The sequence below is a fragment of the Manis pentadactyla genome, chromosome 5, assembly GCF_030020395.1.
Source record: "Manis pentadactyla isolate mManPen7 chromosome 5, mManPen7.hap1, whole genome shotgun sequence".
NCBI classification, from domain to species: Eukaryota; Metazoa; Chordata; class Mammalia; order Pholidota; family Manidae; genus Manis; species Manis pentadactyla.
Window position 1 is genome coordinate 99,627,109 of NC_080023.1, and position 72,089 is coordinate 99,699,197.

Genomic DNA, 72,089 nt, shown 5'->3' on the forward strand with positions numbered 1-72,089 from the left:
AGAATAAAGCAGGGGGGATCTCACTTCCCAACTTCAAGCCCTACTACAAAGCCCTGGTAATTAAAATAATTTGGTATTGGCACAACAGACCCATAGATAAATGGAATAGAATAGAGAGCCCAGTTATAAACCCAAGCATATATGGTCAATTAATATACCATAAAGGAACCATGGATATACAATGGGGAAATGACAGCTTCAACAGCTGGTGTTGGCAAAACTGGGCAGCTACATGTAAGAGAATGAAACTGGATTATTGTCTAACTGCATACACAAAAGTAAACTCAAAATGGATCAAAGACCTGAACGTAAGTCATGAAACCATAGACTCATAGAAGAAAACATAGGCAAAAATTTCTTGAATAGAAACATGAGCAACTTTTTCCTGAGCACCTCTCCTCGGGCAAGGGAAAGAAAGGCAAAAATGAACAAGTGAGACTATATCAAACTAAAAAGCTTTTTTACAGCAAAGGACACCATCAGCAGAACAAAAGGGCAATGTAGACTATGGGAGAATATATTCATAAAAGATATATCTGATAAGGGGTTAACACTGAAAGTATATAAAGAACTCACAGGCTTCTACACCCAAAAACAACTACCCAATTAAAACATGGGTAGAGGATCTGAACACCCACTTTTCCAAAAAAGAAATTCAGATGGCCAACAGGCACATGAAATGCTCCACTGTGCTACTCATCAGGGAAATGCATTTTAAAACCACAATGAGATATCACAATGAGATATCATACCAGTTAGGATGGCCAACATCCAAAAGGCAAACAGCAACAAATGCTGGTGAGGATGTGGAGAAAAAGGAACCCTCCTACACTGTGGTGGGATTGTAAATTAGTTCAACCATTGTGGAAAGCAATATGGAAGTTCCTCAATAAACTAAAAATAGAAAAATACCATTTGACCCCGGAATTCTACTCCTAGGAATATACCCAAAAGGAAACAAGATCCCTGATTCAAAAGGACATATGCACCCCTATGTTTATCACAGCACTATTTACAATAGCCAAGACATGGAAGCAACCTAAGTGTCCATCAGTAGATGAATGGATAAAGAAGATGTGGTACATACACACAATGGAATATTATTCAGCCATAAAGAGAAATAAATCCTAACATTTGCAACAACATGGATGGACCTAGAGGGTATTATGCTCAGTGAAATAAGCCAGGCAGAGAAAGACAAGTACCAAATGATTTCACTCATTTGTGGAGTATAACAACAAAGCAAAACTGAAGGAACAAAACAGTAGCAGACTCACAGACTTCAAGAAGAGACTAGCGTTTACCAAAGGGAAGAGGCTGGGAAGGGTGGGTGGGAAAGGAGGGAGAAGGGGATTAAGGGGCAGTATAATTAGCACTCACAATATAGGTAGGTCATGGGGGAGGCAGTATAGCACTGAGAAGACAACTAATGACTCTACAGTACCTTACTATGCTGATGGTCAGTGACTGCAATGGGGTCAGGGGAGTACTTGATAATATGGGGTCAATAGTGAAACCACAATGTGGCTGATGTGACAACTTCATAAGATTGTGTATCAATGATACCTTATTAAAAAAAAGAAATATAGTTGATATACAATATTATATTGGTTTTATATATAAAAATAGTGATTCAACAGTTAACTACATTATTAAATGCTCACACCCAACTAATCTATCTACTATCTGTCCACATAGAATGATGTTTTAGAATTCTTGACTATATTCTGTATTCTCTACTTTCATCTTCATGACTAAATTTTATTATGATTGGCATGTGTGCTTCTTTATCCCCTTCACCTATTTTACCTACATACCCCCCACCCCCAACCATGGTAACCACCAGTTCCTTCTCAGTGTCTTTATATACTTCTGTTTTGTTCATTTGTTTTATTTGTTTTTTGAGATTCCACATATAAGTGAAATCATATGGCACTTATCTTTTTCTGCCTGGCTTATTTCACTTAGCATTAATACACTCTAGGTACATTCATGTTGTTTCAAATGGCAAGATTTCTTTCTTTTTTATGGCTGAATAATATTCCATTGTGTATATGTACTACTTCTTCTTTATCCATTCATTTTTGATGGGCACTTGGGTTGTTTCCGTATCTTCATTATTGTAAATAATGCAGCAATAAACATAGGGGTGCATATATCCTTTTGAATCAGTGATTTTGTTTTCTTTGGTTATATACCCAGAAGTGGAATTCATGGGTCATATGGTATTTTTAGTTGTAGTTTTTTGAGGAACCTCCATACTGCTTTCCACAGCGGCACACCAATTTATATTCCCACCAACAGTGCATGAAGGTTCCATTTTCTCCACATCCTTGCCAACATTTGTTACTTCTTGTAAACAGGATGCATCTGTTGATTGTTGAAGGAATGTCTTATCTGCTTCTCCTATCAGTATAGAATTGATGATGGCTATGAATATATTACAAACTATTTGAATCAGATTATCCTCTCCTTCCTGAGCACAGTCAGCATTTTGAGTACTAGAATAATTTTAAACATTTTTTTCCAGTTAAAAACTAGTCAGTTTCTATGGATTTCATATTACTCCAATCAAACCATTGTTGATATCACAGTTTTGAAAACTTGCTGATATTTTAAAAACATTGTTTGAGGTTAAAACTTGTTTGGAAATTTTTATTTTAAAAAGCAATTATCCATTCTTACCATAAAATATTTCAAGTAGTCAGGATTTGGAAGACACATTTGAAATAAGAACTTGAAGAATTTTACATTTTGGAAGTTTTTAGTTACAGGTTTTCATCTTATTTATAGGTTTCATCTTATTTATTACAGTTTGTAGCTGCAGGTTTTCATCTTATTTATAGTATGAATTTGTAATATAATAATTGTGATAATTTGTCTTCATGTTTTTCAGGCACTGAAGACCATTGTTTCATTCTAAATAAATTATAATCTACTACTTTGAAGTGGCACTGCTGCTGTCCCTTCCAGAGCCCCCTTATTGGGGGAGTCATGCAAACTGACAGCACTCAGCTATCAAGCCACACATGGACTGTTGTTGGTCACTGAGTCTATTTTGTCAAGCATGCACCCCAAAGGCAGCCTGATTTTGGTGACTGGTCAATTCATGAGTATAAATCCTGGCCCCTTCCTCAAGTAGGGAAAACTCTAGCTATTCCAGATTCACAGCTCTCTCCTTGAGGTTGGTGAGGTTTTTGTTCACATTACAATGTAACCCAAATTCTCCCTTTGTTCAATCCAGTTTCTTCCTTTCCTAACAGTGTTATCACAGTAAACCTCCAGTACACTAAACTACATATCAGAGTCTACTTTCCAAGCAATCTAGTCTGAAACATTTACTTTATGGTGAAAAGAGATAATAACAAAGTTTAAATAGCAGTTAGTTAGAATGCAATGAAGTGCCCAATTCCAGACAACATAGTATAGGTAGGAAAATATTTACTCTCCCAGTAAAACATCACACATAACATATGAAACAATTGCCACTTGCCTTTAAGGGAACTTTAAGGGAATCTTCACTGTATCCACACTGAAAATGTTGCAGGGCTCCTGGGGAGAAAGCCCAAGATAGCTTTGCAGCCTTGCTCCCACTATGAATCACTCCCCAGGAGTTTCTCACATTCATGCTAGTCTATACAAAGTCTCTGGCCAGCCTTCAAAATAACCATTTGCTTCTACCTATTTATGGCTCCACGAATTCTGGTTCCAGGTAAACAGATCTCAGTTGCTATATATCTCTGCATATGCCCAGCTCCCCAGGTTTGGGAGTAAACTCAGTTCTCTGATGGATCTAACAAACGTTATTGATTTTTAGTTTTCTCAGCCTGTCTCTTTTTGTAAGGACAAGAGAGGTGACATCCAAGCTTTTTAAATGTTGGGACTTAAACATCAATCATCACCATAGCCTTTTTTAATATTATCATTCTCTATTGAGAAAAGTTTCAATTACTAATTATTTTCTTGTATTAGATAACTTTGGTATTCCTTACAGGAGAAAAGATGTTTCTAAAATTATTGCTTCTAAGTAAATTATAGTTTACCTATAAAAATTCAATATTTAAAGCTTCTGAGTGTCATATTTAACATTATCTTAATGGGTAAAGCCTGAATATTTTGTACAGTCTGTTGGGTTTAAAAAAAAGACTATGAGGAAAGATAATCCAGAAATGCTTTTTCCCTCTCTTTCTCTCCTCAGTTAATAAGGGTAAAAATGAGGAGACCATGCTGAGTAATTGCCATTAAATGTGTGTGTTACAGTCTGGTTGCTGATAGCATAAGACAGGAGTCAGTATTTATCGATCACATTCCAGTATTAGGTCACTCACTAGCTGTGTGACCTTGGACATGTTATTAAATTCGTTGTTCCTCAGGTTTTGGGGGATGATTATGATCGTATCTACATCACTGGGAGGACCGTCTGCTTACTCTTGTACCTCTGCATGATCCAGCTGACAGTTTTTCCTCTTTACCTCATCTATCATACCTACCAGATTCAACCTTCCACGTGAGCCACTTGCCCAGTTCAGTCAATATACTTACATATTTCATGGGACAAACCTGCTTTAACTGGGGATGGTTGAATTTAGCAATTTTAAATTATTTTCTGTAATTTTTAAGGACATGCTGTATTTGTCCAACTATATTACAGTTTGGTTAATTTAAAGCACATTCTTGAATTTACCAGAGTTAATTTGTTATAGTTGAGACACAGGCAGGCCTTAAATTCCAAGGGGTATCTGTCACGCAGAAAGTCAAAGTAACAGAACAATGCCTGTAGTCTCTGTGGAAGCTCACATTTTCAGTGGCTAATGGAACTTTGAGATGTAGACAAGAAATGCTGTATCTGGGCCTTCTCTATTGGGGCTATAATTTTTTTCTCTCATGTTTCTTTGGGATGGATTTTTTAAAATCTCCATTGCATTTAAAGTCCTGCATTTTTTATTCTTGTTAAAATCAGTCATTTTGCTTCTTGAGTCTAGACAGAACTCAAAATTTCTGAAGCATTTGTAAATATTTTCAGGATTATTTTATATTATCCTGCCAGGATAATAAGGGAAACTATAATGCAAAAGATAGCTATATAATTTGAAAATCCTGAATTCCAAAAATAAATATCAGTGTTTTCCTCCAAATCTGAATTTATTTTTGTCTAAAAAGTCAAAGCAATTACATTTTAAAGAAAGATATTTTTGTGGAATTTGAAATAAATAATTTTTGGTTCCACACTTATTTTTTAGTTATGTCTAAATTGGATATTTAATAGAAATTGAAAATACAAACCAACATCTGCTTATTTTGTAGGTGTTTTGGCTACTGATATACTTTGTATCCAGTAGGTATGAAAGTGAGTGGAGGTGAATATAAAGGCATATATTTTCTTTATTTTTAGGTTGTTACAAGACTGGTGAATTACCACCCGAGATCCTAGCAGAATACATTCATAACACTGGTGGACTGTAATCTCTCCTTGATTGATGAAGTTTGCCAACTTATATTTTAAAAGGTTAACTTTGCTGCAAGTTTGTATAAAAAAATAATGCAACATGATATGACATGAATAGATTAGCAAAAGGAGATAGTCTTGGCTGCTATATTTGTTATTCCTTTATATGATTATATCTTCAAATATATGAATATATTTATATGATTCTATCTTCTTTATATATATGTAAGCTTAGGTCCCTAAAATGCTTTAAATTTGGTGACAAAAGCTGGATTAAACTTTTTAACATAAAGGCTTTTAAGTAATAATTTTTATCATTCTCATGGCCATTCTCGAATTCTTAATAAAATAACCTTGAGGATGGGGAAACAAAAAAAAGATACAGATATAGAAAATGTATTTTTTAAAAAGGACTAATAATCAGTATATTGCTATATTCTTGGACTATTATTCCTTATGTGAGTGTAATGAAATTTTATTGACAAGCAAAATCCATGGCCCTCACATGTGATGCCATCAAAAGAGAGCAAGTAAGAGACTGATGGAAGGCTGGAGAACTTTTCATGTCTCATCCATTATATGTTCCAGTGTTTCTACTGTGAGACGATTTGAGATCTTTACCAAACTTCACTATCCAATCAGTATTGCTGAAGTCCTTGTTCTCACCTCTCTATTATTCTATTATTTCAATACCTGGAAGGAGTTTTCTCCTGTGAAATCTTTTGCCATAAATGGAACACTGAATGGATTTTTGACAAACATATGGATAGGATAATAGAAAGTAACATGGTAACTGAGCAGACTAGGGTTTACAGTTTTCCATTACTCCATTTATTCAGTAAACTGTAAAAAGACTTTGTAGAGCCAGGATATGATAACCCCTCAGCAGAAGCCCTGTATAAAAGAAAGAACTGGGGAGTTTTTAGGCTCTCTGTAGAGCAGAATTAACATTTGCAAAATGGTGATCCTGGTAAAAATGACGTTTCTCAGAACCAACTGTCAGACTCTATTCTAAGCACTTTCATATATTATCTCATTTAATCTCAAGAAAATAAGTCTGACTAATTTTCCACACAATTTTTAAGAAAGAAAATAGAATATATCAAAATATATTTGTTAAGGTATCATTGATATACAATCACATGCACAACATTGTGGTTAACACATTCCCCCTACTATCAAGTCCCCACCACATACCCCATTACAGTCACTGTCCATCAGCATAGCAAAATGCTATAGAGTCACTAGTTGTCTTCTCTGTGCTATACTGCCTTCCCCATGAACCCTCCCACATTATATGTGCTAATCATAAAACCCCTTAATTCCCTTATCCCTTCCCAGTCCCTTTCCTTTTGGTAACTGTTAGTCCATACTTGTGTTCTGTGAATCTACTGCTGTTTTGTTCCTCTACTTTTTGATTTGTTATACTCCATAGATGAGTGAAATCATTTGGTATTTGTCTTTCTCTGCCTGGCTTATTTCACTGAGCATAACACCCTCTAGGCCCATCCATGTTGTTGCAAATGGTAGGATTTATGTTCTTTTTATGGCTGAATAATATTCCATTGTATGTATGTACCACATCTTCTTTATCCATTCATCTAGTGATGTACCCTTAGGTTACTTCCATGTCTTGGCTATTGTACATAGTGCTGTAATTAAACATAGGGGTGCATATGTCTTTTTGAAACTGGGATCCTGCATTCTTAGAGTAAATTACTAGGAGTGGAATTCCTGGGTCAAATAGTATTTCTATTTTTAGTGTTTTGATGAACCTCCATACCACTTTCCACAATGGTTGAACTAATTTACATTGCCACCAGCAGTGTAGGATGGTTCCCCTTTCTCCGCATCCTTGCCAGCATTTGTTGTTGTTTGTCTTTTGGATGTTGACCATCCTAACTGGTGTGAGGTGATATCTCATTGTGGTTTTAATTTGCATTTCTCTGATGACTAGCAATGTGGAGCATCATTTCATGTGTCTGTTGGCCATCTGAATTTCTTCTTTGGAAAAGTGTTCATATCCTCTGAACATATTTTAATCAGGTTATTTGCTTTTTGGTTGTGGAGTTATGTGAGCTCTTAATATTTTGGATGTCAACCCCTTATTGAATATGTCATTTATGAATATATTCTTCCATACTATAGGGTGCCTTTTTGTTCTACTGATGGTGTCCTTTGCTGTACAAAAGCTTTATAGTTTGATATAGTTCCACTTGTTCATTTTTGCTTTTGTTTCCCTTGCCCAGGGAGATATGTTCATGAAAAAGTTGCTCATGCTTATTATATTCAAGAGAGTTTTGCCTATGTTTTCTTCTAAGAGTATTACAGTTTCATGACTTACATTCAGGTCTTTGATACATTTTGAGTTTACTTTTGTGTATGGAGTTAGACAATAATCCAGTTTCATTCTCTTACATGTAGCTGCCCAGTTTTGCCAACACCAGTTGTTGAAGAGGCCATCATTTCCCCCATTGTATATCCATGGCTCCTTTATGGTATATGAATTGACCATATATTCTTGGGTTAATATATGGTCTCTCCAGTCTGTTCCATTGGTCTATGGGTCTCTCCTTGTGCCACTACCAAATTGTCTTGATTACTGTGGCTGTGTAGTAGAGCTTGATGTCAGGGAGCACAATCCCCTCCCACTTTAGTCTTCCTTCTCAAGATTTCCTTGGCTATTCAGGGTCTTTTGTGGTTCCATATGAATTTTAGAACTATTTGTTCTAGTTCATTGAAGAATGCTCTCTGTATTTTCATAGAAATTGCACTGAATCTCGATATCATTTTAGGCAGGATGACCATTTTGAAAATATTAATTCTTCCTACCTAAGTGCATGGGATGAAATTCCACTTATTACTATTCTCTTTAATTTCACTCAAGAGTGTTTTGTAGTTTTCAGGGTATAGGTCTTTCACTTCCTTAGTTAGGTTTATTACTAGGTTTTTTTTTTTTTATGCAGTTGTAAATGGAACTGTTTTCCTGATTTCTCTTTTTTCTAGTTCATCATTAGTGCATAGGAATGCAACAAATTTCTGTGTATTCATTTTGTATCCTGCATCTTGCTGAATTCATATATTAGTTCTAGTAGATTTGGAGTGGATTGTTTAGAGTTTCTTACGTACAATGTCATATCATCTGCAAATAGGGACAGTTTAAATTCTTCCTTAAAAATCTGGATGCCTTTTATTTCTTTCTGTTGTCTGACTGCTGTGTCTAGGACTTCCAGTACTATGTTTAATTAAAGTGGGAAGAGTGGGCATCTCTGTCTTGTCCCAAATCTTAAAGGAAAAACTTTCAGCTTCTCATTGTTAAGTATGATGTTGGCTGTGGGTTTGTCACATATGGCCTTTATTATGTTGATTTACTTGCCCTCTATACCTATTTTGCTGATAGTTTTTATCATGAATGGGTGTTGGATTCTGTCAAGTGATTTTTTAGCATCTATGGAGATGATCATGTGATTTTTGTATTTTTTATTGATATAGTGTATGATGTTGATGGATTTTCAAATGTTGTACCATCCTTGCATCCCTGGGATGAACCCCACTTGATCATGATGGATGATCCTCTTGATGTATTTTTGAATTTGGCTTGCTAATATATTGTTGAGGATTTTTGTACCTATGTTGATCTGGGATATTGATCTGTAGCTTTTTGTGTGTGTGTGTGTGTGGTGTCTTTGCCTGGTTTTAGTATTGGAGTGATGCTGGCTTCATAGAATGAGTTTGGAAGTATTCCCTCCTCTTCTACTTTTTGGAAAACTTTAAGGAGAATGGGCTTATATCTTCTCTAAATGTCTGATAAAATTCAGTGGTGAAGCCACCTGGTCCTGGAGGTTTTGTTCTTGGACAGTTTTTTGATTACTGATTCAATTTCATTGCTGGTAATTTGTAAGTTCAGATTTTCTGTTTCTTCTTGGTCAGTCTTGGGAGGTTGTATTTTTCTAGTATTATATCCTCTTGTTGGACTGACCCCTTTATCATTATGAAATGTCCCACTTTGTCTCTTGTGACTTTCTTTGTTTTGAAGTCTATTTTGTCTGATACAAGTACTGCAACACCTACAGTTGTCCATTCTTCTAGGTTATCCAGTTTGTTAGCATATAATTTTTCATAATATTCCCTCTTAATTCTTTGTATTTCTGTGGTGTCCCTAGTGATTTTTCCTTTCTCATTTCTGATTCTGTTTATGTGTGTAGACTCTCTTTTTTTCTTGATAAGTCTGGCTAGGGGGTTATCTATTTTGTTTATTTTCTCAAAGAACCAGCTCTTGGTTTCATTAATTTTTTTCTATTGTTTTACTCTTCTCAATTTTATTTATTTGTTCTCTGATCTTTATTATTTCCCTCCTTCTACTAGGTTTGGGCCTCATTAGTTCTTCTTTGTCCAGTTTCAATAATTGTGAATTTAGACTATTCATTTGGGATTGTTCTTCTTAAATAGGCCTGGATTACTATATACTTTCCTCTTAGAACTCCCTTCACTGCCTACCACAGAAGTTTGGGCATTCTGCTGCTGTTTTCATTTGTCTCCATATATTTCTTGATGTCTGTTTTAATTTGGTAATTGATCCCTTGATTATTCAGGAGCATGTTGTTAAGCCTCCATGTATTTGTGCATCTTTTGTTTTCTTTGTACAATTTATTTTTAGTTTCATACCTTTGTGATCTGAGAAGTTGATTGGTACAATTTCAATGTTTTTGAATTCGCTGAGGCTCTTTTTGTGGCCTAGTATGTGGTGTATTCTGGAAAATGTTCCATGTGTACTTGAAAAGAATATGTTTCCTGTTGCTTTTAGGTAGAATGTTCTATATATGTCTATTAGGTCACAACTGTCGTGAATAATTCAGTTGGCTGTTCTATGTGTTGTTCATTGTCTCTGTGTCCTTACTTATTTTCTGTCTGGTTGATCTGTCCTTTGGAGTGAGTGGTGTGTTGAAGTCTCCTAGAATGAATGCATTGCCTTCTATTTCCTCCTTTAATTCTGTTAGTATTTGTTTCACATATGTCAGTGCTCCTGTGCTGGGAGCATAGATAGATATTTATAATGGTTATATCCTCTTGTTGGACTGACTCCTTTATCATTATGAAATGTCCTTCTTTGTCTCTTGTGATTTTCTTTGTTTTGAAGTCTATTTTGTCTGATACAAGTACTGCAACACCTGCTTTTTTCTTCCTATTGTTTGCATGAAATATCTTTTTCCATCCCTTCACTTTCAGTCTGTGTATGTCTTTGGGTTTGAAGTGAGTCTCTTGAGGCTGCATATAGATGGGTCTTTCTTTTTCATCCATTCTGTAACTCTGTCTTTTGATTGGTACATTCAGTCCATTTACATTTAAGGTGATAATCAATAGATATGTACTTATTGCCATTTTAGGTTTTGGATTCATGGTTACCAAAGGTTCAAGGGCAGCTTCTTTCCTATCTATCAGTCTACCTTAACTCACTTATTATGCTATAATAAACAGTCTGATGATCCTTTTTCTCTACCTTCTTTTTCTTCCTCCTCCATTCTTGATATGTTAGGTGTCATATTCTGTACTTTGTGTATCCCTTGACTGACTTTGTTGGTAGTTGATTTAACTTAGCATTTGGTTATTATTTAGTTGGTCTACTTCCTTTGCTGTGGTTTTATTTTCTCTAGTGACAGATATTTAGGCTAAGGCACACTTGCATTTATAGAAGTCCCTCCAAAATACACTGTAGAGATGGTTTGTGGGAGATAAATTACCTCAACTTTTGCTTATCTAGGAATTGTTTAATCTCTCCTTCATATTTAAATGATAATTTTGGTGGGTAGAGTATTCTTGGTTTGAGGCCCTTCTGTTTCATTGCATTGACTATATCATGCCACTCGCTTCTGGCCTGTAAGGTATCTGTTGAGAAGTTTGATGATAGCCTAATGGGTTTTCCTTTGTAAGTGATCTTTTTTCTCTCTCTGGCTGCTTTTAATACTGTGTCCTTGTCTTTGATCTTTGCCATGTTAATTATTATATATCTTGGTGTTGTCCTCCTGGGGTCCTTGTGTTGAGAGGTCTGTGAACTTCTATGGCCTGGGAGACCATTTCTTTCCCCAGATTTGGGAAATTTTCAGCAATTATTTCTTCAAAGACACTTTCTATCTCTTTTTCTCTCTCTTTTTCTTCTGGTACCCTTATAATGTAAATATTGTTCTGTTTGGATTGGTCAAAGAGTTCTCTTAATATTCTTTCATTCCTAGAGATCCTTTTTTCTCTCTCTGCCTCAGCTTCTCTGTATTCCTGTTCTCTGATTTCTATTTCAATTACTGTGTACTCTACATCACCTAATCTGCTTTTAAATATCTCCATTGTTTGTTTCATTTCAGTTATCTCTCTCCTGATTTCATCCCTTAGCTCTTGAATATTTTTCTATACCACCATTAGCATGCTTATGACTTTTATTTTGAATTGTTTTTCAGGAAGATCTGTGATTTCATCCTCACTGAGCCCTCTTTCTGGTGTTTAAGGGATTTGGGTTGAATCAGGTTATTCTGCCTTTTCATAGTCCTAGAGTGATTGGAGTGGTCACAGGCAAGTGGGGCCAGTGTCAGCTGGGAGGACAAAGTCCCTTCTGGCTTGTGAGTCACCATGTTTGTCTCTGCTGTTAGTACCTGTTAACCATGTGCAAGGAGCTCCCTCTGGGTTAATCCCCTAATCTTCCATGGGTGGTGTGGCCCTCGGGATGTCCTAGGGCAATGGCAGGGATTGCAGGCAGGCAGCACAGATTCTGCCACAAGAACAAAGCCCCTTTGTATTTCCCAGTCTCAGCACCTGTCTCAGATACCTGTGTCAGTTAACTGTGCACAGGGAGCAGCTTCTGGGTCTGGTCCAGTTAGCTGCATGCAGGGAGAAGCCTCTGCATTAAGCTGTGTAGTTGCTGCAGACCTCCAGCTGGTCTGCAGCAATGTTGGGGACAGCCAGTTTGCATGCGGGTGCCAGCAGAGAGGAAGGAGGAGCAGCACCACAACAGTGGTGAGGGGCTTTGGGGCTACATTGCCAACCAGGGAAATAGGGCACCTGAAGCTCCTGAAAGTTCCCAGCCTGCTGGGCTGAGTGTGCCAGGACAATTTTGTCCACTTGGTTCCTTCAGCTGCTGTCTGACTGTTGAGAAGTATTTTAAAGCACCTGCTTTTCTTTTTACCCAGGGCAGCTGGTTGTGGGAACCTGTTCACTGTCTTAGTCTCAGACTTTTCTTTTCAGCCCCTCTAATCTCCAGAGCACCATGCCATGTGGGTCTGTGCTCCTGAGGTAGATTTCCAGGGCTGGGTATTTAGCAGTTAGGTGCTTTCACTCCCTTCCCACTCTGATTCTTTTCCTCCTGACAGGGAGCTGGGTTTGGGTGAATGCTTAGGTTCTGCCAGGTCACGGATTTTTACTTTACCCTTTTCTGTGAGATGTTGACTTCTCCCAGATGTAGACTGGCTGGTGTACTGTTATTTCTGGCCACTCTTTTAGGAATAGTTGTATTTGCTGTATTTTCAAAATATATGTAGTTTTGGGGGGAGATTTCTGCCACACCATTCACACTGCCATCTTTTCTTCACCTCCACAATATATCAGAATATTAATTGTAGTTATGTCTGAACTGGCTGGAGTGATGAAAGATTATCTTTATAATTTCTATCTATCTTTATTGCATTTAAAGTATTTTCCACAAAATTTTATAGTAGGTAAATACATTAAATTCCATTGAATATAATGTTGGAATTGATTAAAGAAATTGAATGTTTTACTGCTATGAAAAAGATCACTGGAATTTATACTCTGTTTAGTGACAGTTAAAAACTGTCCCCAAATTGCACGTTGTCTCTTCCTCAGGACCTGATTCCCTAGTACAATGACATCATATAATTCCAGCCTCAGTACTGGGGTGTCAATTATATAGCAATTTAGTAAGACCATCAAAGGAGAATTCACCAGTATTTTTGTAGGTTGAATGGCATATTAAAATAAGATTTGGGGGTGGAGCAAAGATGGCAGCATGAGTAGAGCAGCGGAAATCTCCTCCCAAAACCACATATATTTTTGAAAATACAACAAAGACAACTCTTCCTAAAAGAGAGAATAGAAGACACAGGATGACATCCAGACCACATCCACACCTGCGAGAACCCAGTGCCTCGCAAAGGGGGTAAGATACAAGCCCCGGCCCGGCAAGACCTGAGCGTCTCACACTCCACCTCCGGGCAGGAGGAGAGGAGTCAGAGCAGGGAGGGAGAGGGAGCTCAGGATGTCTAAATAGCCAGGCCTAGCCATCCGCACCAGAGAGCAGACACAGTGCATGCATGGGGTCCTGGATAATAGGGAAACAGGACAGTAAGACCTGTGAGCGGGTCCCCCCAGCCAGCATCCTGGGGAAAAAGAAAAGCGAGTGCTTTTTGGAAGTCTTAAAGGAACAGGGACCCCAAAGCTGGATGGAAGCACTCTGGGACACTTAGTCCAGGAGCAGGGAATCTGGGGAACTCTGGGCACTCCAACCTCCAGGCAGCAGGGAGCATGAAGGCCCCTCACAGAGATAAATAGCTTCCCGGCCGTTCCCCCTCCAACGTGGCTGCACCATGCCAGAGCAGCTGCCCGAGGAAGGCGACGCCCACAGCAACAGTGGAGATAAACTCCATAGCAGCCGGGCAGGAATGAGAAGCCCTGTCTGCGTGCAGTTGCCCAGCACAAGCCACTAGAGGTCGCTGTTCTCCCAGGAGAGGAAGGCCACAAATCAACAAGTAGGAAAGTTCTTCCAGCCGTCACTCGTGCCAGCTCTGCAAACTATCTCTATCGCCATGAAAAGGCAAAATTTCAGGGAGACCAAGATAACAGAGACAACACCTGAGAAGGAGACAGACCTAACCAGTCTTCCTGAAAAAGAATTCAAAATAAAAATCATAAACATGCTGACGGAGATGCAGAGAAATAAACAAGAGCTAAGGGTTGAAGTCCAGAGGGAGATTACAGATGCCCGGAGGGAGATTACAAATGTCCGGAAGGAGATTAGAGAAGTGAAACAAACTCTGGAAGGATTTATAAGCAGAATGGATAAGATGCAAGAGGCCATTGATGGAATAGAAACCAGAGAACAGGAATGCATAGAACCTGACACAGAGATAGAAGGATCTCCAGGAATGAAACAATATTAAGAGAACTGTGTGACCAATCCAAAAGGAACAATATCGATATTATAGGGGAACCAGAAGAAGAAGAGAAAGAAAAAGGGATAGAAAGTGTCTTTGAAGAAATAATTGCTGAAAACTTCCCCAAACTAGGGGAGGAAATAATCAAACAGACCACAGAAATACACAGAACTCCCAACAGAAAGGACCCAAGGAGGACAACACCAAGACACATAATAATTAAAATGGCAAAGAGCAATGACAAGGAAAGAGTTTTAAAAGCAGCTAGGGAGAAGAGGTTCACCTACAAAGAAAAAGCCATCAGGCTATCATCAGACTTCTCAACAGAAACCTTACAGGCCAGAAGAGAATGGCATGATATATTTAATGAAATGAAACAGAAGGGCCTTGAACCAAGGATACTGTAACTAGCTCGATTATCATTTAAATGTGAAGGAGGGATTAAACAACTCCCAGACAAGCAAAAGCTGAGGGAATTTGCCTCCCACAAACCACCTCTACAGGGTATTTTAGAGGGACTTTTCTAGACGGGAGCACTCTTAAGACTAAACAGATGTCACCAGAGAAAATGAAATCACAACAAAGAAAGCAGACCAACAAAATACTAACGAAAGGCCAAAAATAAAATCAACTACCCATAAAAGCAGTTAAAGGAAACACGAAAGAGCACAGAACAAAACAACCAACATACAAAGAATGGAGGAGGAGGAATAAGAAGGGAGAGAAGAAAAGAATCTGCAGACAGTGTATATAACAGCTCAATAAGTGAGCTAAGTTAGGCAGTAAGATACTAAACAAGCTAACCTTGAACCTTTGTTAACCACGAATCTAAAGCCTGCAATGTCAATAAGCACCTATCATTCAACAGTCACCCTAAATGCAAATGGACTGAATGCACCAATCAAAGGACACAGAGTAATAGAATGGATAATAAAGCAAGAACCATCTACATGCTGCTTACAAGAAACTCACCTCAAACCCAATGACATGCACAGACTAAAAGTCAAGGGATGGAAAACAATATTTCAGGCAAACAACAGAGAGAAGAAAGCAGGGGTTGCAGTACTACTCTCAGACAAAATAGACTTCAAAACAAAGAAAGTAACAAGAGATAAAGAAGGACATTACATAATGATAAAGGGCTCAATCCAACAAGAGGATATAACCATTCTAAATATATATGCACCCAACACAGGAGCACCAGCATATGTGAAACAAATACTAACAGAACTAAAGGACGAAATAGAATGCAAGGCATTCATTTTAGGAGACTTCAACACGCCACTCACCCCAAAGGATAGATCCACTGGGCAGAAAATAAGTAAGGACACGGAGGCACTGAACAACACACTAGAACAGATAGACCTAATAGACATCTATAGAACTCTACATCCAAAAGCAACAGGATATACATTCTTCTCAAATGCACATGGAACATTCTCCAGAATAGAACACATACTAGCTCACAAAAAGAGTCTCAGTAAATTCCAAAAGATTGAAATTCTACCAAACAACTTTTCAGACCACAAAGGTATAAAACTAAATAAAGTCTACAAAGAAAACAAAAAGGCTCACAAACACATTGAGCCTTAACAACATGCTCCTAAATAATCAATGGCTCAATGAATTCAAAACTATATCAAAACTATATCAAATGGATCATACACCATGACCAAGTGGGATTCATCCCAGGGATGCAAGGGTGGTAGAACATTTGACAATCCATCAACATCATCCACCACATCAAGAAAAAGAAGGACAAAAACCATATGACCATCTCCATAGATGCTGAAAAAGCATTTGACAAAATTCAACATCCATTCATGATAAAAACACTCAGCAAAATGGTTATAGAGGGCGAGTACCTCGACACAGTAAAGGCCATATGTGATAAACCCATAGCCAACATCATACTGAACAGCAAGAAGCTGAAAGCTTTTCCTCTGAGATCGGGAACAAGACAGGGATGCTCACTCTCCCCACTGTTATTTAACATAGTACTGGAGGTCCTAGACATGGCAATTAGACAAAACAAAGAAATACAAGGAATCTATATTGGAAACAAAGAAGTTAAACTGTCACTATTTGAAGATGACATGATATTGTACCTAAATAACCCTAAAGACTCCACTCCAAAACTACTAGAACTGATATTGGAATACAACAAATTTACAGGATACAAAATTAACACACAGAAATCTGTGGCTTTCCCATACACTAACAATGAACCAATAGAAAGAGAAATCAGGAAAACAACTCAATTCACAATTGCATCAAAAAGAATAAAATACCAAGGAATCAACCTAACCAAAGAAGTGAAAGACCTATACCCTGAAAACTACAAGACACTCAAGAGAAATTAAAGGGGACACTACCAAATGGAAACTCATCCCATGCTCCTGGCTAGGAAGAATTAATATCACCAAAATGGCCATCCTGCCCAAAGCAATATACAGATTTGATGCAATCCCTATCAAATTACCAGCAACATTCTTCAACAACCTGGAACAAATAGTTCAAAAATTCATATGAAAACACCAAAGACCCCGAATAGCCAAAGCAATCCTGAGAAAGAAGAATAAAGTGGGGGAGGAAATCTCACTCCTCAAATTCAAGCTCTACTACAAAGCCATAGTAATCAAGACAATTTGGTAATGCCACAAGAACAGAGCCACAGACCAGTGGAACAGATTAGAGACTCCAGACATTAACCCAAACATATATGGTCAATTAATAGTTGATAAAGGAGCCATGGACATACAATGGGGAAATGACAGTCTCTTCAACAGATGGTGCTGGCAAAACTGGACAGCTACATGTCAGAGAATGAAACTGGACCATTGTCTAATCCCATACACAAAAGTAAATTTGAAATGGATCAAAGACCTGAATGTAAGACATGAAAGCATAAAACTCTTAGAAAAAAACATAGGTAAAAATCTCTTAGACATAAACATGAGTGACTCTTCTTGAACATATCTCCCTGGGCAAGGAAAACAAAAGCAAAAATGAACAAGTGGGACTATACTAAGCTGAAAAGCTTCTGTACAGCAAAAGACACCATCAATAGAACAAAAAGGTATCCTACAGTATGGGAGAATATATTTGTAAATGACAGATCCGATAAAGGCTTGACATCCAAAATATATAAAGAGCTCACCCACCTCAACAAACAAAAAACAAATAATCCAATTAAAAAATGGGCAATGGAACTGAACAGACACCTCTCCAAAAAAGAAATTTAGATGGCCAACAGACACGTGAAAAGATGCTCCACATCGCTAATTATCAGAGAAATGCAAATTAAAACCACAATGAGATATCACCTCACACCAGTAAGGATGGCTATCATCCAAAAGACAAACAACAACAAATGTTGGCGAGGTTGTGGAGAAAGGGGAACCCTCCTACACTGCTGGTGGGAATGTAAATTAGTTCAACCATTGTGGAAAGCAGTATGGAGGTTCCTCAAAATGCTCAAAATAGACTTACCATTTGACCCAGGAATTCCACTCCTAGGAATTTATCCTAAGAATGCAGCACTGCAGTTTGAAAAAGACAGATGCACCCCTATGTTTATCACAGCACTATTTACAATAACCAAGAATTGGAAACAACCTAAGTGTCCATCAGTAGATGAATGGATAAAGATGTGGTACATGTACACAAGGGAGTATTATTCCGCCATAAGAAGAAAACAAATCCTACCATTTGCAACAACATGAATGGAGCTGAGGATATTATGCTCAGTGAAATAAACCAAGCAGAGAAAGAGAAATACCAAATGATTTCACTCATCTGTGGAATATATGAACAAAGGAAAAACTGAAGGAACAAAACAGCAGCAGAATCACAGAACCCAAGAATGTACTAACAGGTACCAAAGGGAAAGGGACTGGGGAGGATGGGTGGGTAGGGAGGGATAAGGGGGGGGGGAGAAGAAAGGGGTTATTACGATTAGCATGCATAATGTGTTGGGTGAGAGAAAGGGGAATGCTGTGCAACACAGAGAAGACAAGTAGTGATTCTACAACATTTTGCTATGCTGATGGACAGTGACTGTAATGGGGTTTCTGGGGGTGACTTGTTGTAGGGGAGAGCCTAGTAAACAGAATATTCTTCATGTAATTGTAGATAAATGATAACAAAAAAAAAAAAAGAGAGAAAGAAAAGAGGGATTACTCCCTGATAGGATAAAACTAACTCCAAATCAATGATTAAAGCATGCTTTACCTATCCTTAATTTTGATCTTTTAAATGGTGTCAGATGGGCAGCTATGGAAGTACATTTTTCTGATAATATTCCTTTCTCTTAAAAAAAAAAAAAGCAGTTCCTGTGTGCTGATCTCTAATAGGATCTTCACAATGGTATAATGTCATATCAAAGTGTGGGCAAAGGGTTAGTTTGTGTTTATACAGAGGATCAAGCCTAATTTGGCTACCCAGAAAACGAAAATAAGATACAATATGAAGAAGAACTTCCAACATCAACATCCTCTGAAAGAGTCACTCCAGAAGATGATCATCATAAAACTTCAACAAAGATCCTGGCGCTGTTGCAGTTGTAGTTGCATTCATCCCACCAGTTCCTGGACTTGCCATTGGAATGAAGAAGGAGATATGTAAGCTGGCCTGTGCATACAGTAAAACAGCAAATTTGACTGGATCTATACTGCCGGAACTCAACCAAGAATTAGGAGAAGTGCAAGTTGCAGTGCTCCAAAATCGTGCGACTATAGACTATCTACTGTTAAAAGAAAATATGGGATGTGAACAGTTCTCAGGAATGTGTTGTTTTAATTTGTCTGATTTTTCTCAAACTATTCAAATTCAGTTAGACAATATCCATCATATCATTGGTAAGTTTTCCCAAATGCCTAGGGTACCTAACTGGTTTTCTTGGTTTCACTGGATATGGCTGGTAATTGTAGGTCTGCTATTGTTATGTAGCTGTATTCTTATTATGTTAATGTGTGTGGCAGTTTAATTAGTAGTTTAAAACCTATACATGCTTATGTTACTCTACAAGAAGATATGTCAAAGAAATAATCAATCTTCCCATGTTTTCTTCTGTCTGCTACTTCTATAGCTTTCTTCTTCACTCCTAATTACAACCCTTTAGTAGAATTTGTGCCTCATATCGAAATTACCGAGTATCATAATTCTTCCAAGTGGTAAAGATACCTCAAGACAAATGCTGGGCATAGAAGCCACAGGGCATATATCTGCAAAGAAGTAAAAAGCTAACCTTTTCAAACAATAAGGCTTCTCTCTCACTTACCAACTTTACATTTCCCTGTATGGCCCTGGAAGATAACTGGTTAGCCAGAGACAGGTAAGTATTATATCATCATTTAATGTGCTATAAGAAGAATGATGTATGAAAAAGGTTAGCAAAAAAAATTAGAGAAAAATTATTTACTTTTAGTTTATATTAAATCCTATATTAACTTTTCTTCTGATATCTCTTTCTTACCATAATTTGTATTTTATGCATGTCAAGTAAGCCATCATTCTATTTAACTGATGGTTGTATTTACCTAAGATGGATGGTGACTGTGCAAATAATCTACTATATAAGACATTACCTCAAAAACATTAAAAGGAAAGTACTCCTATAACCAAATGAACTTTAAGTAGAAATCAATAATATTTTTTAATGCTAAAATAAGATGAAAAATCTCTCTTAGGACTAATCAAAACCAATGTTTAACTACTCAGGATAGTGGAGAACTAGAGAAGGATTTTCAAGAAGAAAATACAACTCATTTTTTTCTCAAGTATTTACTGGCTTTCTAGTTTATATCTTGTATCTTAAACAAACAAAGAAGTAAACCGGTCAGCTAATGTTCTTCCTATTTTTCTCTAATGATTTCCTCTTATTGACTTTTAAGTAAGTCACTTTTCATCTGGCAACCTAGTGTTAAGTAACCAAGCACAAGTCACTCAAATAATTTCTTTGTGCTCAGGTAGGACTGTTGGAGTAGGCAGATGGACAGTCATAAGCAGGTAGGGGGTGGGGACTTCAGCCAGAGTTTACAGTTGGCTGGTGTCTACATTCACCTGGATGCCTACATTCAGCACATTCCACATACGCTGTTCTCACAGGATATGGGGAGTGAGCATGTAGATAACAGACCAGTTGAAACCAGCTGGCTCAGTTAACCCAAACTTCTCCCAAAAATACATTATACACTCATTAACATAGTAAAAAACATGCCCCTCCATCATTATAACAGTAAAAAGCATACCTCCCCACATCATTACAGTTATGATGAGAACCAAAGATAGTAAAAAAAAATCCCCCATCCCTGAGGGTGAAGCAAACTGACCTCCAAGAACACCCTGCCTATTGCCTTTGAATCCTACCCCACTTAGTGAATGTTCATTTCTCTTTACATAATAAAGCCCCCCCTCCAACTGTTCCTCGAGGCAACCCCCTCTGTGTCTGCCCATGTTTAACATTCAGGTGTGTACTCTCACTTTTTAAAAAATTCTTACTCTCCAAATAAATTCTCAACCATTAAAAAAAAAATGAGATTTGAAAAATGGTAGAAGAGTAAAATGAGGAGTGCTGTAAATCGTGTTTTATGAAGATAAAGGTAGGAGAGGGAAGGACTGAGGATAGTAGGCTATTAAAGGCTCTTAAAAGAAGGATATCAAAAAGGAATTATATCTGGCTAGGTTCCTGGTTTTAAAAATCAACTTTATAAAATAACTATTACACAATGAGGGATATTAAAATTGAACAAGTAGATATTGATTTTATTAATTACTTTACCTTTGTTTAAATGTAATGATCATGTTTTAGTGATATTTACTCACAATGAACTTATATAATATCTGAGACTTAAAATATCTATCTGGGGTAAGTGGGTTAGAAGTATATATGAAACAAGAATGTTTGAATGTTAATTATGCTTGCATATATTTATAACTTTCCAAAGTAATAAGTTGAAGAAAGAAATATGGGACAAAGGAAAACACACTTTGTAATTAGAAGTGAACTCCTATGAAAGGGAAAAGTTTATATTAATGTGAAGAATAAGGAATTCTCATTCTTGTATTGAGTATTCCTGGGCAAGTTACTTCAATTTTCTCATCTGTAAAATGGTACACTCTTTCAGATTATCATATGAAAATACTAAGTAAAAAGAATACTTACAAAGTCAGTAGAACAGTGAACAACATATATAAGAACTTCATATGTATTATTTCCTAGAATGGTGGCTTAAGATAAATATTAACTATAGCTATACTTTTGGTTTGTGAGATTCATAGGGGATATTTGGTTCTGATTTTTTTTTTCTCTAAATTCAGTTTAGTTGAAAGATTCTTCACTTGGACTCTTACTTGTCCACAGATATTGAATTAAGCCAAGGATCAGGGAAGTAAAACAAAAGCAAGACACAGTCCAGACCTTCCCTCTTTAAGAAGCTTAGGATCTGGGGGATGATGATGAGAGACAGCTGGAGGATAGAGGAAGAGACACCTCAAAAACACATAAGGAAACTTTAAATAAGTTTCTCATGTTCACATAACTCGTCATTGTCAGGATAGGAACACAAGTTTCCTGTAACCACATTTCCCAAACCATGGTCTGTTCTTTACTCTTATTATGCTAAACTGTCTGCCACAATTTTGTTTCACAAATCAGTGTAGAATGGATAAGGAAATCTCTGCTCGACCTACCATGAATGCCTAAGTACACACATTCTTTCAAATTAATTGGAAAAATCAGGGTGAGGTCTCATTGTTTTATTCTCCATGAGTGTCTCTATAATTTGCAGGGTACTTGGCTTTAAGTATGTGCAAGATAAATATTTCTTGGATTATTAAATGAATGAATGAACCAGGTGTCTATATTTGACTAGGCTTTGTGGAATAATTCATTGTTCTGTATGTTAATACACAGAAACACCATCCCTCTGTGGTGTTATTGTTTTCTTGGTGAGATAAAAATATTATGTATTGAAAAATTAAATAATAAAATGATAATACAAGGGTTAAAAATAGGCCAATTTTTAATAGTTTGCTAAAAGTTGGCTTAATCAAGCTTGAGGACAAGACCCCATACTAGTCTCCAAATCTTAACTCTGTTTAAAATTTTAATCATGTATATCAAAGGGACCATTTTGCTGTTTATATTCTTGAGTATTTTAATCCACCTCACAGATAAGAAGGAAAACTACTACTATGGCTAGCCCTAAAGTCAACGAAAGTCATTCTATCTTTCTTATTTACAGAGGTAGAAGGTACGAAAATGCTTTGCAATTATCCAAATCTTTAATAGAGGTTATGTTTTTAGTTTTCAATCCTCAGATTTGAGCCAAGATGGGAACTGTTATGTTGGGATGTTTCTAGAAGATGAATTTTATTTAGTTCGGATATCAGAGATGCTAATCATACCTAAGCATGAATTTTTGATATTTGTGTGTTTTGTACTACAATATATTTTTAACTTACATATGCATTTGATTTTTTTTTTCATGTTCGTAATTTTTGCTTTGAGCCTGAATTTTCACTGAGCACTGGCTAAAAAACTGTTGTGAGCCAACATTAGTATTGCTTTCATAGATCACAAAGACCCCTGATAAAAGATCTCTTAGAAAAGAAGACTATAGAAATATAAGGCATCACATGTACTTACTGTGAGGAGTGGGAAAAGGATAGATATAAAGAACATTTCTACGGATTCCACACCACTGCGTGATCAGGCTGAGAGCTCTGACCATCCATTTGTGTAAGAGTGAGAAGGTTTCTAATTGTTTGCGGATCACTTAACAACTCCTTGGGCAGTCCATTTGCATATCAATATGTACTGGCAGGGTCAAAACTTGCGAAGGCTTAATGGGAGTAACTGAAGTGACACTAAGACTAGATAAAGCCACCAACCAATGACTGTAAGCCTAGAAACTTAGGAGATTGTGATTTTCTGTAAATAAGTATTAAGACTACTTTCTATAAAACTGTCTATTAAAACTCATACATGAGTTTAGCACTTATGAAGGGTATTGTTCTTCAATTAGTATTCAATATTTTTCTTCACTGCCTTATTTTCTATGTTGGAGTAATTATTCCACCACATACCTAATAAGTCTTCATTTTCTTATCTTTAAATAATTAAAATTATTAGTTTTGAATAATCATTAATTAATGACTCTTTTAGAGCCATTTTGGGGGGCTTATGCATCCATATAAGATATTGATTTTCTTCATTGTCAGTTTGGAGGAAAAAAATAAATGGGCTATGGAATCATATAAAGTAATGTTGAAATTTTCATTCCACCACATACCTAATAAGTCTTCATTCTCTTATCTTTAAACAGCGCTAATAATACATCACATAAGTACTATGAGCATTTCAGTGCAATTAATCAAGCAAATCATCAGGACTTAATAGTCACATATTTCCCCTTCGCTTTCATTTTAACCCAAGATATGAAAATTGTAAGGAAAACACAAATGTCCAATTTCTTTAGAAGAAACAAATTTTCAGCCAATGTAGATTTTCAAAACAATCTTTAAAACAATAATCACTTTGTAAACCGACATTAATCATGATCAATGTCCAGGAAACAGATAAAAATAAAGAAGATAATAATGTAATCAAAGAGAGACAAAAAAAAACAAGTTCTATATGGAGAATAAGTTAAAAAAAAGATTCTGAATTTTGAAAATGGAACATAAATTAAAATAGAGTACATCAACCATCCAATCAACCTTTATATCAGTTGCAATGAATTACTGATCTAGAAATGTTTTTAAATGTTTATGCATTTACACATGAGCACCCTTTAAATCTATAAATTTATCTGTTTATATCAACATATTACAATCATGTAATCACCAGAGCATAAGCAGCAGGAGCTCAGAGTCTTTTGCCTCTTTGTTCACTACTGTATTCCAAGACCCCAGATCAAGCCTGATGTTAGAGAATCTCGGAAAGTATTTCTTAAATGAATAAAGGAAGGATGAATAAGCAAGTAAATCAATGACCAAATAAGATGTTATCTAACCATAATCTGTACTTTTCAGTCTTTTAAAACTCAAATTGGCATCAAGTGCACAGAAGCAAATATCATTATTAACTTTTCACAGATAAGGAAACCTCCCAAAAGTTAAAAAATCTTCACGAAAATCATGTCTGCTAAGTGAAGCGACATGAGAAACTCCAGGATTCTTCCTTTATTCCACTGTTTCTCACCACTGGATCAGTTTCAGATTTATCAGTTATACTGTATTGCTGTATCAATTTTTTTATGGATTTCAGCTTTATTATCTAATATTTTCCTTCCTTTCCCTAGGTTACTTTTAATATTTTCTTTATAATTCTTTGATTTGAATATCAAATTCATTTATTTTTATTTTCTTGTGATTAATATTGAAAACCAGAAACTCATGAACACAAATTTTGTTGAAACTCATTTGAATATACTGTGTCCTGTTATTGTCATTATCTCAGTAACAGAAATGTTATGACTGATCTTTGAGACTAATATCTATTTTCCAGAAAGGCCAACCATTTTTAAGAATTCAGCTATTGATTTCTTAATTATATTTCTCTGTAGACTGTTTTAAATATTTTTTTTGTTTTAACTTTCTGGGTTTGCAAAAATGTTTCAAGGATATTTAAAATAAACATGACTTTTCTTTCACAGGATACAATTACTAGGACTCCATATAGCAACAAAGAATACTCTGCCTAGGGAAGCTGCCAGTCAGAATTGAAGGAGAGAGAAAGAGTTTTCTAGACAAACAAAGGCAGAACCACAAAAGACCCCAAATAGCCAAAGCATTCTTGAAAAAGAACAAAGTTGGAAGCATAACACCTCCTGATTTCAAACTATATTACAAAGATACACTAATCAAAACCATGTAGCACTGGTATAGAAATAGACACATAGATAAATTCAACAGAATAGAGACCCTGGAAATAAAACCATGTATATAGGGTCAATTAATTTTCAACAAAGGAGCCACAGATATACAATAGAGAAAGGAGAATCCGTTACATAAATGGTGTTGGGAAGATAGCCATATGCAAAAGAAGGAGAAACTAGATTCCCATCTTATAAACAAAAAGCAACTCTAAACTGATTAGAGACTTGGATGTAAGTACACAAGCCATATGCAGTACAGCATGGGGAATATAGTCAATGACATCTTCCTGTGTTGACTGAGAGCAATTACACTAGAGGGGGTGAGGATTTAATAATATGGATAACTGTTGAGCCACTATGTTGTATATTTGAATCCAATATAAGATTGTATATCAATGATACTTCAGTTAAAAAAAAAAACTCCTAGAAGAAAACATAGGTGGCAAGCCCCTTGACATTGATTGGTCTTGGCGATGATTTTTTTTGGATCTGACACCAAAAGCAAAGGCAACAAAAGCAAAAGTAAACAAGTTGAACTATATTAAACTGAGAAGCTTCTGAACAGCAAAGGAAACATCAACAAAATGAAAAGGCAACCCATGAAATGAGAGACGGTTTTTGAAAATTACATATTTGATAAGGAGTTAATCCAACATATACAAAAAGACTTATACATCTCAACAGCAGAAAAAACAAATAACACAATTGAAAAATGGGAAAAGCACCTGAATAGTCATTTTCCCAAAGAACACAAGACAAATGGCTCTAAGGTAAATGGAAAGGTTCAACATCACCAGTAGTTAGGGAAATTCAAATCAAAACCACAATAAGCTATCATCTCACACCTCTCAGAAGGTCTAGTGTCAAAGACAAGAAATAATAAGAGTTGGTGAGGATGTGGAGAAAAGGGAACTCTTATACATTTTTGATGGGAATGTAAACTGGCACTGCCATTATGGAAAACAGCATGAAGTCTCCTCAAGAAATTCAAAATAGAGCTACTATTGATCTAGCAATCTCACTTTGGGGTATATATCCAAGAAAATGAAATCACTATCTCAAAGAGATATCTGTACTCCGATGTGCATTGCAGTATTATGTACTATGGCCAAGTCATGGAAATAACCTATGTCCACCAAAAAAACGAATGGATAAAGATATTGTATTATATATACAAAAGAACATTATTCAACAAGAAGGAGATCCTGCCATTTGTAGTAGTATCAGTGAAACTGGAGGGCATTATGCTAGTAAAATAGGCTGGACAGAGAAAGATACTGCACGATATCAGTTACATATGAAATTTAGAGAGAAAGAGGGAGAAAAGAAAAGGAGAAAAGGAAAAAAATGTCAAACTCATAGAAACATAAAGTAGAAAAGTGCCCACAGGTATGTAGCAGGTGGGTGAAATAGAGACTGGCAAAAGAGTGCAAAAGCAGTTACAAGAGGACTAAGACCTGATAATCAAATGCTATACATGTGGACTATAGTTGATAAACACTATATTGCATAAAAGATCTTTGCTAAGAGAGCTAACTTAAATGTGTTCACCCCTACCAAAAAAAACAAAAAGGCTGAACTGTTACATTATTGTTGCATTATTACATTTAAAGGGATGTGGGTGACTTACTAATAGGAAGGCATATAACAATAACAACTTGGGTTAATTTTTCACTTGGTTGATACTTCTTACAAATTTTGAGCACTGAATTACAGAGATATACAGCTTCTCTCAAGTTATTTTTAATTTCCTGACTTGAAAAATCCCAATGGTGTAGAGAATTATTGAATGGAAGTCTTGCATTTGTTCAAAAACATGTTTACTATGATAGATCAATTCTATATCTCATTTTCAGTTATTAACTTTCTTCAGTATAGATTCTTTGTCAACTAAAATTTTCTCTATGGTAATTCTAGTGGAAACATGAGGTTCCAACTCACTAGAGCTCTAATCACTTCTGCCTACCTAACTCTTAAGGCAGGAGAGAGCTGAATGAGAGCATGAAGCAAAATGAATAATTGATGTAAATCTGACATTAACTTCTCACAACTCTGTGAGCTGTGTGTTTTTTACTATTACCTTAAATGAATGTAACTTTTTGGAAATGAATAAAAATTAACATATTTTTAAACATGCTCAAAGGATAATGCAGAAACTTTCTAAAGACAGTACAAAAATTGTGGTAAACTACAAACAAATGTACTTTATAATAGTTTCTATTAATAGTTTTGTTGTTATTTACTTGAATTATTTGGCATACTATCTAAATATATTATTTTACAAGAACATTGAATTGATGGGAACTTGGAAAAATACTTTTTGTTTTGTCATTATACCTTTTATCAATGATTCAAGCCAAAAATAGCATTTGATTTAAAGTTTAAATTTTGTTGGTTGACTAAGTTCAGCTGCAAAATAACAAGTCAAAAAGGGTCTATGCAAAAATTAAGTACATTAACATTTGGTGATTGTTTTTAATCTTTTACTTATCCCTCAATGAAAAAGCCCTGAAAAAATAAATTCTCAGAGATTTTATCATTATTTATTTGTCATTTCATATTAGTTGCTAGTGATTAGGCACTAATATTCCCAGTTAGAATTAATATATCTACTTTTAAAGTTAAGTTTTCATAGACCCAGGTAATTCATCATTTTTTCCATCTCTAAGCTTTAAATACTCACATCTGTGGCATTATTTTAGACACTTTTCAGCTAGTTTGCCAATAGTTGGAGAACAAGAACCAATATAAATGTGTAGAGCTAATTGCAAAAATTTCAAATAGTGAACAAAAATGTATAAATCATACATTCAGTGCCATGGAAATTACAAAGACCTTTATGGCCATTATGTAATACATTTTAGTTGAGTGACAAAACTAAAATATTTAAGAAAAGTTTACTATCAATGCCAATTTAAGTACAGTAGAGATTAAGATATTAAGACCAACTTTTATTTTTATTTTTATTTATTTATTTTTCGTAGATAATTATTTTTTATTGAAGGGTAGGTGACACACAGTATTACATTAGTTTCAGGTGTACAACACAGTGATTCAACATTTATATACATGATAATTCTAGCTACCAGCTATCACCATACCAAATTGTTACAATATTTTGACTATATTCCTTATGCTATACATTACATCCCGGTTACTTATTTATTTTACAATTGGAAGTGTGTACTTTTTTTTTTTTTTTTGTGAGGGCATCTCTCATATTTATTGATCAAATGGTTGTTAACAACAATAAAATTCTGTATAGGGGAGTCAATGCTCAACGCACAATCATCAGTCCACCCCAAGCCTAATTTTCATCAGTCTCCAATCTTCTGAAGCATAATGAACAAGTTCTTACATGGAGAACAAATTCTTACATAGTGAATAAGTTACATGGTGAACAGTACAAGGGCAGTCATCACAGAAGCTTTCGGTTTTGTTCATGCATTATGAACTATACACAGTCAATTCAACTATGAATACTCATTTGATTTTTATACTTGATTTATATGTGGATACCACATTTCTCTCTTTATTATTATTATTTTTAATAAAATGCTGAAGTGGTAGGTAGATACAAGATAAAGGTAGAAAACATAGTTTAGTGTTGTAAGAGAGCAAATGTAGATGATCAGGTGTGTGCCTGTAGACTATGTGTTAATCCAAGCTAGACAAGGGCAATAAAACATCCACATATGCAGAAGATTTCTCTCAGAACAGGGGGGGTGAGGTTCTAAGCCTCACCTCTGTTGATCCCCAATTTCTCACCTGATGGCCCCCCTGCGACTGTGCCTGTCTTAGGTTGTTCCTCCCTTGAGGAATCTTACCCGTAACACCAACTTTTATATAAAAATATTTTATCTGTCATTTAATTTAATTTAATTTAATTTAATTTAATTTAATTTAATTTAATTTAATTTAATTTAATTTAATTTAATTTTGACAGCCCTATAGGATATGATGACAGTGCCGGGAAGATTAAGTAATTTACTTAGAGCCATCTGTATTAATGCCTAGTTATCAGTAGAGCTGAATTTTAATTTAGGCCTTTAATTTAGCCAGCCCTTTAATCTAATTCAAAGTTAATGGCCTTTCTACAGCATCAATTTAATTTTTTTTAGCTATCCAGAGAAGGAAATTTGGACTGTACTATTCAGAAAAAAATTTAAGGAATAAGCAGCTTTAATCATCTCTTTCTTAGGCTAGAGATAATTACAGTTGAGGAAAAGAATGTGCTTGCTAGACTTAGAAATCAATCTAGGCGAAAGTCCAAAAAGGGACATGAGAGGGTTTCTATTTGTCTCAGTCTGTCTCTCTTACCTGTCTTTCATTTTATTGGCACTTCTACAACCCTCTTGCTGGCTGCATTCCTTGCATATCTGGACATGCGCAGCAGTCTCCTAAATCAAAGCCTAATAACAGTTCATTTTAATCTACCTATACATCAGATTAATTTTTCCAAAATATGCATGATACTGATTCAGTTCATGTATTTAATGCTCACAGTTTTCCAGGAAATCTGCTGAGTGCTGGGGATACTAAGGGAGAAAAAAGATATTTCCTGTCTAGGTCAATGTCTCAAGTGAGGGCTATGGATATAAAAGAAGAATTTTAATACAGTAATTTTTAGAGATAGTATAGGGAATATGATATTTAAAATGTATTCACATTGCTATTCTCCATTACAAAAGTCCCATTATTTCCCTTAATCTAGAAAAAAAATAGGTAATCCTTGCTTTTCTACAAAATGGGTTCCCTAAAACTGTGTCATAAATCAAATCATATTAAAATATACCCTATTTTTCATTTGGCATAATATAATTAGGTATTTATTATTGAAAAGGGGCTTGACAGAATGATAGATATGTTCGACAGCATATCATTAAAGCTAATTAGAATGGCTAAAACTCTTAAAATAATTTTCTATTGGAAAATTATGTCCTACTCATAGAATAATATCTCAGAATGGCCCTTAAATATTATCCTTTTACATACTCTCTTCTCATGATCATTTTAATATCTCAAGTTAAATATGAGAAAATGTTTTTTAGTTTATAAAGGGTTTTTCCAGATGTTAGCTTTATTTCCTTCTCTAATGATTCTATTAGGTGTACAGAGTAGATATTACTTTAACTGTGGCAATTGACTTTTAGGGAGATTAAAGAACAAGAGGTTTTTTAAACTCATTTTTTTTAACATATCATGTTGGACACTAACTCCTAGGAACATAACTTCCCAAAGAAATGGAGTTACTTATTTTTAATAGAAAAAAATAAAGTGGACATAAACAGACTCTAACTTGTTTGTAAGTATGCCACAATGTACCAAAAAACCACCCCAGAAAAACTCTGAAGTGTAAATATTTTTTCAATAAAATTGATTTATTTAAAACAAATATAGAAATGATGAAAAAGCCCCCTGCTTATCACAGAATAGAAATTAATGACTATGTGTTGAATAAATGAATGGATTACATTGCTCCAACCTTACCCCTAAAAGAGAGAGCGCCACATAGGAGCTGGTCTCTTACTCTGTAATTAGGAGCTCAGGGTCAACGTTTGTAGGAGCTGGCTTCACACTCATCTAGTGGTGTCCTCTTGATTTAAATAATTTCACGAAGCACAACCTCAGACAAGGCCATTCCATGGATCGTGATGGATCCCCAAACAAGGCCATTCTGTAATCACATCTGAACAGGGACAAAATCAAGAATGATGTCCACAATACAAAAATAGCTACATACCCCTTTATTCTGGCAAAGATGAGTGACTTCTGCTTCTTTAGGAACTGAATTTTAACTTTGTCCTTTTTTGTTTTTCTTTCCTTCTAGATAAGAATTGTAAAGATTCCCGACCATAGAAGAAGTCTAACAATATAAAATCCAGAGCAAAGTTTCTCTTTCTTGACTTCCCCCTATACCCTGCTGCCATCACCTAGCACAAGAACAATTCTCATATTAAGCCCTCTCTAAAACCACCTTACTGAGGTGCCCCAGGGTTTCTTTCGCCTGCCATACACTTTCTCCCCATTCACCTAGTAGGTGTGTTCCCAGGAATCCTAGGCTGACGGTCATTCACTGCCCCTACCACTCCTTCCTTATTCAATGCATTATTCTCTAGCCTGGTATGAGGGTTAATTTGACGTTTCAATTTGACTGGGTTATAGGATGCCCAATATTTGGATACACATTATTTTTAGCTGTATCTGTGAGGGTGTGTCCAGAGAAGGTTAGCATTTGAGTTAACTGAGCAAAGAGCAGGTTGTCCTCCCCAGTGTGGGTGGGCATCATCCAATCCATTCAGAACAAAAAGCAGAGGGTGGGAGGATTGACTCTGACTGATGGCTTGAGCTGGAACATTAGTAGTTTCCTGCTTTTCTGGAATTTACACCAGTAGTTCTGGCTCAGGCCTCTGAACTTAGACTGGGACTACATCACAGGTTTTCCCTAGTCTCCAGTTTGTAGCCTGTAGATTATGGGACTTCATAGTCTCCACAATCTTGACAGCCAATTAATTAAATTAAGTCCCTTTATATCTCTCTATATCTATCTATACCTATATATATATATATATCTATATATCTATATATATATATCTATATATATCTATATCTATATATCTATCTATATCTATCTCCTATATCTATATCTATCTCCTATGTTCTGTTTATTTCTCTGGTGAGTCCTGACTAATATATCTGGCTATCTGATGAATGTGAACTTTTTATGTTTTTGTGGTTACCAATAATCACTAGTTATGTAATTAAGTGACCTCCATGTCCAAGTTGTCATTTGTAATTCCAAACACTCTTCGGCCCTCCAACTTCGAGGATTCTGTTTATTTGCTTTATGTTTGTTTTGCTTTGTTTTGTTTTCCCTGCTTTGTGTCCCCCTAGTTTTGATTATTGTGTGCTGGTCAGTCTTATGCAAGTTCTTTCATATGCTTTTATTATGTTTTCTGTCATTTTTAATACATACATGTTCCCAAAGTTCCATTTGATTGCCTCTCTGCACTCATTATAATATTCTTCCATAATACCAACTTTTAACCTCAAAACTGATCATTTGTCTAAAAGTGGCACTCATTATTTCTAAATGCCTATCCCCAGCAGGATCTCAGCAATTTCCTGAAATTCAACCTGTTCAAAATTAAATTCACTGTCTCTCACTAAAAACTATATCCCACTTTATATAATTTATAAAGCTTAACTATCTAATAATACTAGTTTGGATGTGTAGTGATTTCATTATAATTTGAAACAAATATTTTACAATTTCCATGATAATTTCTCTTTGACCAAGGATAAATTTTATATTCTATTTTATTTCCAAATCCTTGGAGGTATTTTAGGCAATTGTATCTGTCTAAGTTCAACCAGAAAATCAGAAGTAGTACTAGTAGGAGATCATCAATCAATTTGAATGCTGGCTAAGCTCAACATCCACAGGGCAGACAATCCGAAAGAGCAGAGCATGAGCAAGTTGGAGCCCCGTGGGCACAAGCTGAATCTGTGCTGAATCTTATTGTCCATGTGCGTCAGTAAGAGAAGACCCGGGGCAAACAGAGTAATTGCAGACTGTCTGCTGGATGGACTCCGAGCTCAGAGAAGGCTTAGACCCTCTTTTAATGGACTTACAAATTAATTAAGTTGGGTTTATCCAGCATAATCTCATTTTTGAAGAATTTAACTCCAATTCATTAGTAACTTTACTCAAATCTGAAAAAATCCCTTCATGGCAGCACCTAGATTATTGTTTGATTGAATCACTGGTATATGACCTGTATATGCTACAGAAATGGGTACCCCTTCGCTTTCATTTTCCAACTCCTATTAAAAGACTGGCTCTCATAGGTATTCCAGACCTGAAACATATTAGAAAGAAAATTCCGGGAGTTTAGTCAAGTCAACACATCAAAAATCCATCAGAGCAATAGTTTATTTATAATTGTATTGCATGTTAGACAGATTAGTTTCAGAAAGGTAAAAAATTCTCCCATGTGTAAACTTAATCATTCTGTCACTCTTTTTAATTATATTATTTATGTTTGTGTGTGTATATACACAAACACACATTTTATATGAGACAATTTGATTATCTGCATAAAAGTTAGTGTATTTTAATATATAATTGTTTGTTTCAATTTCTTTATTTATCAATGTCTTGCAATCTTGATATTGTTCCTCCTTCTGCTCCCTATCTACCATGACCAACCATGGCCAAATTTTACACTGTCGTTCCAGCTTCCTGCTCATTAGAGATGTTGTGAGCATCACATATGTAGTAACTGAACAAGTGAACAGCTGGGTCAGTTCCTGACACAAGAAAGCATGTTATTTTCTCCGGCTTTCATAGATAACTGGCTTTGAACTCAAACTGCAAGTAAAACCTGGCAACAATTCCCATTAAATCTTCTCTCAAGAGTAAAGAGAAAGGCAACCCCAACCCCCACTGTAAGCAGTGCACTTAGCTGTAGGCCCTCATTTAAGCTGGAAAAGTTAGTCCAGGTCGCAATCAGCCTGCTTTCTAGATAACAATCCCCGGCAACGCTCCATATCCTCATTTTGTTTTTCTGTCTGCAAAGATATTTATTCTATTCTGGCGAATGGATACGTCTTTTTTAATTTTGACAACATTTTATTTTTATCTATCATCGACGTGCTACAAGCAATGGTGGTAGGGTTCAAATTGTGAATCTACAACACCATTTGGAATGAGTCTTCTGTTGTATTAAACACATTTTATATTATTCCCAATTTTTCTCTCTACTGATCTGAAACAGATGAATTCTAAATCTTTTTAGCGGTAGCTGATACATGCATTCTTAGTTTGTTTTCTTTCTCTAACAAATTCTCAAGCAATCCTTATTTGTAACCTATGCAAACAAACCAGGATCATAGAATCATTTGCCATTTATAGCCACCCTCAAATCAGCTCTTACTGTTTTGTTTTACAGTTATAACTTATTTAGATTTATGCACGTTTTCCATTCCTTGCCCAACATTCATTTTTGCATTTCAATTTTTTCATTTATATCCAATTTCCTTCTTAACTTAAATCAAATGAAAAGTAAATTATTGTAAAAGTAGCTTAAAATTTAATGGGAGACACATGTTTTAGGAATGTTGGATTCAGCAGCACAGACAATTTCCAGAGGCCGTTCTGCTCTATCTTTGCTCTTCATTGTGGCCTTTCATTCATAGTGAGGTCCTCCATTTGTGCTACAAAGGGGGATTTCAGTAGCTCCTGGCTCATTTCTAACCCACAAAAACCCAGCAGTAAAGAAGCAGCTTACAATGTCCTAGGCTGCACTCTCCTATTGCACCAGTCTGTCCATGTGTTTATTCCTGATCCTATCACTATGGTAAAGAAAATAAGGTATTAGAGTGAGGTCAACAGCACTAAAACCATACTTTTTGAGAATGAGTTAGTCATGGTTGTTTTTTTTTCTTCCAGAAGAAGCTATAGATAGATGCTAGGAGTGCAAAAACAGCAGCCATCAGCTACATTTAATCATATAACTAAAATCTATGCACAGTCACTTCTTGAAAGTCACTTCTACCCAAATTAAATACATATGCATTTATATATGGGTGCTATGTGTGTGTTCGTATATAACACAAGTTTCTACAAGACACAGTGGTTCAATTTACATTGGGGGGTATGTACAAACTGTGGGGCCTAGAGAAATTAAGAAACTAAAAAGATATAACTAGTTAGTGGAAAATCATGGTTTTGGATCCAGGTCTTCTGATTCCAAAAAGCATGTTATAAACAGATGACTATATCATTCATGTTCATTTGTTACCCTCTTTTACAGTCTCTCATAGATTATTCTCTGATATAAAGGAATAGATTCAGAATCTTTCAAATTATAATAAAGCTAAATATACAGAACATATTTTTACTTATTTACATAACACATTAGTGTTATTCTTTAAAATATGCATTTCATTAGAACACAATGAATATATTTTTCTTGTTTAGACACTCACATAGTAAAACCAATTAAGATTCTGCAAGGATATATCTACATAAAATATTTGTGTGTTTGTACACACAATATTTTCTAACTCAATTATAAGGGTTTCTTTATAATGCCCATTAACTAATAAGATTTCAGGAAGAATAGAATGAACATTTCTAGGGGGTTTGGTAGGAAGGTATTACAAGAAAAAAGTATAAAGGATAGAGCTTATCAGTAGCTATAAGGGGAAAATTTATTGCAACATATACAAAAATGGAAACCTTGAGTGAAAAGTGATTTAGATTTATGAACAGCAGCATCTCTGAAAGCTATGATATGAACAATTAAAAATAAATAAGTTAGTTTTACTATGGCTTAGTGTTTCTGATTGTTCTTCCAGAGCTTCTGTTGACAGTACATCAAGAATCAATTTAGGATCCAGTTGAAAACAAAGTTTATAATCCTCATTTAATGGATTTTGATGCCTGGGGCAGTTCTGTGATATAAAAACTATTAAAATGTGCCCCATTTCTTTGTAATCAATAAAACTTCTCTTTAAAATAAGTTGGGTTCAGAATACTCCTCAGCAGATGGCTGTGTTGTATTTTTAGAATTCCAAATAAACTGTTTATCATTAGTTTTATTTACAGGTTCATTAGACATCTCATCCTCTAGCTTATTAGCACTGATGTCACCCAATCCAATCAAAAGATCAGCTTTCAACAATAGCTTAAACCAAAATATATATCAAAACCCAACCAGATGCATAACAAAATAAGGTGTTGGGAAGCACTTTATTTTGTATGCAGATGTGTCTATTGAAGATAACAGCAACATTCTATTGTAATTAATTTCTAAAAGGATAGGTGTATCAATTATTGAAATCAAGTAAATCAAGGAGCATAAAATCCCTATTAGCTGTTATTTAAAAACAATTCCCTTAAATATTATAATTATAAAATCCCTTTAAGTGTTTATGAATCATTTATACATATTTACACATTATACAATGAAATATTCTGAACTCATTTATGATTTTTATTAATACTTTTCTCACCATTGTAAAAAATTGTGGTAATATGATTTATGTCACATTTTAACTATATACAGATGTATATAAATCTTAGGTTGAATAAGAGCTTTTTTATTTTAAAAATGTTTTTACTGTTAAGGGTATTCTATGATTTAAATATCAAAACAAATTTGGAGCTTAATTTTTGTATATATAAACTTTCCACAAAACTATTACCTTTTGGTGACTTTCCACCTTACACTGAATTTAATAAGAAATGCATATATGCTCTAGAAATATGCTAATCATAATGCTCAGTCTATCTCATTGAAATAAATACCTTAATAGCCTTTTAGACATCTGTACCTCATCACTTAATCAACTTTCTTTCAATTGATTCTAATAGAAATACTAAAATAAATTCAGTGGTTAAATAATTACTACATTATTTTTATAGTGTGTATGTGTATGTATCAGTGCAAATGTATGTACTACTGGAATTTAATGCAATTTTAGTGACATTTCTGACACATTACTAAACATTACTAAATGCATGACTATATGAGCACTTGTTCTGCCTATACTTGGAGTCTATTGCATGTTTCCATAATTCTTAAAGAGGAACAGAGAAAATATATTTTGGAATTTCTATAATAAGTCTACAGATTGCTTTAGCATTGCAGTGATAAATATAAATTAATCATCAAATGCTCACTATAACAAAAACAAGATTACACATTTAAGACTCACAACAATCCTGTGTGAGGTGCTATTACCCCCATCTTGCAGATGAAGAAACTGAGGTACAGCAGATAAGCAATCTGCCACAGGAAATATGTACTAAACAGTCAATCCCAAGATGCACACCTAGGGAGACTGACTTTGGTGTTCGTGATCATAAGAACTGCACTCAACTGTCTCCCGCTGTCCAGAAGACAGCAAAAGACTTAAGAAGTGAGCTAGAGAGACCAGAATCTTCATAGCAAATGAGACTGAGTTGGGCCAGGTAGAAGCAGTGTCACATTAGCTGTAAGACACACCTGTGGCCCTCCGGCACTGCAGGCTGAGTACATTTCCTAGTTTGGGTTGTTTCTACTTTTCTTTCATGCCATACCTCTTCTGTTTTCTAATGATTTCAAAGTGTGATGACTTCTGGAAAGCCTCTGACTGTGCATATGGCTATAGCTAGTGTGAAGAGCATCACTGTGCTTCTTCAATGACTAGTATAAATTTTAACACTCCATTGAAAATAAGCTGAGGTTAGCATGTTGGAAAATTTGGGCTCTAAAACAAATTGCAAATGGAGCTTACATGTGTATCAGTAAAAAGTATTTCCTCTTGAATTTATTACATGATTTAATGCATACACTACATTAGAAATATGCCAGTTACCCAGCAGGATATTTGTTTATTTTTATTTTCAATCTGTTGTTTTACTTTAGAAAAGACCATACAACCAATAATAATTTCAAATAAAAATAATTTAAGATTTTGATGAATATGGGAAATTTGTTCTCTCATCTTCACTCTTGTTTTCATTTTGCTTCCTGTCCAGGAGAAGGTATGAAGTTAAAAATGATGTTTCCCAGACTCCTTTCCAGCAGACTGGTTTCTGTCGCCTAGATGGACTATGAGCAGCATTCCAGTGTCCAGTCTCTCATACTGGGGGTCATGAAACAACTGGAGTGGGGACACAGGGAGGCAGTGTTTTTCTCCCCTCCTTCCTGATGGTGACAGAAGCAGCAGCTCCTCCAGAGGACACTCCCAAGGCATCTTGCAATCAAATTTTTGGATACCTAGACTAGAGCCAACTCCTCTAGCCTTCCTAATAACATTTTAAGCATTTAAAATACTTTCATTAAATCAATTTTTGCTTTAAACTATCTGGAGTAGATTATTTTTTATGTAACAAACCCTGATGACATAATATAGGACACATGGGAAATGTTTGCATTGTCATGGAAAATGAAAACAAATAATATTTTGTGCCTAAACATGTAAATAAATTATAAAGTGTTTTATTTCCTGCTTATATCATCAATAATAATATGGATAATTGACAGGATAGCTTGTTGGATAAAACCACTTTATATTTAGTATTTAAATATAAAATAAACATCTTAATTAATTGCTGAACAATCTAAGAATATCTGTTTAAATGATTGGCTTCATTGCTGGCAGAATTTCTTACAAATAAACAAATGTGTAGTCTCCAAATTTAACCTATTTTCCAGTCTCCTCCAACCCAACAGATATGTATCCACATTTTATTGATACTTGTCAAGTGGTTAATGAATTTTACAGCATGATGAAAATATATGAGACAGGAAATCATAAGAACAAGATGTTAATATTCATAATAAATGGTAAATTAGCATAGCCAGCTATTATAAACATTTCAGGTGGAATTTATTTCTGTCATCCTAAAAAGCTAAATACCCTCAAATAGCTGAATGACATGACACTAATAAAATGTGAACAAGCTTTTTAAGAAATGTAATCCTCTAATACATTGTAGTGGTTTTAGAATCAATGATGTTTCCAGTAGGCGTAGATAGCTCATGTACTGGGATTTACCTTTTTAAACCTAAAAATGTAAGTATATAATCCTATTATAATTTTTTATTTTTAAAATATCAGTTTATAGAAAACCTCTATATAACAAGCAGATTTGAATCAAAAGTGTTATCACACTGTCACTGATTTTTTTAACTTTCTGTTATTTCCTAAAATAACAAAAGGGTCTTTCTTTAAAGATGACTTTTAATGATCTTTCAGCTAAAAACAAAATTATTTATGTCAAAATATGAAATGTGTTAAATATGTACTGATATTTCTGAGACACAAGTCATTTCCAGAGATGGATCAGATATGAACCCTGCCCGCATAGTGTTTCAGTTTAGTAGGGGAGACAAATGACATGGACCAAGAATAATATAGAGAAACGTGGGGAAACTATAACAGTTTTTAGTGATGCATAGTAATAGAATTCCTATGGTGTTATCTTCAAGTCATAAAGAAAAATGAGCCCCATTTCATATAAATATGAAATATGAAAACATGAATATAAATATGAAAAGGATAAGTATCTATACTATTGAAAGAAACCTTGCTGCATATGAAAAAATGCTCCACATTACACCAATCATTAGGGAAATGCAAATCAAAACCACAATGAGATATCACCTCACACCAGTCAGAATGGCCACTATCCAAAAGACAGGAAATAACAAGTGTTGGCAATGTAGAGAAAAGGGAACCCTTCTACATTGTTGGTAGGAATGTAAATTGTTGTAGCCACTGTGCAAAGCAATACAAAGATTCCTAAAAAAACTAAACATAGAAGTACCATACAACCCAGTAATTCCACTTCTAAGAATTTACTCAAAGAAAACAAAATTCCTGACTCAAAAAGATAAATGCACCCCTATGTTTACTGCTGCATTATTTACCATAGCCAAGATATGGAAGCTATCTAAATGTCCATCAATTGATGAATAGATAAAGAAGAAGTGGTACATATACACAATGGAATATTGCTCAGCCATAAAAAAGTAAGAAATCCTGCCATTTCTGACAACACAGATGGACCTAGAGGATATTATGCTCTGTGAAATAAGCCATGTGGAGAAAGACAAATACCATATGATTTAACTTGTTTGTTGAAACAAAAAACAAAAACAAAACAAAATAAACAAAATAGTAGTAGACTCGTAGACACTGAGAAGTGACTGGTAGTTACCATGGGGGAGGGGTTGGGGTGAATGGGGAAGGCGAGGGGGATAAAGGGGCACAAAAATTATCAGTCACAATATAAGTTGGTCACGGGGATGGTAGTACAGCATGGAGAATATAGCCAATCATTCTGTAACATCTTTATTAGTTGACAGTAACTGCACTAGTTCGTGTGAGGATTTAATAATATGGGGAACCACTATGTTGTATACTTGAAACTAATATAAGATTGTGTTATCAGCTATTCTTCAATAAAAAAGGAAATCTCACAAATCAAAGAGAAAAAGAAAGAAAACTTAAGAGAAAAATTATCAAGGCATAAATTATTTGCAATTGGCAGAAGAAACTCAGATTGCTAACACGAATATGAAGAGAAGATATTTATATACATACTCATTGTTAATATTAGAAATACCAAGTACAACAACAGTGGGATAGTTGTTTGTACTCAAGTTGGCAAAATTTTAAAGTTGGATAACACCGATGTTGGTGTTATGGAGAAATAGAAATCTTCACACATTGTCTTTATAATAAGTGATTTCCAAGAGTTAGGCTTGGGCCCAAATCACCAGATTAATTTTTAAAATTACTAAGTCCTACCCTTGCTTCCTTAATTCTCTAATGGAATTTAGGAATCTCAATTTGTAACTGACCCCGAGTGACTTAAATACTCATTAAGGACGGGGAATCTCTCACTGTCTTTAACCACAGGTAAAAATAGAATTAGGCATGGAATAGATAAAGGGACTGGGAAAGGAAAGTCAAATGCTGTGTATGCACAATTTTTAAAAAGTAGAAAGAATCTGGAATCTAGAAGAGAGGGTAATGCCTAACAATGTTCATCAATTTTTAATTAATCTTCTTAGTCTATTCTCCTATTTTCTAATTCTGAGGCATGTAAGTCTACTTTCATCAGTAAGAATAATAACATTTGTCTTCAGTCATAACATATTCAAAATATTTTCATCTATTATAATTTTCAAACTCCAGTCATTTTACTTAGGTTTCTGAATATTTACATTCATAATATTTAATACTTTTTCCAACAGTGTATTTGGTATCATATCATTGCTGTTTCTATATTTAATATTTATTTCATCCAAACAGATTAAATTCTTTAGGAGTATAAATTTATTCCTGTGGAATTAAGATAAAAGGTGATGAAATCTAGCTCTTCAAAATAAAAGTTCTTGATACAGGTTCTCTCTGATATCCTATTATCTTGGTAGTGTGAAGCCAATTTCAGTTCTAGATGATTCAAGAAATGGTTTCCTTTCTCTGTCTCTCTTTTTGTTGAGACTTAAGAAATCAAAGACATTTTATTTTTAAAATGTTATTCTCTTTTAATCATTTCATTTAATATGTGATTTTTAATTCTCCTTTATGTAATAACATGTTCAGTTTATGTGTTGAAAGAAAAAAAAAATTGCCTTCTAAAAAAAATCCACCTCTGGTAAAATGTTCTAGTAACAGATATGTTTAGATTTTTTATTTTACTGTATTATTATTCCAGTGGGGAGTCCTACAATGCTTACAGAAGATAAAAAGTCAAGGAGGACACAGAAATGGATCTTAACAACTAAACTGTCTTCTAGCAGCCTTGATGTTTCCTGAAATTGTTCATAGACCGATTTGTGCTTTAGGCAGTGTGCTTTTACAGAAAATATAATCAATAAATAACTCAAAAAAGTTTTGTAACTCAACTGACTTAGCTTCCTGCCCTTGTTCTTCAGTGACCTGCTTGAGCTACTGTATATTTTTCACTCCCTACCAGTTCCCCATAAAGTCAGACTGAAGGCTATTTTCTTGTTGCTGAAGAAAAATAGTTGGGATTGTTGAAAAGTAGCTCTTAACCTCACTAGTGGGAATGGGGACAGTGGGCTTTGAATCAGACACAGGTTTTGCTTTTGCTGTTTACTATCTGTGTAACTTTTGACAAACACATTACTTTTCAGAACTTCAGTTTTTTATCTGCACAGAAATATTAACATATAATCAAACACTGTATATAAAATGAATTACATATCATACAAACTCTGAAATGCTATTCAAATATAAACTATTATTAAAACCATGCAGGTTCTCAAGCCAGAAATCAAGAAGTCAGTTATGAGTCTTCATTATTAGCGAGCACCCACTTTTCGCTTCAATTCATCCAGGAAGCCTTCATTCTGCATCAGCAGCTCTCACTCCCAATTGATCTCAGACTACATCCCTGTCTCTCTCACTCCCTTTCTTCTCTTCCTTCTTCCCTCTCTCCCTCCCTCTCTTTCTCTCTCTCTCTCTCAATCCCTTTCTCCACTGTCTCTGCCTTAGCTCAGGACATCGTAAGGGGCACCTGGACTGTTAATAGCAGCCTCCAAACAGGCTTCTACTTGTAAACCTGAGGCATTCACTACACAAAAACCAGAATGATCTTTGGAAATGTAGGTTAGGTCATTTCATTTCCTTGTTTGAAATTGCTTCATGTTGTAATAAAATTCCAATGTCTTACTGAGTTCTTTATCGCCCTTTATGGTCTTACACTAGCCTACCCTTTCAACCTCATATTGGGCTCTTTTCCCCTTGCTCACTGGGTTCTAACCACACTCTGCTTCCCTGGCATACAGAAAATTCCCAGTAGAAAGTAAGCATATAATACAGACTTGGGGATTGGATAAATGAAATGGCATCTGCTAAATTGAAGCACTTATGCACAAAAATATCTTAGTCACAAATTAGTTGATATGTGAATATGTAGGAAGATTAAAGTGAATAGTTTTATTACCCAAATGAAGTGATAAAATAAACATATACACATATGAATACATATATGTATATATACAAATACACACACAAATGCTAATAACCTTGTAACACAGAGAAATACAACATGATTATCAAACAGAGTGGAAAATAAGTTCAGTAGGAAATATAGGAAGAGAATAAACAGGAAACTCTAACCTTGGAAGGCATTTTGAGTTGAAATAATTTTGTACACCTTGCCAGGAACTGAAAGAAAAATGGAAGTCATACCCCAAAGGGGTATATATGTAGTTCCTTTTGGCTGATGGGATGCACCTATTGGGATGCAGAGGGAGACACCAATAAGGGTATCAATACATAGTGAAAGGAACCTTAGAGAGAGAAATAAAAAGCAACAGTAAGCTAGAGAGAGAGAGCAATAGCAAGAGAGAAATAATGGAGTCTATACATCAAACTTGTTTTTAGGTAAATAAATTATTGAAGAATTCAAAAATGTTTTTATTGACATCTCTTGTTAAGATTTTCAATTTTATTAAATATAATACAAATATATAATATGTATTGTAATGATATGCTACATATATATGATAGTGTCTTAAAGAAAGGGCTTAGAAATAAATCAAAATATTATCTTTTTACATAAGTAAAATACTAAATAAATCAAAACATCGTTTTGGTAGGATGATGTTAAAAAAAACATCATCACAGGAGACCTGAAATCTAGATATGACTCTACCATTCACTTGCTCTAGGACTTCAGAAACTTGTCTTTTGCCAGACATTGTGCATGTATGTGTGTGTGTATAGTTTTTAGTTCGAGTAAACCTGCTAATGTGTAAAAGCTTTACCTTTCTAGAACCGCTTTCTGGTTTCCTTGGCCAGACAGCAGGCTTTTGTTAGGGGTTGTTTGTCTGTGCCTCTTGACATTTCTGGCTGTCTTCACCTCCAACCCTGGGATAGGTGAGGCAAAAAGAAAACTCTGGAAACCCACTGTTACCGTGTTCGATGGGTCCCAAGGTCCTAGCTTATCTGCCTTCTTATCTCCACTTTTCAGAATTTCCTTATGTTTATTTTTTACATAATATCAAGCATTTTTAGTTTTATTTAGTGGGAAGAACACAAAGACATACATTTACCCCATCTTTCTGGAAGCTTAAAATAAATGTTCTCACTTGAAACGCGGGTAGTCATAGGGCTTTCTCAAGGAAGAGGAATAGATTCCATTTTCTGATGCAGCTGCCTATCATCAATACCAGTTACCCATTATTTGGTAACCGCCTCAACAGTGCAGTATAGCTACTTGCTCCAGAAAATTGTCTTCAACAAGAGCCTCATTTCTCTTGCACTCCAATGAATTTTGTGAATTAAGGTTCTGAGAGAGGGTTAACTATGAGTTAAAACTTTACACCCTGAGGCTAGAAGAAAGGTTATAGAACAAATGACAACCCTTTACTTCTACCACATGTTCCCAAAGAGCATGCTACAACTGTTAGCTCTGAGATGGTCCACCAAAAAAGGGTTTCATTATTCCATATTTACATTTAGCCAAGTAGAAATAGCACATTCAAAATTAGTAAAAACTATTTAGAGAAGTAAAGGATAATAAAAGCCTAGTAACTCGGAAGAGTAGAAAGTTTTGTCAGCTAAGCAAGGAATAAGTGTTAACAGAGCCTGGAGAGGTCTGGAACTATGTCAGAGTTCCCACAAAGGGACTGTGGCCACAGAAGAATGAACATCTTTGGGGCTTGGCACCTCGTGCAGTTGCACAAAGCCTCAGTCTCAGAAGGACACCCATGCTTGGCTCAGTGCTCTGGAGCAGCAGCCATGAAATTGCTCATAATTTATCTTTAAACTAGCATTTTGTAAGTGAAGTTGATGGGACAAATTGGCATATACTGAGCGGCTATCATCTACCTGCTGGCAATGTTCACTTGGACTCAGACATATGGTCACAGTCCCAGTGGACAGAGGGCCCTGAATGCCCAGAGTTACCTTGGCCACCCTGCAGGCAGTCTTGCCTAGGGCAGTGTGGGATGCAGGGGCACTCCGAGGAGGTCACCTGGGAGCAAACTGATGGGGCCACAGTGTCAGCAGGAGTAGTAGAGGTGGTGGCACTGGTCACAGTCCCAGAGGGAAGGGCCCCTGCTTGGGAGCAGTGCTGGCTATTCTAGAAGCCTAACTGCCTGTCCTTTTCTGGAACACATCCCTGCATCATCTGCACACATATTCACTTTGGACTGAGCACTCCTGTATTATTACAAAATAAAAGATGTACAAATGGACATTGTAAAAAAAAAAAGCATACCAGGGAGTTATTAGAATTCCTTAAAGAGCTTAGAATCTCTGGTTTTAAAAACTATTGCAATATCAAAAAATAAATATTTAAAAGCTTAGAAATAGATATGTAAAATTATCATGTTTTAAAGAAAAAACTAATGAAGTTTTGAGTGAATCAATTATTAATGATGAAAAAAAGGTTTAAATTGTTTCATAATTGAAGATACAGCAATAGAATAGATAAAGAGGCATTTCTGAATTAAATACCAATCATGATGCCTCTTTTGGTTTATTGTATGACTTCTGCAAGTTACAGGATATGTCAAAAGAAACAGAAGTGGCATTTTATAAATTTACATTGAAAATTAGATTCAGGCTTACACAAAACCGATTTGTATGAAAAATTCTTTTTCAGAAATATTCTTTCACAAGAGTCATCAGCTCTAGATGTACTAAAATACATATTTTTAAAAAGTATCAGTATCTACCCCAATGTTATCACAGCCTTTAAAATGCTCCTAACAGCTTCAGTAGCAGTTGCTCAACAGAAAGCTCCTACTCAGAATGAAAAATTCCCAAAAATTACTTGCAATCTTGCATTTGTCAAAAGCATAAGCCATCACTCTCAAGTATATCAATTGAAAGTGAAATTGTTAAAAGTAAAAATGTTGACAATATAATAAAAATATTTGCAGAAAAGTCAGCCAACAATATCTTATGATCAGTTAAGGTATCACATTAATAAAATCATGTACTGTATTATGTAAATTTATGGTGCTAAAATACTGTTTGATATTTTTAGTTTAAATTTGTATTCTTGTAATGGTTACTCTTGCAGTTGTTACTCTGTTAACCCTACTACATTTTATGCCATAAAGTATTTTTAAAGGAAAAATCTATTATTTTAGTATTTTTGATGGCACTTATTCCTATCTTTTGAATGAGGGGGCCTGCATCCCCTCAGAGAGTCAGGAATACTCTGACCTTGCTTTCCCTTACATACTCTGACAGCCTGTTGCCATCTGCTATTGGCTGAACTTGTCCCTTGAGACAAAGAGTGGAATTAGGAAAGATGCACAATGGACCTGAAAGCTACAGTAAAACACAGTGAGTGGTTGAATAAAGTTGGAAATACTGCATCCACCTACACCCGTTAAGAAATTTAAAAGTAAAATTATCACGCTCAAGATGTTAAGTTCTATTTGCAAGCAACAAAGTTGAGTTTGCAAGCATTTTCCTCCAAATACAAATGCACTGACTTTACACATTTCTAATTAATTAATAAAAATAAGCAATATTTGAAGAGTAGATTTGTAATAAATGACATATACATATAGTTATCATAGAAGTGAAAATAGCATATAATTGACATGGTAAAATAAGCATAGAGGCATACTATTAAGGGTTTTCTTATAAATCTAGTTTAAGGATGTATTCCTTAGTTGAAATATTAATAAACTATTGTGAATAATCTCTAAGATGGCCTCTAGTGATGCCTGACTCTTGGTACATTTTGTGTGACCATCCCCCTTGTGTATGAGTTGGACTTAATGATTCACTCCTTACAAATAGAAAGGAGCAAAGTTATGAAATATTACTTCCAAGATTAGTTTATAGGGCATGTACTACTTCTGTTTTGAGGGATTCCAGCTGCCATGTTGCGCAGACACTGGGGAAACCCTGCAGGAAGTCCCACTGTGACAAAGAACTGATACTCTAGCCAACAGCCAGCAAGGAGCTGAATACTCCTGTCAACGACCATAAGAGTGAGCTTAGAAGGGAATTCTTCCACCCTAGTAAGGTCTTCGGATTATGTAGCCCCAAATCAATAGCTTGACTATAGTTCCATGGGAAACCTTGAACCAGAGACATCCAGGTAAACCGCTCTGTGATTCCTGATTCTCAGAAACTGTGCGACAATATATGTTTATTGTTTAAGCCACTAGAGTTGAGTGTGATTTCTTATACATTAAAAGATAATAAGCACAACTATACAAAAGTGCTCTAAGGAGAAAGAATTTAGAAAACAATATGATATAAAATGCTCAACATATTTTTTTGTTTTATTCTATTGTTGTTTTCTACTGAATGACTTTTCAATGCTTTAACATTAATGCATATTTTTACCTATTGCTCAAACACAAAAGAAAACTTAATGAATTATGATTATTCAAAGCTAAAATCTTTCAGAGTTTGAAGACCATCTTTGGCAGTCAAAATTCTCTTTCTCCTTTATCTGAAAGTCTCTAGTGCTCTTTATATATTCTACTTTTGTCACTTATATTTATTCTTTATAAGATGAGGTCTCCTTGGCTTTATGTGTGTGTATGATATTTCTGTTTTTGTTTTTGTATTTTTTATAACTTCATACCCCTAAAATAATTCTTGAGTAATACTAAAATGGAATTTTACTAGATAAAATATACTCAGTGAACATTATTAAATAAACGAATTACTTAGACTTGAATAGCAAAGGGTACATAGTAACATGCTAAAGAGAAAAATATTAGCCTAATTATGTCATACATGCAACCCACATTAAGTTTCTCATGTTGGTAATTTTAAAAAATTTTGTATGTTCTCTTTAATTTCCTAACAGTAAGTATATTTTTTTACACACCAAATGATAATCACTTGGATAGGGAAGATGATTAGATTTGGATTACAATCCTAATAAGTCAGAACTATTTCAGAAATTTTGCTGAGTCAAATTTAGATAAAGTCAATATCTTTAAATTGAACTTGCTATTACCATTATTAGATTTGAAAAAAAAGAGTGTTTTTTATTTTGCTAATTAGAATAGTAATGTAATTTTTTAAAACATCTAATTACAGAGCCTAAAACTTAGTAAATATTTACAACATCCTACGTACTTTTGATATTTGGAAAAAACCTTCATTGCAGTTACTAATATTTACAAATTTGATTCTTAAGATAGATTATTTGTTTTTCCTACCCAGGATATGTTAAAAAAGTCAAAGGATACACAGTGAACACCTATATATTTACCATTGTATTTGCTCTAAGACAAAAATAGCCACATATTATTTTATCCATCCATCTACGCATCATTCATCATATTGTAATACCTCCAAAAGTGAGTTGCATTTATCACTGCATTTCAATCCTAAAAACTGTAGCATATATATCATTATTTGGTATCACTCTGAGTTTTTATTTTAGTCGAGGTTAAATTCATATATAATGAAATGCACAAATCTTAACTGTACCATTCAGTGTACTGTAACAAGTGCATAGCCATGTGTAATGCAAACATCTATGAAGAGAAAGAATATCACCCCCAAAATTTCCTCAGACTCTGCCAATCCTGTTTGCAATCCATAGGCAATATCTGTTCCCAAACCTCAGAGGCTAAAAGTCTTACTTTTTTCATCACAGATTAATTTTGGCTCTTCTAGAACTTTACTAAAGGAAACAATATGGCATAAATCTTTTGTGTAATCACTTTTTGCTCAATATGAATTTTCACTCTGTTTCTAAGAATCATTTGTGATCTAATATTCATTTTGCTTTTTCTCATAATAAATACTATAGAAATTACTCTATACAAGGTTGGTGACAAAATCAGTATACATCTGTTTCAAAAATGTCATATTTATACTTATTTTGGAAATACAGTTTCATTGGGTCTACTATTCTAGACTAAAACTTTGCAGAGAATTTTTAATCTATAAGTCAGTGTTTTGTACCATTTGGACAATTTTTCTGCATTTACATGTTTTGTTTGCTCTTTCTGGAACTCCATTTAAAAGCATGTTAGACCTTTTGTTCTGTCCTTAATGTCTCAATCTTTCTTTCATTGTCTTCATTTCTTTAACCTTCCAAGATTATTCTAGGTACTGTACACAAATTTGACTCTATAAACTACCTTCTTCTATAGCTAAATACAGTTTCCTGTAAATAACACCTAATATTTTTTAATGTAGGTATTTATATATTTAATTTTACAAGTTCTACTTAGTACTTTCCAAAACTGCCTGGTCAATTTTGATAACCTCCTGCTTTTTAGTCATACATTTTATATTCTTATAATTTTTAAACAAAATATAAATAGTACATGTACTGGGCATTAAAATTCTAATATTGCCATGCATTTCAGATCTCATTTCATTAACTGCTATTGTTTGCTCATGGTAGATTGTATTCTTCTGTCTTTTATTGTGAGCAAATGATCTTTGGAAATGTATTTTGGAGATTCCTAGAGGCCAGGATTTAGGGCACATTCATCCAGAAACTCTTGTCTTGAGCATGTTTTTGTTTTGAGGATACAAATTCATGCTTGGTGTGCTCTGAGATAATGTGGATCTGTTCCAAACTCACAGAAAAGCAGAGTTGTGGTAGAGAATCACAAGGGATACATTTGGTTATTCCTAACAAGCCAGAAATAAAGTTCAGGCAAGAAATCAAGGATCCTATTTCTGTTAGATGGCTTTGTTTCTTGTTTATCACTGATACTCTATGCCTGCTTTGGTCCTAGCTTTATTCTGGCATCTGTAATTTCACTTTCCATTTGCATAGAAACAGGCTCTGCATGAACCACAGATATTTTTATCTACTATCACCAAAATGAACAAGCACATGCATTGTCCAATAAACACCAAATCCAGCCCATTAGAACGGACTAGTGCCTGCAAGTTTAAATATGCCTTCAGCAGTATTTACCTCTCTGAATATATTGTTAGTAATTTCTGGCATGTGAAGGTTTTCCTCATTTTCCCTCCCCTCAATGATTTGTGTTTTTTTGTTGCTGTTGTGCTAAACCAGTAGTGTGTACCTCTAGCATCCTATTACGGAAATACACATAAGACATTATTGGTTGGACAAAGGCAGATGGTTATTTCAAAGGCTTTTAAACAGAAACACAAAATAAAAAGACAGATTATAGGTGAGAAATGCATACTCTATAATTCTAGGAGCTGTTATATACAGATGGATACACACACCTTTCACCACTTTGTCTCTTACTTTTTCTCTATCCGTGTAAAATATTAAATGCTATCTACTGAAAATATTATTTCTAAGATTAAATTATTATCTTTGTTCTGCTTAATTTTCCTGAACTATTTTTTTTATTTGATATCTTCATAAATGTTTATGACATTGGATTAAAAGAATGTATTATCTTCACTGCCTCTACAAATATATTTTTTCATGTTAACTTCATTAACTTCCTTTTAATTTTACTTTTGCCTTCATATTAAGTAGATATATGTGTATATGACATATACACATGTGTGTGTATTAAATAAAAATAAAGTTGTGGGCAATGCAAATCAATTTATATGAGGATATTCAGTTCAACTTAAGTAATTTATTTTAATGTGTATTTTATAAACTGTAATGAATGTATATATTCATGTGTATATTTTGTATAAATATATCATGAAAATCATTCCAAATCTACTATTCCCTTTATTAATGTGTGAAATAAATTTTCCCATTTAGTAGAAACTCTTAAATATATATAATATATATATTAATATATATTTATTATATATAAATATATATAAATATATATATTCTACATAAAATTATATATAAATATATATTTATATATATTTTATATATAAATATATATATTCTACATATAAAATATTCTACACTGTCTTATTTATTAATAGATGTTTCTCAAAATTTTAACATTTTTGTTTCTAAAAACAAACACCCCTAAACCTATTTCAAATTAACTTTCTTAGTAAGAATCTTTTTAAAACATGCTTTCACACCCCACAGTAGCAAAAGTGGGAGCAAGCTTACAAGGTGGTTAACTTTAATCTTACTCCAACTAGATGGATTGTTTTAGAGTAATATAATGTATTATTTATTTATTTTCTGGTTCCATATGGCTTTTTGTGAAAATGAAATGCCTATGGCAAAACAATGCCCTTTGGTGTTCAGAAAGGGAGACATCAAGGAAAATGCTATTTGCATACAAATGCACAGCGCCTTTGGTAAGTGAAAAATTTACGAATTCAGCTAAAATGAAAGTGCTACTTGAAAAGTGTCTTTTCTGCAGCTGTCATAAAGTCAGAGTAAATTTGACTTAGCTTTAGAGATTACAGGTAGAAAAAAAATTAACACTGCTGGCATGTGGCCTTTCTGTTCTCAAATCTCTATGACATCTGTTTTGCAAATAGGAGGAGAAAGGAGAAATTCTGAAAATATGACAACATATTGTCCCTGTTTTATTTATCATGAAAGGTTGAATTACTTTAATCATTAAATTGATATATATATAAGGTAAGTTTCTGAGTACACACCATTTCTGTTTAAAGAATTGTACCAAAAATATTTTAAGAAAAAAGACATTAAAAATTAATGAAGGATAACATATCCAAAGATTAGCTAGTACATAAGACCAAATCTACTCCCTCTGAGTTATGAAATATATGTCGCATATTCTCTCCTAATCACTTCAATTAGGAAGTCAATTCAATTCTACCTTGAATTTTCAATCTAGGACATCTACTAATTCAGAAATAATAAATTGTATTTGTAAGTTATAAAAAGTAGGTAAAAATATCAAAGATAAAATTTAAAAACTATTCAGCAAATTTATCTGACAGTTAAAACTTAACTTTCTATAACCATACTTATTTTGACCAGGAGGGTCAGCTGTGACCCCTGGAATGGCCATTGTGGAATCTCCATTAATCTGTCATCTACTTATGTTATCCATAGATAACCTTTGGGACAATTATTTCAATAAAGCTGCACAGTTTTTTTTGTTTGTTTGTTTCTATCATTTTGTCTATATTTAGTTACTGAAAAACTTCTATAAAGAACTTTCATCACCAAAGTTAACATACAATTTACACAGAAAATGTAGAATAGAATTAGACATAGCCTAGTTTTTCCTCCTAAATAGCTAATTTTTAGAATAAAATATTCATGTTCTAATTAAATAGCTTAAAATTACTGCCTCTTTTTATATGTGTCTATCCATGTAAGCTCCCAGATTTTTTATGTATGCAATGTATTTCTATTCATTTCATTCATGATTCCTTTTGCTGCTTAACTGACTTATCTTTGGCACTGGGAACATCAGTGCAGGTCCTTGTTTCCTTTGGCACAAGTCCATTAATGTTCATCATTTTCTGATATCTTCATTGTTTTCTGGATCCCTCAATCTTTCATGTTTTTCAACCTCAGACCTGGAATAGAATTTAGATACTACAATTCAAACACAAGGTATGGCTATTGTTACTGGATTAGAATTACACCTGGACAATTCAGCTAACAAAGACAAAAATGGTGTTTATTTTAAAAAAAGAATATGTGGCAGCATTCTCAAATTTTACTAAATATTATGGAATTCCAAATGTTTGATTATTTATCAGTTCTGCCAATACTGCATCTTTTGGCTAAAAGAATATTTTTATTCTCTTATGAAATATGTGTAGTTTCAAAAATGATATTAATATTACCTCACTAGTTAAACTGAGAACAGAAATTTGGCAAATTCTGTATCTGTTTATTAAATAAACTAAAAATGGTTTCGATTAATTCCAGTCACTTCATATACTTCTACATAAGGCATGTCATTCAAAAATATGGAGCAATTGTAAATAACATTCTAAGTGATTTGTTCTTGAGTTATGTTTTGTATATGGAGGACTGCCTTCTTAGAGAAAACTACTGTGGATCAGATGCATGCCTTTTAAATGGTTTCTCCATTACTGGTCTATCAAGTTTAATGTCCTGTGTGTTTCCACTTAACTACAGTGACACATTCAAAGAAAGGCGAGTGTGGGCAACCTCAGAGAGGAGGTGCTTAAGGATTTGGGATCTGGGGTTACAGGGCCTTTTTGGGTTAGGGTCAGCATAAAGCATGATGTATACATGTGATTCATAATTCCTTTGAAGTTCTGTCTTAACAATAGGGTTATTTAGGTGACTATGTTGGTTTGGGATTTTAGCATTCTTTGTCCACATTAGGTTTATTTATACTTTCAAGGTCTGTCTCCTGCCCTGCTTACAAAGTTACTTGATTAAGGGGCTGGACGAAGAGATAAAAACAGCATATAGGTTAAGTTGAAGAATAAGCTGGGCCTTTTAGCAGGCTAAAGTACATTTTACAATGGCATGATCTAATTGATGAAATGAAGACGTGGACTGTACTCAGATACTTTTCTTTATCTGGAGAATATCCAGACATTCCAAGTTACTCTTGGCCTTTGGAACTTCAGCTGATTAAATCATTAACTCTATGAGTCTTCTCTGGCTCTCTAGTTTTATCTGGTTAACTTTTTGAGTCCCTTTTAGTGGGCTTTACTGGCCTATTCTCCCTCCACCCGCTCATACCTATTTTTCTGCCTAACAAGCTCACTTCTGTTACTTCTGTTTCCAAAGTTCCCTTGGCACAGGAGTTAAATGTAAATTACATTATTTTTAAAATTCAGCCAAAACTGACAAATTCATATCCACAATGTGCCATTTTTAAAGATTTGGTTTAAATTTTTCACCCTCATCAGAAAAATGAAGCACTACCACATAAGTAAACTCTAATTTTTATAATGACAAAATTCCTACCAATACTTTATACACACCTTCTGAGTGAATAGTGAAAAACTAAACAGCCATCCAGATGCCAAATGTGAGAATATTTTGCCATGTCAATATTTTTAGACCATCATTTTTCTTCTAGAACTGATCACTGTATACTTAATCATCTGATGTATTATCACAATTTACTGGTAGCAAATTGAGTAAAAACCATAAAATTAGCAGAAGTTTTAATTCTCATATAAAGCAAGTCTAATTTTACTTTGCACCTTTCTTTGTTAGTGCTAGCGACCATATTGTAGTCTGAGTAGTTAACTAAAATATTATTTACAGTAAACTTATGAAAATGTATTTTTATTTGAAAAGTACAGCATTTTGTCACTTTACCATTATTCTTGCTGTTGTCTAATTCAATTATTATTATTAAAATGACAGATCTCACCCTGGATAGCACTTTTATTGTTTTCTGTTGAAAGTATACAGGTTCAGAGCATGTACCCCCAAAATATGCCACTTCAACAGATTGAATATTTTGTGCAAAAAGCACTTGATACACAGCAGATGCAAGAAGGGCACTCCAACTTTTTCTTCCCGAAAGCAGGAGATAAACTCCAGCGTGAAAGGTGCCCTCGCTGTGCCAGGATGAAGGAAGATATTCTTAGAACTGGAGAAAGGGAGTCAAGGCTGAGCAAATCCATACAAAATTTTAAACTAGCCCTCATCCTTCCTGGTCATTTTTCCTCCATTGACTTCCCTGCCTAAAACCCCTTGTCTTGCCATGTTTTCACAATTTACTACTCTTGGTCCAACAGTGTATAAATGTTCAGCTTTAACTGCTTCTGTGGAGGTCTTTATTTTTCTTCTGGGGGCTCTTGTGTACATATAAAAATTACTAAAAATTGGTCTGCTTTTCTTCTCTTAATCTGTCTTATGTCAGTCCCTGCCAGAGAACCTAAGAGGGCAGAGGAAAAAATGTTAAGTCCCCAACAATAGTGATTAACTCCCCAACAATAGTGATTATTAAATCAGTCTTCTTTACCTTTTATTTTTCCCACTGAAGTCTCTGTACCTTCCTATCAGTTTTTTACATGGAATATTTTTTTGTCCATTCATATTAGTGGACTTCCATTTGTGGTTATTATTTACACCTTTCTCTAAGAGGAGGGCCCATACTGGATACTACATATCCATTTATTATCATTATTTCAAAAGGATTTTTTTTCTATGTTAGATAAAACATCACCTTCTTTGTTCAACAGAAATATTAAACCTATTTTAAAAATCTATAGACACAGTTCAAACACAAATATTGAAATGGACATTGGGTGCTAACTTACATTGAATGGAAGTATTCTATTAAGTCTAACCATCCTGGTAATATTGAGATAAATTTGTAGCGTAGATGAAACTAAGGAGCTATCAGAGAATTCACACATTTGAAAAACCAAGAAAATGTTATTACACATATAGTGTACCCATCAGTTCACAATTCATAACATCCTAACAGACTGACATTCCCTTTTAATTTGAGTTGTGATTATTTCACACCTTAGCTTTGCTCCATCATCTGTAGGAAAAAAATTCATTGGACTCACTAGAGCCCACTGTGTTATAGGGAATAGAAAACATGAATATTAGAATAATAAAATCAGTATTTGAGATTTGAGCGTGTACTAGCTTTTTTGTTTCTTTTGCTTTGTTTTGTTGTTTTTGAGTGCTACCTTCATATGGCCCAAATGGCTTTACATATTTGGATCTATTTCTGAATTTTTCATGTTCTATTGATCTCTTCTCTGTTCATGTTCTAGTACCATACTGCTTGTTTACAATTGATGTACAGTATGTGTTTTTTACCACATTTTAAAAAATAGGTGTATAATATATATACAGAGAAGTGCACAAATAAAAACTAAAAATCTTGGTAAATTTTCAAAAATGGAATGAATTTGTGTAACCAACACCCAAATTAAGAAACAAAACACAACCAGCATGCCCAAAGCCTCTCTTGTGTTCTTCCCCATTAACAGTTTCCTCACCAGTAACCACTCTTTTGATCCCTAATAGCAACAACTGTTTTTTGTTTTTTTTTAATAGAGGGAATCATACAGTATATACTGTTTTGTTTCATTTGTTCAACAATTTTTTGGTGAGATTCAGCCATACTGTTGTGTAGTTTTAGTCCATTCACTCTCATTACTGTGCATATTACATTGTGTGTGGGAATACACCACAATTTACCTTTTTTTTCCTATAAAATGATCACCATGGCAAGTTTAGTTGCTATCTGTCACCATACAAACTTATTACAATAGTATTATCTATATTCCCTATGCTACACTTTATATCCCCATGACTTATTTCCTTTATAACTAGAAATTTGTACCTCTTAATCCTCTTTTTTATTTCAGGCATCCTCCCCTCCCCCTGCCCTCTGGCAATACCAATTTGTTCTCTGTATTTATAAGTATGATTCTGTGTTTTGGTTTGTTTTTCATTTGTTTTGTTACTTAGATTCCACATATAAATGAAATCATACAGCATTTGTCTTTCTCCATCTGGCTTATTTCACTTAGCAAAATACCCTCTAGGTCTGTCTATGTTGTTGCAAATGGCAAGATTTCTTTCTTTTTTTATGGCTGAGTAATATTCCATTGTGTATATGTACATCTTCTTTATCCGTTCATCTATCAATGGACCTTTAGGTTGCCTCCATATCTTGGTTACTGTTAATAATGCTGCAGTGATCATAGGGGTGCATATGTCTTTTCAATAGTGTTTTCATTTTCTTCAGGTGAATATCCAGAGTAGAATTGCTGAAGGGTATGATGGAGTGTATGCTATTTCTATCTTTAATTTTTTGAGGAAACTTCTTACTGTTTTCTATTGTGGCAGTACCATTTTACATTCTCACCACCAACTCATGAGGGTTCCCTTTTTCTTCATTCTCACTAATGCCTGTGTCTTCTCTATTTTATTACTAGCCATTCTGACTGGTAAGAGATGATAGATCATTGTGGTTTTGATTTTCATTTCCCTGATGATTAGTGACATTGAGCATCTTTTCATGTAACTATGGGCCATCTGTATCTTTTCAAAAATTGCCTATTCAGGTCTTTTGCTGATTTTTTAATTGGGTTTTATTTATTTTTTGGTGTTGAATTGTGTAAGTTCTTTATGTATTTTAGATTTTAACCCCTTATCAAATATATCATTTACAAATTTGATCAGAACTTTCTGATCTTTCCTGTTCTCAGTTTCCTCATCTGTGAAATAAAAAATGTCTGATTGCATTACTTCAATAAAATTGTAAGTGTGCAATGAAATGGTTAATGTAAAAAAACATTGAAACTATAAAGAATTGTAACAATTGGCACATTTTTTTCTTATAGTGTAGCCCATTTGAATCATTTTCATTTACTAGTGTATTCTTCTGAATGAAAATGTTCATTCCTAATGTCATGTGCCCACTAAATTATTTCCTTTTTGGTGTTAAAAGTTCAGATTCCTCAACACATTTTTCAAATCTTTTTATCTTCCTCTTCATAAGTTCAAGTTTGAATACTTTTCCAGATCCATCAACACTTCTGTTCTCAATCTTACATAGCACTCCAGATAAGTTCCAATTTGAAAGCAGTTGCATATTGCCCATGAGTAAACCTGGGTGTGACCAGTGAAGATATTTTCCAGGTTCTTCTGGAGAATCTACCATATTTTCTCAGTTGTTCTAGGTATATACAATACAACTGCAGTCATTATTACTTTCTTACTTTTTTTTTCTTAACCTCAAAACCTCCTTAATACTGGATTTTCAATGTGTCCATTGAAATCTCCAGATTTTTGCTATAAATCTAGAAACATACCTGACCCCCATATAGGAAATTTAAGCAGAGCCTCACATCTACCAAAGGATGGAACTATGGATGGAGACAGAGAGGGATGTCAAAATTTCCAACTTGTACCAGCACATGTGTGCATGTCTGTGTGTATGGGAGTGTGTGTGCCCAGACAGTAAACCTTAAATTTGAACTCACTGATGTAACCTGTGTAAATATGAATAAGCTTAAATGTTCTTTGGATCAACCAATAAGTAATATCATTGCTTCTAACCCAGTCTCTTTTCCCCACTTTAAAAGTAATGATATTTACTCAAAGTTTCCTGCTGTCTTACAAACAGCTTTTTATGAACATGCAAGGTAATAAAATCTTATAAATGCTTATTTGAAAATATTGAGAAACAATGAATGAATTAAGGGCATCCAAAGAAAAAAAAAAACATCCTGTAAAAACTAACTCTATACTGTGTTAGTGTAAGCTAACTGGAAGATGCCACCTTAGCTAGCTAACATTAAAAGTCAAGTTCATTTTATTTAGTATTGCTACCAAGATACTGTTAGACCTCCAAACAAACAGTTGAGGTCGGGATCCTTATCATGATTGGAACAAACAAGTCTCATCCTGCTTACCTGATTGTAAATTGCCCTAAATTACAAAATGACAGAATCCAAAAAGAAATTCTCTTTAAAGAGAGAGGTATTGACCACACTTAAAGCACCCAGACATATTTAATCTATTTTTTTTCTTTTGGACAGAGATTTCTGAGTCCTAGATTTGATCAGTCATAATATTTTGTTCAGTAATACCTGCCCAATGCATTCAGAAATCTGTTAGATTTTCTCCCTCTAGTAGGAGTAACTGCACTCTTTATAACAGGGACTATCCTCCCCACCCGTCAATGTGTGTATATGTGTCTGTAAAATCATGGCTGGAAAAATGTATCTCTTTAACTCAAGGTGGGACTTGACATTTTCTTCTGGGCACATTAAGTGCCCTCTGTCATCACAGAAATTAATGATTTCAAAGGCAGGTGTTACTGTGCTCTGTCTCTGGAATATATCTCAGTAAGAAAAGTAAAAATCAAGTAGTTTCAAATTGAAATGGTATTAATGTATAAATATTTACAAAGATAAATAGATATAGGTTAAAGGAGAATGTATGAATATGAACTTTGTGGAAATAAACAGCATAAAATGCAAAAACAATTATTGAGGGGATTCCAACATCAAAGTATATGCTTCGTAAAATCTCTTTCAGTCTAAGATATTAATAATGTGATTATTTCACATTCATATGAATAATTTGGAGAGAGAATTTTTAATCCTAGAGAATGGTTTTCATGACTCATGACTATGTAAATGACTCTTCAGATTGGATATCAATTCTACGACTTCCTAGTTATATGAATATGGACTTGGGCAGATTATAAAACCCTAGTGCTTCCATTTCACTATATATCCATTGAGAATAACAGTACTGGTTTCAAGTTGTTTTGATATAATTAATGAGAGAATCCATATAAGGAGTTTAGAAAAAGCCTCATTAGTGCTCAATAAATGACTTACTATAAAGTGAAATGTATTGCCGTATTTATGACTCTCAGCATGGTGACAATACTTTACATAAATTCATAATTTGCAATTTGTGATTGTCAGAAGCCCAGATGGTGACTCTGCTTTGCTTTTAAGCAGTCTTTGTGATGTAAGATTTTCAGGTCTAAGCTTCCAAATTATACAAGTTTTAGAAGATTGACAATTAAATCCAGTAAAGTGTAAGTTGGTTAAAAGTCTTCTGTATTCCCCTAAGCATGAGATTCGTTTCATGGCTTTAGGAAATAGGAAGAAGAAACAAAGTGTCCCAATACCATCATATCCCATTCCTACAATGATTCAAAGTTAGGTGGTGAAGGGAGTGGAACGGCAAGGCAGCAGGGGCTCTCCAGTGACAGCTGCATCATCTCGAAACAGGTACATGACAGAATTAAAGTTTTGAAAAAACGCTGAATGAATCCTCCTCTTTGCCTAGGGCAAACATTTCTCCCTTGTGTGTTTACTGCAAAGAAATAAATTATTATCGTCCAGTGAAGAATAGAAGCTAAAATTTAATGGAAAAATAGATGAGATTATAGGCTAAAATACCATAAATAGAACATTTCATCTAAAAGAAAAATCTCATTCCAACAGATACCAACCTAAATAAAAGGTTCACTCAAGCACAGATAGAGCAAATGAGTTTGCAAAACTCTTTAGGTGTGACTTCAGAGAACACTGGGGCTATATTCTGGTTCTCATTTTTATAATTTCCTTCTAGGCAAGTACCAGATGGATTGCTTATTAGAAGAGATTTTGTCTGGAGCATTTTTAGTTGTCATTACATAGATACTTTCTTAGGAACTTTCCTGCAGCAATCTAGGTTGAATCCCTGAGGAAACCTGTGCAAGGATGTTTTCTTATTTCTGAGTGAAACAAAATATAATGTGAATATATTGTTGCTTGGAAGGCCAGGTTTTTTATTTGTTTGTTTCTTTTACATTAGCACTTTCAAACAACCTATTTTGTAACTTGTAAAAGAAGTATTTAATAGGTTGGTATCCACTTGTAAGTGAAAGAATAAAATAGCCTAGATAAAACAAACACCACTTGCAAAAGAAATATTGCCTGGAAAGTGCCAGAGCCGAATGGCATTGATTCTGTTGTAATGTGTGCTAGCCCTCATCTATCTGTTAAAGACCTAATGCAGGGCTCAATTTATTCTTTGCCTAGAGAAGTACAAGGCATTCCCTGATTTAGACATAGGGTCCCTAGATTGCTGGTGTGATTAAAGAAAAATCAAAGTCTATTTTAGAACCTTTATTTTCCAACATAGTGTAGAAAGATTTTACTTCACAAAAGATTTTTTGATCAAACTTCGGTCTTCATTTATTTGTTGTTTCAGTTTTTGCAATTCTGTTATAGGACAGTTTTATGAATTATATCTTTTAAGACTCCCAACTGAGTTTAAGAAAAGGACATCTGTATACTAATTTAAAATCTAGCACTAATAAAATGTAACTTTTCTTAAATTACCAATAAATACTTATGATGGAATAGTAACACAGCTTGAAAATTGTTTTATGACCTCTGTTTTGTGAACTAGGGGGTATTATAGCACTAAATAATTGCCCATAATTTTGTAGATTTGGGGATTATTTCAAATGAATCTAAATTTGTTGATAGAAAAATTTCTTTCCAGACTAAAAATAAAAATGTTAAATCTATGTTGCAATACCAAGACAATTTTAAACCACTAAAAAAAAAAATTTGTACTGATTTAATAATATTATGTACATTAGAGCAATACACTAGAAATCTGAACCATGGATAGTTCTTCAATTAAAATTAATTCACATAAAACAGGAAGAACTTTGTTCTTCTAAGTCAAAGAAAAAGTAAAACCTCCTTGAAAACAGAACAAAATTGTTTTCACTCCAAGAGATGGTATGAAATGTTAATAAATTTTATTTCCTCTCTAAGTGGCTGTTAGAATGTGACTCCATAGAATGCTAAAGACAATAACTCTCCCAGACCCTTTTTCATTTATCTTTCCTTCAGAGAAATTTTCTTTCCTGTAACAATTTTTATTATATAAATCATGATACTTACATCAAGTCATTATATGAAAACATATATCTGTTGAGAAAATATAGTGTTTGGATAATGATGTAAAAATAAATTGCTGGGAAACAGATTTTGTTGAAGGAAAATAACACAACTATCTTATATATTACACAAATAAATAAACTTTCAATTTATGTGGTAATAAGACAATCAAAATAAAATGGAGAATTCTGACCATTTTACAGACACATATATTGTGCATAGATCACCTACTTGACTTTTCATGCATTACACCTTCAGCATATTTAATGACACTGTCAGTAAAATGACTGCAACATAAAAATACCTTCAAGATAACCTTTCCTTCTGGACAGTGAAGGGGGCTAGAGGTAATTAAATAAGTGATTGGATAAATTCTTATAGTTTCTTTTTTTTTGCTCTCTTTTTCTCTCTTTCCATGTAAAGTTAGGTCTTGCAAAGCATTTAAAAATATTTATTTGTAATCAGAAAAGTGATTTAGAATAATAATAAGAACCAGAGATAGCAAACATTTTCACACCATTTCACATTCAGAGACTCCAGCTGACGACATTTGCAGTAAACTGCATAACAGTGGCGTGTCTTACAGATGTGTGCACAATGATGTCACAGTTGAAGAAACTATCACAGATTTTAATTTTGTATTAGTGGTTAACCCACTGATATCAATAAAAAGCATCAAAGAAAATGAGATATTTGTGTGGAACTTGTATTCAGAGTAGAGCCATAGTTACCATCAAGGGCAAATAATGGAATATGGGTATGTTTTTCACCGTTATTACTAGTATGCCACTCCAAATCTGCCAAGTTTGATAGTGACTAGCAATTGCTGCCCTTTGAAGGCTTATTTAATAGCTGGTGAGAAATCATTTTGAAGTATCAGTTCAATTCATGGTGACATGTGTTAGAAGGGTGTTAAAGGAAAGTCTGAAAGAATGTCAAGACAGATAAGACAACTGGCCTTAGAATCCTTATGTTGAATAGGAATAGAAGACATGTTAATAATTATCAAGAAATTATAAACCTTATGGACAATATTTTGAATTACTTCATATTGTCTTATATAGAAAGAGATCTTTAACCAAGTAGTTGGTTATTCACTGGACTCTAATATTTAGAGTACATGGTGTAAAGATGAAAATACTATCTGCTGGATTCAGAACTGGATTTATGACATTGATATCACTGATTGACAATAAGCCTGATATTGTTTGTATAAGCTATCAATTCGTAATATTGTTAGAAAATAATTATCTTTCTTAACTAATACAAAGACTTAATACTTTAACATACAGACTTTATATGAATGACTCCATTTCAAGAATTTGAATGCCAAAAATTACGTAATAAAAATTTGAATACATAAATTAATGAAAACATAGGATAAAACATATTAGTCAGCAGTTACTCTAGAATTTATTATGGTCTTTAAAATTGCAAAAATCAATTATGGGAATGCCTCAGTATTTTTAAGTAATTTCTAATATTCAGAAATTCATAGGAATTTCAACTTTTCAGAGAAAGTCACTATTTAAATGTAATTTGGATTTAAATAACATAAAGTGTAACTGAGGAAAACTACAAAATTTTTAGACTAAATAAACTCATACATTTGAACTATAATACTCAATGAAATAATTCAGTTTTTAAAGTGCTGTGAGAGCAGTGAAACAGGAATGCCTTATATTATATAACAACAGACCAACTACAAAATCTCAGATACAAACTTTAAGAGAGAAAAAGGAGTGAAATTATCATGAGAAATATATTTTATTTTCTTTTTTTCAATGGGTGGGTTTGGCAACAGTAGTCACTGTTGCTGAGCTTCAGCCATACTCTTTCCCTAAACTGTTTAGCTCAGGAATTATTTTGTAGACTATGTTTTTTGTTACCTAGGATCAGAGGGACCGTACTGTTTGAGGAACTTCAATCTAAAAACAATAAGTACTTTCAAATATCTGATTATGTCAGGAGCATGTGTAACAAAGGCAATAGTTGTTCAAATTTAGGATGATCTCATTAAAATCTTGTGCCTTGTGAAACCAAACACTCATGAATAAGATTAGTACCCTTATAAAAGAGATCCCAGGGAGCTCCTCCACCCTCAGTTATGTAAGGACACAGCCAGAAGCAGCCACCTATGAACCAGGAAGATGGATCTCCCCAGCTACTGAATCTGTTGGTGCCCTGATCTTGGCCTTCCAGCTCCCAGAACCATGAGAAATAAATCTCTGGTGGTTTATAAGCCACACAGTCTATGGTATTCTGTTACTGCATCCCAAAAGGTCTAAGACATCAAGTATTTATGTTAATAGCATCATACATGCAAACTTGTCTTTTTGTGCTGTCTTGTAGGAAATATCCAAGCTCCATTGTCTAAATATCTGAATTATTTTACATAAAGGCAAATATTAAAAAATGTAAAACTTAACCTTTAGAATTGAACATATATTCTCAAGAAGGAATATATATTAAATGAAAATTTTGTGTTCATTATTCCCAAAAGTATATCATGTATCATCTTTGTTAGATAATTATCTATGTTATTTATCCAAATAAATGTAGATTATTTTGAAACAGATATCTAGTGGGTTTAAAATTTTTTTCAACATGACTTAATTGCTTGAAATTGCTTCATGTTTTTTTTTGCATTCCACTCAAAAACCATAACGCATTTTCTGCATGCCCTTATTAATGTCACCAATTCTTTGACACTAGATTTGAGGGGTGTGTGTGTTGCGTGTCTGTGTCTGTCTGTATCCATGTGCCTATGTGTATTTAATAAGCAAAAGTCTCTGGAAGTCATGTTAGAGGATTAGGCAGTTGATCATGCTGGTCAATGTCCTTTTTTGTTCAACAACAACTAAGAAAAGGCATAGTAAGGTACTACTGTTGGTGTAGATACTATTACTCACAGCCTAAAAGTATCTCAATTACATACATAATGGATAAAGTAGCAGACCTGAAAACCGACTGCTAGGAAGTGTACAATAAGCAGAAGCTGTATAACTTCAGATAAATATCAAATTGTTATTCTTATTACTGACTACATGTCACTTGTAATTGTGCTTTCAATAACTTATGCTATTATTTTAAGTAGAATAAATAATATAACCCTATTAGCATGTAAAAAATTATATTCTTGTTTGACTTTACTTCTTGTACTACTTCGATATTTTATGACAAGACAAATGGCCCCTTTCTAGATAGTGATTCACCTAGAACCTTGAATGAATTAGCTGTTAGTTCCAGAGGCACAATTAACATTTTGTCTCACCTACTAATCCACCCCTACTTCCAGGGCCCTCTTATTTTCATGAAGTCAGAAAAAAAATCTAGTCATAAGCTGATTGCTCAATTAGCTCAAAATTTTCCCAATTTTCAAGTGATCTGTGATAAAAACTCAGTTACTTTGAACATAGTCCCATTTGTTTATAAAAAAAATTCACTTATAAAAATATATACTCCTTTTTCTCTGCCAACTCATAGGTTAAGCTGAACAAGGATTTTATATCTCCTGCCTCCATACCTCTCCCTAGAGGAAACATCCTTTTTAGTAGTATTTGCTTATTTGTTTATAAAGTCACTAAGTTTCAAGTTCAAAGGAATTATAGGGATAATTTAATCTAAGCCCTTTACTTTATCATTTCACTGATGACAAATGGAAGCTCAGATCCAGGAGGTGACCAGCCAGATTACATAAGTGCTTAAAATCTTAGCCTATCCAGTGGTTAAACTATAATTATAACTAAAGTTATCTGAAATATTTGAAAGGCAACATTTTAGAAAATATTAAGGCAATGGAAAATTTAATTTGAGATACTTTATAGACAAAATGTGATGTGACATTGGATTTTCCATTTTATAAAGAAACCAATGAAGAAAATCCAATGATATATATTGAAGATATTAAAGTAAGTGTTAGGAGAAGAATGTGAATTTTAGAATATGGAAAACACTTGGCATAAATATCAGAAATTCTTACTTGTTACTCCCTCACTGACCCATCTCAACATTACCTACAGTTAAAGAAAAAAAATTATTCTGGTACTTGTTAGATGGTAAGGAGGACTTTACTTAAGATAATTTCAATGGGGATCATGACTACTGAAATAGGGGAAAGGTATTTTGCTTAATTCTAAATACAACAAAGACAGCTGGAGATTTATATTCAGTGAACAGATGGAGGGAGGTCCATGGATGGAAAGTAGTTACTAAGAGGAAAATCAAGGAAAGGGGATTCTTACTAAATTAGCTAATTAGGAGTCTTGCTAAAGGCAGACCAAGGATTTATACATCAAAGGTGGGAGATAAGGAACTTCATGAGATATCAAGGGTGAGGGGATGACTTAGCAGAATTCTTTGCTGACACTGAGATGCACAGCCCAAAGACAGGACAGGGAGCTGAGGTCAAAGCCCAGTGAAAAAGAGTGTTCTGAGGACTATGACTAAAGTTTGGTCAAGGAGAATCTTTGTCACCACTCTCTTCTATGTAAAAGTTAGTATACTTTTATTATATTTATATAGTATCAGAATAATGTAACCATATCTGTATGAAAGTTCACATGTAGAAAAGCCTTTTAGTCAATATCTTCTTTTTATAGACTTAAGCATATAACTACACTAACAACTTCTTAATAGACTCCAGAGTAGAATTAAGTTCCTGTAATTGATACTATATTCACATGTTCTAGTGAGTTTGCTTTATAAATGTTTTCTGTTTTCCTGATGTGTAGATACTGTCATTTTTCGAATAGCATAAACTTTCTTTTTTAAATAGGGGTTGTGGGTAAATCTGCAATATTTCCAGAATCTCTCGCCTGGCTTTAGTGTATCTGTATACCAATAGGTGTTTCCAAGGGGTGGAAAAAAGTAGTCCATCTCCATATCAATAGGTAATTACATGGGTGGGTGGGGGTTTATTTGGTCTGGAGAGGTTGGGTGGAGCTCTCTTCTGCTGCAGCAGGGTCCAGAGACAGACAGGATGAGTGCTTGTAAGAAATAAATGGGTTTCTTAAACTTTATTTCTCCCTTTGACTGATTTTGGTTTCAAAGGTATTTTGCCCCAGGATTTGACCCCCTAGAGTTACAGGGGTATATTTTAATAGTGTTTATTCTACCAGGCAGTAATGAAACAATACTTCTGAGACAGGGACTATGGGTGTAGTCAGAGTAGGTTGAGGGCCTCCAGAAACAGCAAGGCAGGATATTTACAGTCAGAGCAATGTCATTACATGCAAGGAAACCCCTTCCTAAAACTCTGTGTTAAACTTTCAGCTCTAGAGTTATATTTCAGTGAGATCAGTTGATACTCCCCAGATAAAGGAAAACAGCCCAGGTTTTTATTATGCTAATTGTTTGTAATCATGTGTAAGATTCACTTTAGCATGCTAAAAGGGACTTAATGTCTCATCAAGGACAAACATCCTAAGACCACTTTTAAGAAATCCACACACTAAGCCCTGTATCAGTTCCCCAAATCTTCAGCTGATTATAAATCCCCTAGACAAATGCACCACTCTGGGCTGTCTTGTCCCTTCCTGGCATGAGCCAGGAGCTCTGTCCTCTCACGGTATCTCTAAATAAAAGCCTCTCCCTGGCTCTCCTACCCTGAGTGTTTGCGAAGCTCATTCTTTGGCTGCGTGAAAAAGAACCCCGACATCAATTCCTTCAACCTCAAAATGATATCAAGAAACCATTGACAGAATGTGAAGTACTGAGGTTGGTATTAAAAGAACATTTGGGAACTCTTAGAAATTAAGATCAAAATCTTGTAACTAAGATTTTTCTTTGGCTTTGTAGCTATGCTGTTAGGGCACACAGTGTATTTAAATATAAGCAAAGAAAGAGAAAGAAAAAGGAGAAGGAAAATGGTGAGGAGAAAAGGGAATATACAATAGAGGCAAAAATTTTGGTCTTTTAGTTGGATTCTGTACACACCAATCTCCATTATCTTTAAACACTTCCTGTCAAAGTGATGTAACTTAGCAAGAAAATTTAATAAAATATTCTTTGGAATCTGTCCATTTTAATTTACTATCCAATACAACACTTTACAAGTGTCACAATGCATTATGTGTTATATGATGTAACATACAAATAATTACCAGCAAGTTAATACATGTCTTTTGGGGTTGTTTTTAAAAATTCAACATTAAAGATCAAAGGAGAAAATAGTTTAACATAAAAGAATATTTCAGTTAACATATGTTGGATTATTTCCTGTGCTGGTACAGGGGAAAGAAAACTTGAATCATTCTATCCTCCCTCACAAAAGGAAACTAACCTTTTACAAATGATAAAATGTGTATTTTCTACAAAATATTAAATACATTGCATTCTTGTAAAATATTCCTTACATTTTTCTTGTAAGTTTCCCAAAGAATTGTTTCTCTTCAGTTTGTTTATTAAAATTGAATGCCATAAAGAATTGTTTCTTGATATACAATATTTGTTGTTATTTTTGGCACTGGGAATGCAAATGACAGGGTAATTTCATTAATAAGCAATAACTATTTTTAATCTCTAAAGCATTATAGCTGAAACAGGGATTTGCAGATTTTCAGTATATAGAAGATAGCTTCTCTATGCTACAACTCCCCATTTGGGATACATACATACATATTTATTTATTACAATATATACATATTTATATATTTATGTATATTTGTATGAGTGTGTATATATATATATATATATGTTTTTTTTTATTTTATTTTGCTATCATTAATCTACAATTACAGGAAGGACATTATGTTTACTAGGCTCCCCCTTCACCAAGTCCCCCAACATACCCATTCACAGTCACTGTCCATCAACATAGTTAGATGCTGTAAAATCACTACTTGTCTTCTCTGTGTTGCACAGCATTCCCATGCCCCCCACCGACACTACACATGTTTATCGTAATGCCCCCTCTCTTTTTTCCCACCCTTATCCCTCCCTTCCCACCTGTCCTCCCCAGTCCTTTCCCTTTGGTAACTGTTAGTCCATTCTTGGGTTCTGTGCTTCTGCTGCTGTTTTGTTCCTTCAGTTTTCTTTTGTTCTTATACCCCACAAATGAGTGAAATCATTTGGTACTTGTCTTTCTCCGCCTGGCTTATTTCCCTGAGCATAATACCCTCTAGCTCCATCCATGTTGTTGCAAATGGAAGGATTTCTTTTCTTCTTATGGCTGAGTAGTATTCCATTGGGTATATGTACCACATCTTCTTTATCCATTCATCTACTGATGGACATTTAGGTTGCTTCCATATCTTGGCTATAGTAAATAGTGAAGCGATAAACATAGGGGAGCATCTGTCTTTTTCAAACAGGAGTGCTGCATTCTTAGGGTAAATTCCTAGAAGTGGAATTCCTGGGTCAAATGGTATTTCTATTTTGAGCATTTTGAGGAATCTCCATACTGCTTTCCACAAAGGTTGAACTACTTTACATTCCCACCAGCAGTGTAGGAGAGTTCCCCTTTCTCCACAACCTCGCCAATATTTGTTGTTGTTTGTCTTTTGGATGGTAGCCATCCTTACTGGTGTGAGATGATATCTCATTGTGGTTTTAATTTGCATTTCTCTGATGACAAGCGATGTGGAGCATCTTTTCATGTGTCTGTTGGCCAACTGTATTTCTTCTTTAGAGAACTGTCTATTCAGCTCCTCTGCCCATTCTTTAATTGGATTATTTGCTTTTTGTTTGTTGAGGTGTGTGACCTCTTTATATATTTTGGATGTCAACCATTTATCAGATCTGTCATTTATGAATATATTCTCCCATACTGTAGGATACCTTTTTGTTTTATTGATGGTGTCCTTTGCTGTACAGAAGCTTTTCAGTTGATATAGTTCCATTTGTTCATTTTTGCTTTTGTTTCCTGTGCCCAGGGAGATATGTTCAAGAAGAGCTCACTCATGTTTATGTCTAAGAGATTTTTGCCTGTTTTTCCTAAGAGTTTTATGGTTTCATGACTTACATTCAAGTCTTTGATCCATTTCGAATTTACTTTTGAGTATGGGGTTAGATAGTAATCCAGTTTCATTCTCTTACATGTAGCTGTCCAGTTTTGCCAGAACCATCTGTTGAAGAGACTGTCATTTCCCCATTGTATGTCCATGGCCCCTTTATCGAATATTAGTTGACCGTATACGTTGGGGTTAATGTTTGGAGTCTCTATTCTGTTCCATTGGTCTGTGGCTCTGTTCTTGTGCCAGTACCAAATTGTCTTGATTACTGTGGCTTTGTAGTAGAGCCTGACGTTGGGGAGTGAGATCCCCCCCACTTTATTCTTCCTTCTCAGGATTGCTTTAGCTATTCAGGGTCTTTGGTGTTTCCATATGAATTTTTGAACTATTTGTTCCAGTTCATTGAAGAATGCTGTTGGTACTTTGATAGGGTTTGCATCGAATCTGTATATTGCTTTGGACAGGATGGCCATTTTGATGATATTAATTCTTCCTAGCCAGGAGCATGGGATGAGTTTCCATTTGTTAGTGACCTCTTTAATTTCTATTAAGAGTGTCTTAGAGTTTTCAGGGTATAGGTCTTTCACTTCCTTGGTTAGGTTTATTCTTAGGTATTTTATTCTTTTTGATGCTATTGTGAATGGAATTGCTTTCCTGATTTCTCTTTCTATTAGATCATTGTTAGTGTATAGGAAAACCACAGATTTCTGTGTGTTAATTTTGTATCCTGCAACTTTACTGAATTCCACCATTAGTTCTAGTAGTTTTGGAATGGAGTCTTTAGGGTTTTTTATGTGCAGTATCATGTCAAAGGCAAATAGTGACAGTTTGACTTCTTCTTTACCAATCTGGATTCCTTGTATTTCTTTGTTTTGTCTAATTGCCATGGCTAGGACCTCCAGTACTATGTTGAATAACAGTGGGGAGAGCGGGCATCACTGTCTTGTTCCCAATCTCAGAGGAAAAGCATTCAGCCTCTTGCAGTTCAGTATGATGTTGGCTGTGGGTTTATCATATATGGCCTTTATTATGTTGAGGTACTTACCCTCTATACCCATTTCGTTGAGAGTTTTTATCAAGAATGGATGTTGAATTTTGTCAAATGGTTTTTCAGCATCTATGGAGATGATCATGTGGTTTTTGTCCTTCTTTTTGTCGATGTGGTGGATGATGTTGATGGATTTTAGAATGCTGTACTATCCTTGCTTCCCTGGTATGAATCCCACTTGGTCGTGCTATATGATCCTTTTGATGTATTTTTGAATTCAGTTTGCTAATATTTTGTTTTGTATTTTTGCATCTACATTCATCAGGGATATTGGTCTGTAGTTTTCTTTCTGGTGGGGTCTTTGCCTGGTTTTGGTATTAGGGTGAAGTTGGCTTCATACAGTGGGTTTGGGAGTATTCCCTTCTCTTCAATTTTTTGGAAAACTTTAAGGAGAATGGGTATTATGTCTTCCCTGTATGTCTGATAAAATTCCGAGGTAAATCCATCTGGCCCGGGTGTTTTGTTCTTTGGTAGTTTTTTGATTACCGCTTCAATTTCATTTCTGGTAATTGGTCTGTTTAGATATTCTGTTTCTTTCTAGGTCAATCTTAGAAGGTTGTATTTTTCTAGGAAGTTGTCCATTTCTCCTAGGTTTCCCAGCTTGTTAGCATATAGGTTTTCATAGTATTCTCTAATAATTCTTTGTATTTCTGTGGGGTCCGTCGTGATTTTTCCTTTCTCGTTTCTGATTCTGTTGATGTGTGTTGACTCTCTTTTCCTCTTAATAAGTCTGGCTAGAGGCTTATCTATTTTATTTATTTTCTCGAAGAACCAGCTCTTGGTTTCATTGATTTTTGCTATTGTTTTATTCTTCTCTATTTTATTTATTTCTTCTCTGATCTTTATTATGTCCCTCCTTCTGCTGACCCTAGGCCTCATTTGTTCTTCTTTTTCCAATTTCGATAATTGTGACATTAGACCATTCATTTGAGATTGTTCTTCCTTCTTTAAATATGCCTGGATTGCTATATACTTTCCTCTTAAGACTGCTTTTGCTGTATTCCACAGTAGTTGGGGCTTTGTGTTGTTGTTGTCATTTGTTTCCATATATTGCTGGATCTCCATTTTGATTTGGTCATTGATCCATTGATTATTTAGGAGCATGTTGTTAAGCCTCCATGTGTTTGTGAGCCTTTTTGCTTTCTTTGTACAATTTATTTCTAGTTTTACGCCTTTGTGGTCTGAAAAGTTGGTTGGTAGGATTTCAATCTTTTGGAATTTACTGAGGCTCTTTTTGTGGCCTAGTATGTGGTCTATTCTGGGGAATATTCCATGTGCACTTGAGAAGAATGTGTATCCTGTTGCTTTTGGATGTAGGGTTCAGTAGATGTCTATTAGGTCCATCTGTTCTAATGTGTTGTTCAGTGCCTCTGTGTCCTTACCTATTTTCTGTCTGCTGGATCTGTCCTTTGGAGTGAGTGGTGTGTTGAAGTCGCCCAAAATGAATGCATTCCATTCTATTTCCTCCTTTAATTCTGTTAGTATTTGTTTCACATATGTTGTGCTCCTGTATTGGGTGCATATATATTTATAATGGTTATATCCTCGTGTTAGACTTAGCCCTTTATCATTATGTAATGTCCTTCTTTATCTTTTGTTACTTTCTTTATTTTGAAGTCTATTTTGCCTGATACTAGTATTGCAACACCTGCTTTTTTTCTCTCTGTTGTTTGCATGAAATATCTTTTTCTATCCCTTGACTTTAAGTCTGTGCATGTCTTTGGGTTTGAGGTGAGTCTCTTCTAAGCAGCATATGGATGGGTCTTGCTTTTTTATCCATTCTATTACTCTGTGTCTTTTAAATGGTGCATTCAGTCCATTTACATTTAGGGTGATTACTGAAATGTATGTACTTATTGCCATTGCAGGCTTTAA